Here is a 72,089-nt window from a genome sequence, read left to right on the forward strand (position 1 = left end):
CATGGTGTTGTTGCTTGATCAATTAGTGTTATGCTTATTACTGATGGAGCTATAGTTGCTTACTGTGTAAAGATAATCACTGGATTATGTATGATTATTTGTTTGTGGATGGTTACTGTCACCTCTGATTGATGAACCATGTGTTGGTGAAGATTCAGTTAAACTAAATGGATTTAATTTGATTCCCAACCTTTGTTGGAAACAAATCCAAAGTCTGAACCTGTTTAAGGTGATGAGGACTTGTCTATTTGATATGGCTTGCTTGTTCTCAGTAGCTATTGCTACTGCTATTGGTTGCATTTCACAGTTGGATAACATGTTGGTTTTGATAAAAATGGAGATCCTCGCAGTAGGGAATCATGTAAATGAATGTCACTGTGAGTGCTAGGTGATTCAGTTGGCTGTCAAGGCTTGTTTCATCTGGTTAATTTGGATATGCTAGGATTTCCTGCTTGTTTATGCATATCTATCTCTACTGGATTTACTAGTTCTTGATGTGCCTCTCTATTGCCAGCATCACTTGGTTAGTACCAAGTGATGATTAATGACTGTGGAGCACCTGCTCCATGTTGTGTGTTGAGCATGCTTATGGATGGATTAGATCCTCTCGATCCTTTCCAAGTATCAAGTATACCTTGTTCCAGCTCCTAGACAAAGTATTTTGTTGGTGTAGAGGATTTTTGCTGGTTGATCTTGATCAGCTTGCCCTTCTACTCCAAGATCCTAGCTGGTACTTGATTTATGTCACCATGGTTTATGGTTTGGTGGTTCTTGCTGGATGAACTAGATGAACTTGATGAACTATATGTGTTGTTTCTGATGCTGTTGAGTTCCTGGATGGTTTACACCTATCTACTGGGCATTGTACAATTTATAACAAGCCCTGGTGGCTTGCTTGGTCGATAGCAAGGTCTGGCTTGTGCTTGTGTGTCTTCTCCTCCTTTCACCCTGGTGGTGCGTCACTTGTGACTGAGCTGTGTGGGAAGATTCATTGTCTTGGCTTGAAACTTGATCCCCCTGCTTGAGGTTTATCACCGCCATTTTACTTATTTTGCTGACCAAGTGGCATTGCCACTTATTCAAATCCAAGACTTGGCTATTTGTTTGTTGTTTATGAAGGGTTCAATATGGATCAAGATTTGGAGAAAAGCAAGTGAAGAATAGAGAAGTTTTAGTCTAGGAAAATAGTCTTAATATGTAATTTTTATTTCTTTCTTATTTCCTATTTGTTTGCGATCAATATATTGTAATATTCAGAGATTGTGTAAAGACAGTGTATATTTCTGTGAATGATCAATAAAGCTCAAAGTTTCCCTATGAGCATTTTGTAATAATGATAATCCAATTTTGGAATATGTTGTATGAATCTTATATGTGTTTGAATTATAAAATATGAGTTCAATTATATTATGGTTTCTTATATTGTTTTATTATTCAATATTCAAATTTGAAATTCAAATTCAATCTCCTCTCAAAACCCTAGATTCAAAAGGGATCATGTCAAAATTTATAGCACTCTTGTTACTCTAACCCTAATTGCAACGAGAGAGAAACCTTGATCCCTCTTAGGTGTTATGAAATTAAGCGCGAAATTTTCCCTCGTTTTGCGATGCAATGCACAACCCTTTCCTAAATCTACCCTGCGTTTGTCCTAAGTTCTAGGATGTTACACATTGGCCCTTGTAGTTGCACGTGATGGAGCCAATTCTGATTCTGAACAAGAGATGGAGGTAATGGGAGCTAAAACTGTTGATCAATACAAGAGCTTAGTTGCACAATGTGTGTTGATTGTGCAATTTAGCAAAGCTGAGCATGATCAACGCCATAATCTGTTCAAACAAGAGGCGTTGTCAAAGAACGAGCTATACGGATCATCATTGATGGAGGAAGTTGTTATAATCTAGCTAGCATTGATATGATGGAGTAACTGGCTCTGCCTACAAGACAACAACCACATCCTTAATACATTCAATGGTTTGAGAGCTCTCGTAAGCTCAAGGTAACACGAACTACACGAATGCATTTTACTATTTTTTCGACAATGAATGCATTTTACTATTGGTACATATTCTGATTTTATTGATTGTGATGTTGTACCTATGCAAGCTTGTTCGTTGTTACTTGGTACATCTTGGTAATTTGATAGAGAATCTGTTCATAATGGTAAAACTAATCACTATTCTCTCATGCATGATGGAAAGAAAATTGGTCTCAAACATATGACTCCTGAAGAAATTTTAAAAGATGATCTTGCTAGAGCTAGTAGAGTAAAAAATGAGGAGAAACATAAGAGTGAAAACTAGATTGTTGCTGCAGATTTTGTAACACATAAGGATACTTCTAAATACGATTCTACTCATGCTACTAAAATTCGTTTGAAGAATCTTTGTTTGCTTGCTACAAAATCTGATATTGCTGAACTTGATGTGAACATTACTCAATGTTATGCAATTATTTGCAAAGAAGTTATGTTTTCATTTGAGGATATGCCTCCTTATTTGCCACCTGCAGTTGCTAACTTTTTGCATGAATTCCTTGACATGTTCCCACAAGATGTTCCACTGGGACTACCACCTATTCGTGGGATTGAACACCAAATTGACTTGATTCCAGGAACTTCGCTACCTAACCGTGCGCCATATCGTACCAATCTTGAGGAGACCGAAGAGATTCACCGACAAATTCAGGTTCTCCAAGAGAAAGGTTATATTCGTGAGTCTCTTAGTCCATGTGTTGTTCCTATTATTTTGGTACCTAAGAAAGATGGTTCTTAACATGTGTACTGATTATAGAGCTATTAATAATATTACCATTCGATACTGTCACCCTATACCACGTCTGGATGATATGCTTGATGAGTTGAGTGGTTTTATTATGGTCTCTAAAGTTGATTTGCGTAGTGGTTACCACCAGATTCGTATGCAATTAGGAGATGGAGGGAAAACAACGTTTAAAACTAAGTTCGATTTATATGAGTGGTTAGTAATGCCTTTTGGTTTAACTAATACTCCTATTACTTTCATGAGATCGATGAACGAAGTTTTACGTGCTTTTATTGGACATTTTGTGGTGGTATACTTTGATGATATTCTGATATATAGAAAATCTTTGGAGGAGTGACACGCGTACATCACGTGACCGTTGGGAACCCCAAGTGGAAGGTGTGATGCGTACAGCAGTAAGTTTCCCTCAGTAAGAAACCAAGGTTTATCGAACCAGTAGGAGTCAAGAAGCACGTTGAAGGTTGATGGCGGAGGAGTGTAGTGCGGCGCAACACCAGGGATTTCGGTGCCAACGTGGAACCTGCACAACACAACCAAAATACTTTGTCCCAACGTAACAGTGAGGTTGTCAATCTCACCGGCTTGCTGTAACAAAGGATTAGATGTATAGTGTGGATGATGATTGTTTGCAGAAAACAGTAGAACAAGTATTGCAGTAGATTGTATTCGATGTAAAGAATGGACCGGGGCCCACAGTTCACTAGTGGTGTCTCTCCGATAAGAATAAGCATGTTGGGTGAACAAATTACAGTTGGGCAATTGATAAATAAAGAGGGCATGACCATGCACATACATGTTATGATGAGTATTGTGAGATTTAATTGGGCATTACGACAAAGTACATAGACCGCTATCCAGCATGCATCTATGCCTAAAAAGTCCACCTTCAGGTTATCATCCGAACCCCCTCCAGTATTAAGTTGTAAACAACAGACAATTGCACTAAGTATGGTGCGTAATGTAATCAACACATACATCCTTAGACATAGCATCGATGTTTTATCCCTAGTGGCAACAACACATCCACAACCTTAGAACTTTCTATCACTGTCCCAGATTTAATGGAGGCATGAACCCACTATCGAGCATAAATACTCCCTCTTGGAGTTACAAGCAAAAACTTGGCCAGAGCCTCTACTAGTAACGGAGAGCATGCAAGATCATAAACAACACATAGATAATAGATTGATAATCAACATAGCATAGTATTCTCTATTCATCGGATCCCAACAAACACAACATGTAGCATTACAGATGGGATTGGCGGCGGCGGCGTCTCTGGAAGGTTTTCCGTATCGTGGCTCTCGGTACTGGAGTTATTATCGACGAAGGCTTAAGTAGGCGGAGGAGATAGGTCAGGGGGCGCCACGAGGGCCCCACACAACAGGCCGGCGCGGCCAGGGCTTGGGCCGCGCCGCCCTAGCGTGTGGGCACCTCGTCGCCCACTTCGTTTCCTCTCCGGTGTTCTGGAAGCTTCGTGGAAAAATAAGATCCTGGGCGTTGATTTCGTCCAATTCCGAGAATATTTCCTTACTAGGATTTCTGAAACCAAAAACAGCAGAAACAAAGAATGGCTCTTCGGCATCTCGTTAATAGGTTAGTGCCGGAAAATGCATAAATATGACATAAAGTACGCATAAAACATGTAGGTATCATCAATAAAGTGGCATGGAACATAAGAAATTATCGATACGTTGGAGACGTATCAGCATCCCCAAGCTTAGTTCCTGCTCGTCCCGAGTAGGTAAACGACAACAAAGATAATTTCTGAAGTGACATGCCATCATAATCTTGATCATACTATTGTAAGCACATGTAATGAATGCAGCGATCAAAGCAATGGTAAATGTAATGAGTAAACAATTGAATCATATAGCAAAGACTTTTCATGAATAGTACTTTCAAGACAAGCATCAATAAGTCTTGCATAAGAGTTAACTCATAAAGCAATAAATTCAAAGTAAAGGTATTGAAGCAACACAAAGGAAGATTAAGTTTCAGCGGTTGCTTTCAACTTGTAACATGTATATCTCATGGATATTGTCAACATAAAGTAATATAACAAGTGCAATATGCAAGTATGTAGGAATCAATGCACAATTCACACAAGTGTTTGCTTCTTGAGATGGGAGGAAATAGGTGAACTGACTCAACATAAAAAGTAGAAGAAAGGCCCTTCGCAGAGGGAAGCATTGATTGCTATGTTTGTGCTAGAGATTTGGTTTTGAAAACAAGAAACAATTTTGTCAACGGTAGTAATAAAGCATATGTATCATGTAAATTATATCCTATAAGTTGCAAGCCTCATGCACAGTATACTAATAGTGCCCGCACCTTGTCCTAATTAGCTCGGATTACCTGGATTATCACCGCAATACATATGTTTTAACCAAGTGTCACAAAGGGGTACCTCTATGCCGCCTGTACAAAGGTCTAAGGAGAAAGCTCGCATTGGATTTCTCGCTTTTGATTATTCTCAACTTAGAAATCCATACCGGGACAACATAGACAACAGATAATGGACTCCTCTTTAATGCTTAAGCATTCAACAACAATTAATTTTCTCATATGAGATTGAGGATATTTGTCCAAAACTGAAACTTCCACCATGGATAATGGCTTTAGTTAGCGGCCCAATGTTCTTCTCTAACAGTATGCATGCTCAAACCATTCAACTCATGGTAAATCGCCCTTACTTTAGACAAGATGGACATGCATAGCAACTCACATGATATTCAACAAAGAGTAGTTGATGGCATCCCCAGGAACATGGTTATCGCACAACAAGCAACTTATAAGAAATAAAATGCATAAGTACATATTCAATACCACAATAGTTTTTAGGCTATTTGTCCCATGAGCTATATATTGCAAAGATAGAGGATAGAAATTTAAAGGTAGCACTCAAGCAATTTACTTTGGAATGGCGGAGAAATACCATGTAGTAGGTAGGTATGGTGGACACAAATGGCATAGTGGTTGGCTCAAGGATTTGGATGCATGAGAAGTATTCCCTCTCGATACAAGGTTTAGGCTAGCAAGGTTGTTTGAAACAAACACAAGTATGAAGCGGTACAACAAAACTCACATAAAAGACATATTGTAAACATTATAAGACTCTATACCGTCTTCCTTGTTGTTCGACCCTTACTAGAAATTATCTAGACCTTAGAGAGACCAATTATGCAAACCAAATTTTAGCAAGCTCTATGTATTTCTCCATTAATAGGTGCAAAGTATATGATGCAAGAGCTTAAACATGAGCACAACAATTGCCAAGTATCAAATTATTCAAGACATTCTACCAATTACTACATGTAGCATTTCCCGTTTCCAACCATATAACAATTTAACGAAGAAGATTCAACCTTCGCCATGAATATTATGAGTAAAGCCTAAGGACATATTTGTCCATATGCAACAGCGGAGCGTGTCTCTCTCCCACACAATGAATGCTAGGATCCATTTTATTCAAACAAAACAAAAACAAAAACAAACAGACGCTCCAAGCAAAGTACATAAGATGTGATGGAATAAAAATATAGTTTCACTAGAGGAACCTGATAATGTTGTCGATGAAGAAGGGGATGCCTTGGGCATCCCCAAGCTTAGACGCTTGAGTCTTCTTGAAATATGCAGGGGTGAACCACCGGGGCATCCCCAAGCTTAGAGCTTTCACTCTCATTGATCATATTGTATCATCTCCCTCTCTTGATCCTTGAAAACTTCCTCCACACCAAACTCAAAACAACTCATTAGAGGGTTAGTGCATAATCAAAATTCACATGTTCAGAGGTGAAATAATCATTCTTAACACTTCTGGACATTGCACAAAGCTACTGAAAGTTAAGGGAATAGAAAAATCCATCAAGCATAGCAAAACAGGCAATGCGAAATAAAAGGCAGAATCAGTCAAAACAGAACAGTTCGTAAAGATGAATTTCTAAGAGGCACCAGACTTGCTCAAATGAAAATTCTCAAATTGAATGAAAGTTGCGTACATATCTGAGGATCACTCACGTAAATTGGCATAATTTTCTGAGTTACCTACAGAGAATTAGGCCCAGATTCGTGACAGCAAATGAATCTGTTTCTGCGCAGTAATCCAAATCTAGTATGAATCCTCTATCTGTTGTGCCAAGTAAAGTCTTTGATAGTAAGGTTCATACTAGATTTGGATTACTGCGCAGAAACAGATTTCTTGCTGTCACGAATCTGGGCCTAATTCTATGTAGGTAACTCAGAAAATTATGCCAATTTACGTGAGTGATCCTCAGATATGTACACAACTTTCATTCAGTTTGAGAATTTTCATTTGAGCAAGTCTGGTGCCTCAATAAAATTCATCTTGACGAACTATTATGTTTTGACAGATTCTGCCTTTTATTTCGCATTGCCTGTTTTGCTATGCTTGATGGATTTTTCTATTCCATTAACTTTCAGTAGCTTTGTGCAATGTCCAGAAGTGTTAAGAATGATTATGTCACCTCTGAACATGTGAATTTTAATTGTGCACTAACCCTCTAATGAGTTGTTTTGAGTTTGGTGTGGAGGAAGTTTTCAAGGATCAAGAGAGGAGGATGATACAATATGATTAAGGAGAGTGAAAGCTCTAAGCTTGGGGATGCCCGGTGGTTCACCCCTGCATATTTCAAGAAGACTCAAGCGTCTAAGCTTGGGGATGCCCAAGGCATCCCCTTCTTCATCGACAACATTATCAGGTTCCTCTAGTGAAACTATATTTTTATTCCATCACATCTTATGTACTTTGCTTGGAGCGTCTGTTTGTTTTTGTTTTTGTTTTGTTTGAATAAAGTCGGATCCTAGCATTCATTGTGTGGGAGAGAGACACGCTCCGCTGTTGCATATGGACAAATATGTCCTTAGCTTTACTCATAGTGTTCATGGCGAAGGTTGAATCTTCTTCGTTAAATTGTTATATGGTTGGAAACGGGAAATGCTACATGTAGTAATTGGTAGAATGTCTTGAATAACTTGATAATTGGCAATTGTTGTGCTCATGTTTAAGCTCTTGCATCATATACTTTTCACCTATTAATGAAGAAATACATAGAGCTTGCTAAAATTTGGTTTGCATAATTGGTCTCTCTAAGGTCTAGATAATTTCTAGTAAGGGTCGAACAACAAGGAATGTCGGGGGGAAGACCCCGGATAGGGCAATGGACGCGGAGCAGCCGGCTGGCCACTGGCCGGCTCGCGGCAAAGGCCGGCTGAGGAGCAGCCGGCTTGCGCTGTGGCCGGCTGGTCCGGAAGCCGGCTGGCTCTAGGTCCTAGTCGGCCTGGCTACGGCCACCAATGCTGTAGCTGGGCCGGCTTCTACAAGCCATATCCGACTGGGGTTTGTACCTCAGACCGACTCGAGGCTGGCGAGTCTTGCACTGGAAGGAACCGGGTTGGTGATCCGGGTTCCGAAAGTCCACGCTGACTCCATCTTCCGTAAAACGCGGGGCACTGTGGAGCAATAGTGCCACGCGCCGGACAGGTCGCCAGGGCTTACGACGATCCGCATGCGCTAGGTGTGGCCGACGGCGGCATGTGGACACCTCCTCTCCATACCGCTGACCGTGGCAGCCGGATGGGACAGGCCACGATGCCTCAACGGCTCCTGACGTCACCGCCTCGGGAAGGAGCGGAAGCCGAAGCCGGCCGAGCCGGCCAGTAAACTATAGGGTCTTATATGTAAAGTGCCGGCGCCTATATAAGCCGCACTACCCCCTCTCGTGTAGGGGATCGATCATTCTTACTTCATTCCACCCATAGAGCTGCCCTGAGAGAGAGACCATCTCCCTTAGACTCCCAGGAGCAGCCGGACATAGCTCTAGGAGCACCATTGTATTGTGTGATCATCATATACACTCATAGCAGGAGTAGAGGTTTTACCTCCATCGGAGGGCCTCGAACCTGGGTACGTCGCCGTGTCGCTCGTGCCCATACCCGCATCCGGATACCGCCGTGAGATCCCTCAGGAACCACTTCGATTAGCCACCCTATGGCATATGCCGTGACGATCCCACGACATTTGGCGCCCACCGTGGGGCGTTCAGCATCCTCGGCCGGTGTTTTCATCCGGACGGGCCTCACCATCACCACCGGCGAGCGAGTCGCTTCAGGCTTGATCTGGAGATTCGGCTCCCTCGACTGCGTCAGCGACAACGCTGGCTGCTTCGCTGACCGGCCCTTCCCAGCCGGCGGCAGCGTCATCTCCTTCGGCGGCCACGACGTCTACGTCGCTACCGTCGCACCGCCGCGCTACCCGCGGCAGGTCCTGCGCTGCGCAAGCCCTCCTCCGCGAGCCGGCAGCAGCGCACCCGCCAGCCCCGTCGTCGTGCAAGTCATGATGGCTGGCGAGGAGCTCCCCACCAAGAACCCGCGCACCCGTGGCCCCAACCTGGAGCGTAACGTCGACCCCAACGCCTCCGGCTCGGGCCCAAAGGCGCCACCGCCACCGTCCCGGCTGGACGAAGTCCGGGCGAAGCTGAGCACCCCGCTCACGCCTGGCAGCGACCCCACCACCATCGAGGCAGATCTGGAGGCGCACCGCCAGCTCCTCCTCAAGCAAACCGAAGAACTGGCTGCTGCTAAGCGCCAGATGGAGATCACCCAGCGCGAATACAACCGCGCCCACGGCCTCACTCCAGGCGGCGACGGTCCCAGCCGAGCCGGTCAGATCCGCCGCAGAGGCCGCGACCTTGGCGCTGAGATCGCCCGCGACGGCGCTCCTTCGCCGACTCTGTCCGCGGAGCTACCCGTCTACAACACCCCCGACAAGAACATGCGCGCGGCACAAGCCGCCGCAGAAGAGCTGAACCGCCTTGAAGGCGAAGAGTTACGCCGCCAAACCATGCGGGTGATCGAGCTGCTCAACGCAGCCAACAAGCAGGCGGCCGACCCTGCACGTCAATGCCCCTGCAGCTTCTCACGCTCGTGGCGCTGCAGGCAACGATAGGGAAGGCGCCAGGGACACGGCCGAGTCCGCCTCCCCAGCACCAAGCCGGCACCGTGACTCCCGGGCCACGCACGCAAGTTCGGGCCGGCCGAGCCACCAGCCGAGCGGCAGCAGCCGCAGCCGGCCTCCCCCGAGCCGGAACCAGGAGCAAGACTCCGAGCCCCGCCGTCAGCACCGGCCGGCTCCAGAAGCAGCCGGCACGCGCCAGCCGGCACGCTCCCGGCTGGGCCCCCGCATCAAGCCCACCGACGCCAGAGACCGCCTCGATCGGCTGGTCGAATCCCGCATCGCGGAAGAGGAGGCGCCGGCTTGCCCCAAGTGCTTCGGGCCCCGCATCGCCAACGAGCCCGTACTCGACGGCTTCCAGCTCCCCCGCGACACGCCCAAGTACGACGGCACCGCCAAGCCGGAGGACTGGCTGCAGGACTACTCCACCGCAGTCGGCATCTCCCGAGGCAACAAGCGATGGGCGGTACGCTACTCCCCCCTGATGCTGGTCGGCTCCGCCCGCACCTGGCTCAACAACCTGCCAGCCGGCAGCATCAACGGCTGGCTGGATTTCGAAGAGGCCTTCGTCAGCAACTTCACCGGCACCTACCGCCGGCCGGGTCGCCCTCAGCAGCTTGAGATGTGCAAGCAGGGCCCGGACGAGACGGATCGCGCGTACCTGACGCGCTGGTGCGAGATGCGCAACTCCTGCGAGGGCGTGCACGAGATCCAGGCCATCAGCTTCTTCATGGGAGGCTGCCGGCCAAACACCATGCTGTGGCACAAGCTGCGCCGTAGTGACCCCAAGTCGATGGCCGCCTTGATGGCCATCGCGGACAAGTACGCGCTGGCCGAAGAAGCCGGCAAGACGCCGGCTGACCCAACACCGGCTCCCTCCAGGCGGGACCACCACAAGCCGGCTGAGCACAAGCCGGCAGACGGCGCCTCTCATGGCAGCCGGCGGGACAACTACCGCGGCAAGCGTCACAGTGACCAGCCGGACCGCCGGTACGGCTCCGCCCACGTAGCCGCCGCGTGGCAGACAACGCGGCAGGCGGCAGCCGCCGCCAGAAGCAAGACCGGCAGTGGAAGCCGAAGTACACCTTCGAGCAGATGCTCGACTCGCCGTGCAAGTACCACAGTGGCAAGAACCCCTCCAACCACACCACCCGCGACTGCCACTTCATGAAGCGGCTGACAAGCGGTGAACCTCTCCCGCCTCCACCCCCGCCCCCACCAGCCGGCGGGCCGGGTGGCCAAGCCGGCGCAGAGAACGCCAACCTCGAGCACCACGAGGCTAACCAAGTGCACCATGCCGGCCGATATCTGGCCGAAGATGCTACCTACATCATCTTCACCTCCGAGCCCGAGGACAAGACGAGCCAGCAGAGCCGTTCCCTCGAGGTCAACGCGGTCATACCACCAGTCCCCCAGTACCTAAACTGGTCAGAGCAGGCCATCACTTTTGATCGCCGCGACACACCACCTGTCCTGCCGAAGCCGGGCAGCTACGCCATGGTCCTCGACCCCACCATCGGCACAACCCGGCGCAGCGTGCGTTTTTCGCGCGTCCTCATCGACGGCGGCAGCAGCATCAACATCCTCTACCGCGACACCGCCCGCAAGCTGGGCATCCAGGAGGCCGAGTTGCGCCCCACCCCCACCGTCTTCCACGGCATCGTGCCAGGCCACTGCTGCCAGCCGATCGGCCGGATCACGCTGGAGGTGATGTTCGGGAAGCCGGATCACTTCCGCACCGAGAGAATCGAGTTCGAGGTGGTGGACCTCGTGAGTCCCTACCACGCGCTCCTGGGCAGGCCGGCCCTGACCAAGTTCATGGCGGTGCCCCATTATGGGTACCTGAAGATGAAGCTGCCTGGCCCCAAGGGGGTCATCACCGTAGCCGGCGACTATCGCCGCTCCATGGACTGCGCCACGCAGAGCTCCAAGATGGCCCAGACGCTGGTCATCGCCACCGAGAAGCAGCCCATCCACGACGCCGTCGCCCTCGCCAAAGCCGCGCAGACAGACATGCCGGCTGCAGGCAACCCGGCTGGGACGACTCACTTCCAGCCGGCCGACAACACCAAGAAGATCCTGCTGGACCCGGCGCAGCCGGACAAGTACGTCACCATCGGTGCCGGCTTGAGCAAGAAATAGGAAAGCGAGCTCACCAGCTTCCTCCGTGAGAATCGGGACATCTTCGCATGGACTCCAAGAGACATGCCGGGTGTGCCGAGGGAGTTGGCTGAGCACCACCTCCACGTCCGGCCTGAAGCCAAGCCGGTGAAGCAGCCTCTCAGGCGCTTCGCCGAAGAACGAAGGAAGGCCATCGGTGAAGAAATCGCCCGGCTCCTAGCTGCCGGCTTCATCATGGAAGTGCTGCACCCGGACTGGTTAGCGAACCCGGTCCTGGTTTTGAAGAAGAACGGCTCCTGGCGCATGTGTATCGACTACACCAGCCTGAACAAGGCGTGCCCGAAGGATCCCTTCCCCCTGCCGCGCATAGATCAAGTCATAGACTCGATCGCCGGCTGTGAACCGTTGTCTTTCCTAGACGCCTATTCGTGCTACCACCGATTCCTTTGAATCCAGCTGATCAAATAAAGACTTCGTTCATTACCCCGTACGGGGCTTATTGCTACACGACTATGCCGTTAGGCTTGAAAAATGCAGGCGCCACCTACCAAAGGTGCATGCAAAAATGCTTGCATGATCAAATCGCGTAAACGTTCACGCATATGTGGATGATGTCGTTGTAAAGACCAAGGAGACGACTACCCTCCTTGATGACCTGAGAGAAACCTTCACCAATCTGAGAAGATTTCGGATGAAGCTCAACCCGGCCAAGTGCACATTCGGCGTGCCGTCTGGCCAGCTCCTTGGCTACCTCGTCTCTCAGCGAGGATCGAAGCCAACCCGGACAAGATCGGTGCCCTGGAGAAGATGGAACTGCCGCAGTGCCTCAAGGACGTCCGTAAGTTCGCTGGCTGCCCGGCTTCCTTGAGCCGCTTCACGCCGGCTGGGGGAGAAGGCACTGCCCCTGTATCAATTGATGAAGAAGACGGACAAGTTCGTCTGGTCACCGCAGGCGGAGGAAGCTTTCCGTGACTTGAAGCGCGTGCTCTCAACCGCGCCAATCCTTGCAACGCCGGCTTCAATGGAGCCGATGCTGTTGTACATCGCAGCCACCAATCGAGTGGTTAGCGTTGTCCTGGTGGTGGAGCGCAAAGAAGACGGCAGGGAGCAGCTGGTCCAACGTCCAGTTTACTACCTTAGCGAAGTGCTCTCCCAGTCGAAGCAAAACTACCCCCACTACCAGAAGGTCACCTACGGCGTCTACATGGCGGCCAAGAAGCTCAAGCACTACTTCCAAGAGCACCTCATCAAGGTGGTTGCCACAGCGCCCTTGGCGGAAATCATCGGCAGCAAGGATGCCAACGGCCGGGTTGCCAAGTGGCCCTGGAGCTAGCCGCCCACACCATCCTCTACGAGCCACGCACAGCCATCAAGTCGCAGATCCTCGCGGACTTCTTCGTCGGCCGGGCCGAGATGCGCACCTGCCGCCTGTGCCGGATTCCACACACTGGAAGATGCACTTTGACGGCTCGAAGATGCGCAACGGCTTGGGAGCCGGCATCGTCCTCACCTCTCCCAAGGGAGACCGGCTGGACTACGTCCTGCAGATCCACTTCGCCGCATCCAACAACGTGGCGGAATATGAAGCGCTCATTCATGGGCTGAAGCTGGCCAAGGAGATTGGTGTGCGTCGCATACTTTGCTTCGGCGACTCCGACTTGGTTATACAGCAAGCATCTGGCGACTGGGACGCGAAGGACGCCAACATGGCCTCATACCGCTTCCATGTCCAGCAGCTATCCGGCTTCTTCGACGGCTGCGAATTCCACCATGTGCCACGAGCAAACAACGAGGCGGCTGACGCCTTGTCCAAGATTGGCTCAACCCGGCAAGCCATTCCGCCGGGCATCGCCTTGGCGGTTCTCAAGAAGCCGTCCATCATACCGTCACCGGATTCGGATTCAATATTCGTGCCGGCTGACCCGGGGGCTGCTCAGCCGAACCCGGGGGCTTCATCGCCCAAGTCGGGGGCTAACAAGCCGAACCCGCCGGCTACCATGCCGAACCCGGGGACTTCTCAGTCCAACCCGGGGGCTTCATCGCCAAACTCGGGGGCTAGCAAGCCGAACCCGCCGGCTAGCAAGCCGAACCCGGCGACCATGCAGTCGGATCCGGAAGCTCCCACGCAGGAGGCCCTGTTGGTTAGCGTATTCGAGATAAGATGCGTACCTTCATGGGCACAAGAATTCCTCTCCTACCTCACCGACGGTGTGCTGCCTGAGGATAGAGTCCAGGCCAGGCAGATTGAGAGAAGGGCCAAGGCCTATACAATCATCAACCACCAGCTGTACAAACGCAGCGTAAGTGGGGTGTTCCAGCGGTGCATCGAGCCGGCTGAAGGGATTGAACTCCTACGGGAAATCCATCAAGGAGAGTGCGGACATCATGCCTCATCCAGAGCCATAGTGGCCAAAGCCTTCCGGCACGGTTTTTACTGGCCGACTGCGCTCAGAGACGCAGAAGAGTTGGTGAAGAGGTGCAACGGCTGTCAGCGCTTCGCAAAGAAAAGACACCAGCCGGCTTCCGCCTTGAAAACCATCCCCATCACATGGCCATTTGCCGTATGGGGCTTGGATATGGTAGGCCCATTTAGAACGGCGCGAGGCGGCATGACACACCTCTTGGTGATGATTGACAAATTCACCAAGTGGATCGAAGCCAAGCCAATCAAGAAGCTGGATGGCTCCACAGCCGTCACATTCCTCAAGGAAATCATCGTGAGGTTTGGCTACCCCCACAGCATCATCACTGACAACGGCAGCAACTTCTCCCAAGGCATCTTCTCTCGCTATTGCGGGGAAATGGGGATCCGGATGGCCCTATCTTCTGTGGCGCACCCAGAGTCCAACGGACAAGTGGAAAAGGCTAACGGCTTAGTCCTAGCCGGCATCCGGCCCCGACTGATGGAGCCTCTCGAGCGAGCAGCCGGCTGCTGGATTGAAGAGCTGCCCAATGTGCTGTGGAGCCTGCGCACAACGACAAACCGCTCAGTCGGCTTTACACCATTTTTCCTCGTATACGGGGCCGAAGCCGTCCTGCCGACTGATATCGAGCACGACGCGCCAAGGATCAAGCTCTACACTGAAGCCGAGGCCAAAGAAGCTCGCGAAGATGGAGTCGACCTGGTCGAAGAGGCCCGGCTGCTGGCTGCGTCTAGATCTACCATTTACCAGCAAAGCCGCCGACGCTATCACAGCCGGAAGGTCCAGCCCTTAGCATTCCGAGAAGGAGACCTAGTGCTCCGGCTGATCCAGCGGACAGCCGGACAGCATAAACTGTCATCCCCATGGGAGGGTCCCTTCATCGTGAGCAAGGCAGTAGGCAATGATTCCTACTATCTCATAGATGCCCAAGAAGCTAAGAAAAACAAGCCGGACAAGGCTGACGAGGAGACTAAACGTCCCTGGAATGTCAACTTACTCCGCCCATTTTACACATGAGAGCAGGAATGTATGTATCCCTTGTATCCCTTTTGTAAGCTATGAAAAAGCACGCGCCAAGAGCGCCGTTTCCGACAAGTTTTTCGCGTACTCTACTTTGTTTCGCCAGTTGGCTTACACCCTCTCACGTGGCCGGCTAAGTAGCGTGATCCGGTTTCCGACAGCCGGCTTCCGATCCAGCTACAGACCGCAACCCGGCTGTCCGGCTGGCGGGAGTAAGGTTTAGGGAGCCGGCACGCGAAAGATGACTAAGGGAAAGAGTGAAAGCGAATTGACTTGCAACTTTTCATGAAAGTGCCGGATTGCCGAATTCAGCTCGTTCGACTGAAATACTGTCAGCCTCACCCAGCGGCCCGCTCTTGATCCGGCGACGGATCGCAAGTCGGACGTACGACCGGCAAGAGCACAGCCAAAGAGTGGGGCGGATGGGAAAAAGCGAACGAGTCGAAAGAAAGCAACTCGGCACACAAATGATTAACAAACACATTAAAGTGTGACATAATTAAAGGACGATAATATTCATACATGCGCACCCAGCATCCCGGGGATTTAATAAATTGTCTTGGCAAAAGAACAACTGGAAAGACAGGTAAAACTAAGACGCGGCTGGAGAAGGACCAGCCGGAGGAGCGTCCGCGGAGCCGGCTGCCGGGTCGTCTTCGGGCTCGTCTTCCGCCTCCTCATCTTCCATGTAGTCCTCATCGGATGGAGGAGGGTTCGGGTCCGCGACGAAGAGGGCTTTGTCGACGAAGTCGGCGATGGTGCTGGCTCGAGCAAGACGGGCGGCCTTGTATTCGGCTGGGAGCTTGTCCTCCACGCCGGCTCGCCGGAACTCAAGCTGCCCCAGGTCCACCTCGTTGTACCAAGAGAGGACGAAGGACAGCGCCATGTCGGCGCTAGCGCGCGTGGCCGACTCCTTCCAGTCGAGGAAGCGATCCGGCGCCCGCTCCATCAGGGAGGTGAGGCTGGAGATATCTTGCGGCACCGCCTCCTCAGGCCACAGCATCGGCGCCAGCTCTTCAACCGCCTTCCGGAGCTCCCAGCCGAGCTTGGTGATGGGCTCGACGCGGGCAGCCATGGACGCCATGTGATCCTCCATGGAGAAATACTCCGAGCTGCCCTCGCCGGTCTCCTGCCTCCTGGACTCGCGCGCAACGCCAACGGCTGCCAAAGCCGCGTCCTGCGTCTCCGGGAAGGCCGCTGCAAGACGAAGCAAGTCAGAAATCATCGAAGCCGAAATAAGCTGAAAAATGCAAATTTTCGAAGTCCTAAGCCAAAAGGAAAAGCCTGGCGGCAGCCGGCAAGAACCGACCGCCACCAGCCCGAAGATGGAGATAGCAAAGACATCAGAAGTTTCTGCTGCCGGCTGCCAATGAAAGCCGAAAGCCGGCAAAGGGAAAGGAACATTAAGGTGCACTCACCCGCCAAGCCGCGATCAAGTGCGCCAATCTCATCCGTCCAGCGCTTGGCGGTAGCCGTCAGCTCCGTGGACTTGGCGGTGACCTCCTCTTGCAGCGCAAGCCGCTGCTTCTCCACCTCCGATAGCCGCCGGCTCAGATCGTCCACCTTCTCCTTCTCCGCCGGCCTAAGGGAGTTGAGCTCAGAGAGGTGGTTCTGCTCCAGCAGGCGCAGCCGTGCCAGCTCCTGCTCAGCCAGCTTGAGCTTGGCGGCTGAAGAACGGCCCGCCTCCTCGCTCTCGGCGCACTGGGCGCGAGCAGCCCGGAGATCCGACTCCAGCCGCGGGACCTTGGCGGCTTCAACTGCGAGGCAGCCGGAAAGAAACGTCAGCCAACGAAGATTCAAAAGAAAATAAGACATCGAGTCGAAAGAAGCAAGAGCTCACCCTTGGCGGCTCCCAGCTCGCGGGCCAAGTTGGCCCGGTCCAGCTTGGCCTTGTGGTAATGGGTAACGGCGCGATTATACAAAGTGGTGCGCCGATCCATCACAGCCTAAGGAAAAAAGAAAGCCAGTCAGCTAGGCGAAACCCGGGCCGGCTCCAAGCAGCCGGCCCATGCCTCGGAGGGCTACCAGGATGATAACCAAATCAAAAAAAAAAACAGATAAAGCTTACCTTGCCGGCTTCCTCCACCTTGGCAACGCTGGCCGCGGTCTCGGCAGCCCTGGCCTTGAGGTGGGCCTGCAGGCTGGAGAAGAACATCTCCACCGATGCTTGGCCAGGGTTCCCCTCCCGGCTGGTCACCTCATAGGAGTCGGCGCGGAGCCACGCCTGCTCCATGGTGGCAGCCGAGCCAAGGCTGGAGTCGGAGGCGGACGGCACCTGAAGAAGAAGAGCGCCCTTGGCCACGTGCAGGCCCTGCTGCGACGCCGATGGGGCTTCCGTCCTCACCAGTGCGCGCGAGTCGGCGCCCTCCGTGCGCGCCGGCTCATCCCTTGCCGGCTCCCGCCTGGCTGGCTCATCCCTCGTCGGCTCCGGCGGTGGCGACGCTCCGGGCGCAGCAGATGGCCCAGCCGGAGCAGCTGTCTCCGGCGCCTGAGGTGCCCCCTCCGGGCTCTCATCCAGCACCACCACGCTTGGCGGGGCGCCGGCTCCGGTCGCAGGCGGCGCGGCTCTGCCGGCTCCGGCTCCGGTCGCAGACGGTGCAGCCCTTCCGGCTCCGGCTCCGGGTGAAGGCGGCATGCCCCGGCCGGCCCCAGCAGCGGGGTCCAGAAGGCGAGTCCGGCGCGGGAACATGTCGTCCAGCGTCAGCTGCCGAGTCGGCTCGACCCGCGTGCCGCGATCAGGCGCTGAGGCCAGCGGCACGGCGAAGGAAGGTGCCCCTGCGGAAGGCGCAGTACCCGCAGGCGGCGGTGGCGTAGGAGCGCGCGATGAAGGCTGCGGCGTCGGCTCCCTCCTTTGGCGCAGCGGCGGCGACGCGACGCGCGGAGCCTGCCGGGAGCCGCCACCCTGGGTAAACTTGATGGGAGCCCTAGCCGGACAAACAAAGAGAAGATAAGCATAAAAAGTAAGGAAAGAAAAGGAATCAAACAAGAAAGAGAAAGAGAACTCACCCGGCCTGCTCCGGAACCTTCTTCGGCTGCTGCCGGCGGAGCTTCTTCGCCTTCGCCTCCAAGGCGGCAGTGGAGCGAGGCTCGCTGGCCCGCTTCTTCCCCTGGCGCGCCGAAGTCGCCGTGGTGCTTGGCGGCCTCGCGCGCAGAGGCACGGCCGGGATCGGCCCCGTGCCGGACGTCGCCGGCTCCTCGTCCTCCTGCTGCTCTGGTGAGGGGGGCGGATTGTGCTCCCCTTGGCCGCCTAGATCAGGCGCCTGCAGCAGGTCGTCGTCGCCGGCCTGGTCACCGGCTTGGTCAGCCGGATCGACGTGATCCGGCGTCCACCTCCTCGTCGCCAGGTCGCCGTCCTCGGTGTTCTGGCGCTCAAAGAGCTAGAAAGAAAGAAAAAGCATGAGCAAACAACAAGCCAAAAATTGGCAGAAGCAAAAGGAAGTCGGCCTCGCAGCCGCAAGCCGGAAGCCGGCGAAAAACACAAGCTTACCCGTTCGGGCGGGTGGTCCCTGTCGCGGGGCGCCAGCCCGTAGTTCCAGTCGTCCGACATGTTTGCCTTGGTGATGTTGTTCACCCGGCTGGCCACCTGGGCCTTGGTGAGCACCGCCTTGGACGTCCGGTTCGGGTCGAACCGGCCGGACATGTGCCCGATTTTGTGGGTACGCCTCTGGAGCGGCAGCACCCGGCGCTCAGCGATGGTGCAGAGGAGATCCTCCGCAGTCAGCCCGTTCTCGACGGCCGCCCCCAAGAAGTCCCAGAGCTGGTTCACCTCGGCGTCCGGATCCGACGTGCGGGCGTTGTAGCTCCAGTTGATCCGGCCGACGGGAGGAGCCGGGTTGAACTCCGGCAGGTTGATCCGGTCGACGAGCTGCCCCTCGTTGCGCACATAGAAGAACGACATCTGCCAGTTCTTCACCGAGTCAACGGTGGGGATCTTGGGGAAGGGCGTACCAGGCCGGGTGTAGATCGAGGCGGCGCCGCAGGCTCGCAGGCGGCCCTCGGTGGTTTGCGCCTTCAAGTAGAACAGCCGGCTCCAGAAGTCGATGTCTGGCCACAAGCCGGCGTAGGCCTCCATGAACGCCACGTAACAGCTGAGGAGGACGCACGCGTTGGCCGGCAGGTGGTGCGGCTGCAGGCCGAAGTTGTCGAGGAACTGCCGGAAGAAGGTTGAAGCCGGCAGGCCCAGCCCGCGATCAAGGTGCGCGCCGAAGACGACGCGCTCGCCGGGCTGCGGCTCGGGCTCCGTCTCCTCGCCGGGCGCCCGACAGACCACCGCCGACGGGATCCGGCGGAGGCGCACCAGCCGCTCGATGTCGTCCTCCCGCATGTATGAGCCCCTCCACGACCCGCTGGCGGAGGCCATTGTCGAGGTTGAGGAAGAAGATGACCAAGAGAGGCGAAACGGTGAGGAAGAGCCTTGCGACCGCGGCGGCGATAACGGCGGCTGAGGACGCTCCGTGGAGACACGCGGCCCCGTGGCGCCGGATTGGTGGAGTGGCGGCGGCGGCCCGGCGGGAGAACGTCGGGGCAGCTGCTCGCCGGAGTTCGCCAGGAGTGTTGGCGTGTGATGGAGCGCTCGAGCGAAGAAACAAGAGAGTTTGGGCGAGAGGACGAAGAGCGCGAGGAAGAAGAAGGGCGCCTCGGTACCGCTACCGGGGGCATTTATAGCCGCCTGGCGCGCCAGTTGCGCGGCCACGTGGCGATCGTGGGCCACGATCGGGATTTACTGCGCTGTAACTCCCCCCACGACGGCAGCGGTTACCGAAAACGGCCACACCATGTCCCCCACTACCGCACCGGATCCGGCGGGAGCATTGATGTGACCAGACGAACCGACCGCAGCGCCAGGCGTCAGACCGGTCAAGTCGGGTACAGGACCCGAGGCGGCGGAGACTCCGGCGCGCCGCAAGCCGGAGCCGGACAATAAGTTTAACCCGGACTAAAAGTCGTCAACAAGGCGGAGACGCCGCCAAAACTCGCGAGAAAGCGAAAGCTGTATAAGTGTAAAAAGCGGCCGGCTAGAAGCAGTCGGCAGGAACGAGCCGGATGAGGGCGCAGCCGGCTGAATGGAAATTCTCAGTCGGCCCCTCCAAGTGCCGTCAAGTATATTCGAGAAGCCAGGAAAACCTGCCTAGGTCCTTCTAGACGCAGGACCTTGCCAGCTTCGGGGGCTAATGTCGGGGGGAAGACCCCGGATAGGGCAATGGACGCGGAGCAGCCGGCTGGCCACTGGCCGGCTCGCGGCAAAGGCTGGCTGAGGAGCAGCCGGCTTGCGCTGTGGCCGGCTGGTCCGGAAGCCGGCTGGCTCTAGGTCCTAGTCGGCCTGGCTACGGCCACCAATGCTGTAGCTGGGCCGGCTTCTACAAGCCATATCCGACCGGGGTTTGTACCTCAGACTGACTCGAGGCTGGCGAGTCTTGCACTGGAAGGAACCGGGTTGGTGATCCGGGTTCCGAAAGTCCACGCTGACTCCATCTTCCGTAAAACGCGGGGCACTGTGGAGCAATAGTGCCACGCGCCGGACAGGTCGCCAGGGCTTACGACGATCCGTGCGCTACATGGGCACGGCGACGACAGGGACACCTCCTCTCCATACCGCTGACCGTGGCAGCCGGATGGGACAGGCCACGATGCCTCAACGGCTCCTGACGTCACCGCCTCGGGAAGGAGCGGAAGCCGAAGCTGGCCGAGCCGGCCAGTAAACTATAGGGTCTTATATGTAAAGTGCCGGCGCCTATATAAGCCGCACTACCCCCTCTCGTGTAGGGGATCGATCATTCTTACTTCATTCCACCCATAGAGCTGCCCTGAGAGAGAGACCATCGTCTCCCTTAGACTCCCAGGAGCAGCCGGACATAGCTCTAGGAGCACCATTGTATTGTGTGATCATCATATACACTCATAGCAGGAGTAGAGGTTTTACCTCCATCGGAGGGCCTCGAACCTGGGTACGTCGCCGTGTCGCTCGTGCCCATACCCGCATCCGGATACCGCCGTGAGATCCCTCAGGAACCACTTCGATTAGCCACCCTATGGCATATGCCGTGACGATCCCACGACAAGGAAGACGGTGTAGAGTCTTATAATGTTTACAATATGTCTTTTATGTAAGTTTTGCTGTACCGCTTCATACTTGTGTTTGTTTCAAATAGCCTTGCTAGCCTAAGCCTTGTATCGAGAGGGAATACTTCTCATGCATCCAAAATCCTTGAGCCAACCACTATGCCATTTGTGTCCACCATACCTACCTACTACATGGTATTTCTCCGCCATTCCAAAGTAAACTGCTTGAGTGCTATCTTTAAACAATTCAAAATTTATCACCTCTGATTTGTGTCAATGTTTTATAGCTCATGAGGATGTATGTGGTGTTTATCTTTCAATCTTGTTGGGCAACTTTCACCAATGGACTAGTTGCTTCATCCGCTTATCCAATAATTTTGCAAAAAGAGCTGGCAATGGGATTCCCAGTCCCAAGTTAATTAACCATCATAATGTTACAAAAATAGACACTCCTCCATGGTATGTGATTGTTGGACGGCACCCGAGGATTCGGTTAGCCATGGCTTGAGAAATCAAAGGTGGGGAGGAGTGTCATCATAATAAAACTAAAATAAAAAGGCACTCTGACAAGGTATTAACTTGTCAATGCCTACGGATTGTAGACTAGGGTTTAGTTGGAAGTAGAGGGCAAGTAGATCTCGAAGGTTTCAGCCGAAAAGTACTCGACGATTATGAAACTAGGGTTTGTAAAACAATGATTCGATGCCTTCTTTGTCCCTCGACTCCCCCTTAGATAGGAGGCGGAGCCGAGGGAATCGTGTCGTACAAGTTACAGAGTCCGGGAAGGTTTTTAACTCATCCCGCAAGATTACAAATAACACTTCCTATTACAACTCTAGCTTTCCTTAATAATATCTTGGGCTTCCGAATCTTCTTATTCTTCGGGTAGTGGGCCTTCAGTAAACCCCGGGTACTATCTTCGGCAGGCCCATTTGGGATGCCTATGTTAGTAGCCCCCGAGATTTTGCTTGAATCGTAGAGTCAAGGAAAATCTCCACTGTTTATTTTTACTCGACAATTTTAACTTTTCTATATTTCTTCTCGTAAACTTTTATATTGTACAGGGATAATGGTAGTTGGGGCTAGTTCATCTGACGGATCAGGTACTAGTTAACTGCTCTAGTGGCAATCCGCAAAAACCTACTTCAAGATCACGTCCCTGGACATGATCTCGGGATACTGGTGTAAACTTCGACAGGTGCCGCTTAAGGTCTTACCATTCTGTCGAGTCCCAGTAAAATTTATCGGGTACCTAACGCGTCCGTTAGGATTTTTCTTCGTATCTGTTGATACGGATAAAAATAGTGACGCGATCTTCGGCGATGCCACGCCCGGCAGAACGGATCTGGGGTCTTACCTTCGCAAATTTGCGGCATTCAGAAATTGATCGCAACTTTGGCGTTCTGAGAATATATTGTCGAGTGCTTATTCGGCTGTTGGAATGGCACATTTTATCGAGTCAAAGATGACTTATATTGCTCTCCCGATGGGAGTATATGCAGAGTTATTTATAACTCGAAATATACTCTTTTGCTCTGCTATCTTTCTTTTTTCTCTTTCATTCTTTTCTCTTCTTCTTTTTTTTTTTATGATTTCAGCGGGCACGCGAACAGCGTTCCCGATGGGAGTAGCCCCCGAGGCTACAACCAAGGATTTGTACTTGGTTGTAGGCTCTACGCCTTATGCCGCTATATTTTCTTTTTTATCTCCCGACATTTTACAATTTCTCGGGTGCGCGAACAGCGCTCCCGATGGGAGTAGCCCCCGAGGCTATGAACAAATATTTGTATTTGATCATAGGCTCACGCCATTTCTATTTTGCTTTTCTGGACCTATTTATTTTTTCCGAAGTAGCCCCCGAGCATTTGATCAAAAACTTGTATTTGATCAAAGGCTCAGTATTATTTTTCCATGTCGCCTTTTATGAAATTTTAGAGTCGAATTTTTTCATCTGCCAAGGTGACGTTATTGCTGACGATAGCCACGATTGCGAGTCAAAAATCGCGAGAAGCCTTCTCCCACTGCCTTGCGGGCCCAATTGATCCACTATCTTGACACGTCGTGCGTGGGGGACACACGTCCTCCACTTTTTCTGGCGCACGTACCGTAACTCCTCCAATGTTGAATTACTTCTTTACCCTCGTTTCCACGTGGCTATCATCTTCTACACATTTTCCTTATCCAACGGTCCGCCGCTTCACCGCACCTCTATATAAGGTCCTCTTCTTCCTCCTCGAGCACTTCCGCTCGCGCCGTTCTCCTGCTCTCATCTGCTAATTTCCTCCTGCGACCCACAGCCACCTAAGCTCCTCGTCTCCAAGCTGCAAACCCTGCGCCATTGTTGATGCCACCGCGTCGATTGACAAGGCACAGCACGCCGGAGTCCTCCATGGCCGCCGTGGATCTGGGGACGGCGGAGTGGGAAAGATCAAAGATTTCCACCCAGGACATCAACATGCTGAAGAAACTGGGGATCAGCAAGAAGCCCAAAGCGCTGTGCTTCCCCAGTGAGGAGAGCTACCCAACCCCTCCAATGGGGTACCGGGTGAGTTTTGTCGACCACCTCATCCGCGGTCTTTCCGCCCCCATTCATCCTTTTCTCCGCGGATTGCTTTTTATTTACGGTCTGCAACTTCACCACCTCACGCCAAACTCGATTCTTCATATCTCCATTTTCATCACCCTTTGCGAGGCCTTCCTTGGCGTCCAGCCTAACTGGGCGCTATGGAAGCGCATTTTCTTCTGTCGCCGTAATGGCTCTCCCAATGTCGCCTATAATATAGGCGGCGTTGTAATTTCTGTTCGGCCCACTGTCGACTACTTCGACGTAAAACTCCCTGACTCAGTTCAAGGATGGCGCAAGAAGTGGTTGTACATTCAGGAGGAGAACTATGGATGTGCCGAGGACAACATCCCTCCTTTTGATGGCGCTGAGAAAAATTTTCGCCGCCGCTCCTAGGACGCAGAGGCTACCGAAGAAGAAAAGGCGTCGACAGAAACCTTGATGGCTCGCATCCACGAGTTGCAAAATACTCGCGGCAAAGAGTTATCGGGTATCCAAATCACTGCATACTTTCTTAGGACTAGAGTACAGCCGCTTCAGGCTCGCAAATATCCTCTCTGGAAATATGTTGGCGACAAGGACGCGGATCGGCTGTCGGTGGATTTAGAGGTCAAGGACTTGGAAAAGCTTGTCCGAAAAATCTCGTCTCTCAGCAGAAAAGATCCTGTCCCTTCTTCTTGCCATGTAAAGCCATTCAGCGCCGCCAATCCACTTCCCAAGGTAATCTTTGTCGATTGTTTTGTTATTGCGTTGCTATCTTTTTTGTAACTCCTTTTCTGATATCTTCCCCTACTTTATTTTTATTTTGCACAGAACCATCCAGACCTTGTCTCGCTTCCTCCTCTTCCTGAAGGTGGAGAAGTCGAGGAAAGGGCCATTGTCACTGATGACAACCAAGAGGCCCCCTCTTTTGTGAATGAACCCGTGGATTCTTTAAAATCTGCGGGATCTTCTGAAAAAGATGCTGCCTCCGAAGGCACTGCGTCGGCACTGTCTCCTCCTCCTGCTGTTTCTCCAAAGAACAAAAGGAAGAGGAATGATGTCGAAGATTCCGGCACCTCCAAAGCCGAAGAAGTTGATCCTTCATGTTAGAAGGCAACTTATGATCCATATCTCGAATCCCTCGTCAGCTCGTAAGTCACTTTGATTTCCCCTTATTTCTGTACTCGAAGTTTTTTGTCTCATCTTGCTTTTTATGCTGTCGATCTTTAACCACAGTGATGATGAGGAGGAAGTACCAACTCTTGACGTGGCTCCTCGAACGAGCACGTCACATACTTTAACTGTTTCGGAGACGCCAGTTGAGGGAGAAGAATCCTCGCCTCATCAACAAAACGTCGTCACCACCACTCCTCCTTCAAGCCCTCTTGCTCCTTCACCAAAAAGGACAAGGGTTGAAACGATCGTGGAGCCTACCCCTCTATTGGGTAGCTCTTCTAATCCGCTCTTAGATGATGTAAGTTTTTAATTCTCTTGCCAGTATCTATATTTCCTCTGTTTGCTTCTTTATGCCTTTATATTTTCCTTATACCGATGTTTTCTATCTCTGTTCTTCTTTGACAGCCCATGATCAAAGAGCTTGTTCGCATCGGATCCCAATTCATTGGGTACCGTGAGTATGCCAGCAGGACTGAAGGTAATAACTTTTTTGCTGCCATTGTTTCTAACTTCTTGCTCCTATTTTTGCCGCAATTTTGACGATTCTTTTCTATTTTGATAGAGAAACTTGCAGAGGCCAACAAGCTTGCCGACACTCTTGCTCAGAAACTGGAGCAAAGTGAAATGACTCGCAAGAAAGCCGAACTTGAAGCTAGCCAAGCCAAAGCAGAGGCTGATGAGGCCAAAGCAAAAACTGCTAGTGTCGAAGAACTGCAGAAGAGACTGTTATCATCAGAATTTGACCAAGTCAGAGGTGGGCCGCGATCAAGATTGGGCTTGAAGAATATACATGGAAGAAATACGTGAACCGGCCTTGTACACGAAGTTTGGGCTAGTTTGCCCTTGTATCTGTAAATTTAGTAGGATACGTGTCGGTTAGTTAGAGTTTGGCTCGTGCACGGTTGGGATTATTCCCACGTTAGAAAGTCTACGGACTATAAATATGTATCTAGGGTTATCAAGAAAGACAACAATCACGTTCATCACAAACCAATCTAGGCGCATCGCCAACCCCTTGTTTCGAGGGTTTCTTCCGGGTAAGCATCATGCTGCCTAGATCGCATCTTGCGATCTTCAGTATACGTTTATTCATTGTTCATGCGTTGCTCGTGCTGAAGCCTTTTTGATGGCGAGCAACGTAGTTATCATTGACGTGTTAGGGTTAGCATTGCTTTACCGTGCTACATGTTTTCGTCCACGCAACCCTTAGACGTCTAGCCGTCCTTATACCTTTCTTAGGTGTAAGGGCGGCACCTTGCTTGATCGTTGCTTAGTAGATCCGATCCGTTATGATCGCTCCTTGATTCTTCAAGGATTAGTTTAAAATCTGCATAGTTAGGCCTTACAAACGGGTTGAATGATCCACTAGCACGTAGGGTGTAGTTTACTAACCCTAGACAAGATGTTCCGGGGATCAACTTAATGTTGGTTTTTAGGCCTTGTCTAGGGTCGGTTTATTATCACCGTGCGTGGCTGCCAGGCTCAACCACGAGTAGGATGTTCCGATTATGCGGTGAAAACCCTAGATCGTCGTAGGTCGTTTTAGCTTTGTTTTGATCAAGCAGGACCACCATGCAATCGTAAACCCCATATGAGTCATGGGTGGATCGGCTCCTTGAGCCGATTCACGGGATAACCTGAGAGCCGATCGAGGCTCGTATTTAATGTTTACGTGTATGCCATGCAGGAAACTAAGCGAAGCAAATCCATCACCTTCCTGATCAGGTATAGATCAGGTGGCACGCCCTTGCACTAGCATCGGGACGTGTGTACCAGGAGCTTTGCGGGCCGTCGCTCGGAGGGACCAGGGCCAGCCGCAGCCCTAGGTTGTTCCCGGCTCTTCGTGTTGCCAGCCGTTGCTCGCCGGTGGGTTTCGGACGCCAACACATTCTGGCACGCCCGGTGGGAACGTCTTCGACTTCAACTGCATCGCCATCTACATCTGAGATGGCGGACGGCACTCCAGTCACGTACGAGGATCTGCCCGAGGAGCTCAAGAAGAAGTATGACGACGTCAAAGCTATCATCGAAGCCGACCTCATCGGCTCTTTCCACAGGACTCGCTCGCATGGCATCAGGTGGAGAGGGTTCACACCTGAAGGCGCGCTCGATGGAGTGGACCTGTCCATCCCTTCAGAAGAACGCACCAGGTCCTTGCGTCAGGAGATCAATTTCATGGTAGCTCATTCGCTGCACCGCCATTCTGAGAGCCTGGTGAACACTTTGGAGCGTGTCGCTCTTCGGGTACTCCATGAAATCTTGAGGCATCAGTACTCTCCGTCAGGACCTGCTCTAGGGACTCACCAAGGAGAGCTACCACTCCAGAGCCAACCACCGCTGCCGTTCGCGCTGGCAGCACCAGAGGTGCCGAGTACACCGGCATTCGTCGTCTACAAGATCGGCGGCGATCCTAGCGATTACCAGTTCTTGTATGAGGCGCCTAAGGAGATCCCTCACGGATACACGTGCACATACGTGCCAGACAGCAGTAACTGGGCACTCATGAACCAGGCTGCAACAGCAGGGACTTCTGGAACAGCGGGAGGAGCTTCCGGATCAGATCTTGAGAAGTAGACGTGGCTAGCTAAGTACGCCACTCCGACGAACGTCCAGAGCTCAACTCCTGCAGCTAGCTCAGATCTTGAGAAGCAAGCGTGGCTAGCTAAGTATGCCACGCCAGCGAATCTTCAGAGCTCCACTCCTGCAGCTAGCACTGCGGATCAGATCAGCACGATCTTGAGAGACCAGTTCGGCATGGTGCCGAAAAGGAGGGCAATCGGCTATTCCAAGCCGTACCCCAACGACTACGATTTGATCCCACTGCCACCCAAATATCGGCTCCCTGAATTCTCCAAGTTTAGTGGGTCAGACGGCTCCAGCTCTATCGAGCATGTAAGCCGATATTTGGCGCAGCTGGGCACGATCTCAGCTGCAGATGCACTACGCGTGAGGTTCTTCGCACAGTCCCTCACAGGATCGGCTTTTGGGTGGTACACATCACTGCCACCAGATTCGATCCGGACTTGGAAGCAGTTGGAGGAACAATTCCACATGCAGTATCACTCAGAGGCTTCCGAGGCTGGCATAGCCGATCTAGCACAAGTACGTCAGAAGCGCGGAGAAACAGTGTCAGAGTACATCCAGCGCTTCAGGACCGTGAGGAACCGATGTTATTCGGCTCGTTTGACTGAAAAAAGAAGCAGTCGAGTTGGCGGCGATGGGTCTCGCATCACCGATCAAGGATATGGCTTCCCAAGCAGACTACCCATCACTGGCGCATATGGTTCAGAAACTGTCATTATATGAACAGCGCCACCCAGAGCTGTACCAGGACAAATTTAAGCGTGCAGTAGTCCTGGTTGAGACAGAGGAAGATGAAGGGTCTGCGGGAGATCAAGAGGTAGCAGTGGCTGAATGGACTCGGGGGGGCAACCCCCGTGTCCTGCAAATGGGTTAAGCCACAAGGTCCTCCAAGAGGGTTTGATTTTGACGTAACTAAAGCTGAGCAAATTTTCGACCTCTTGCTTAAGGAGAAGCAGCTGAAGTTACCCGAAGGCCTCAAAATCCCCACGGTACAGGAGCTGAACGGAAAGCCATACTGCAAATGGCATAACACGTTCTCCCATACCACCAATGACTGCAGGGTGTGGCGTCAGCAGATCCAAATGGCGATAGAACAAGGACGTCTAATTTTCAACCAGTACGCCATGAAAGTCGACACACACCCCTTCCCCGCCGTTAACACGGTGGAATACGCTTACCCCGAGGGGTGCCAACCAGGTTTCTCGTTAAGCATTAACATGGTTGAGCCTGGGCACCACTCTGGTAAGAACAAAGGCGAGGGCAGCCGCTCTCATAGCAGGGACAAAGAGGAAGCCGCTCCACGCGATCGGCTCCGGCACGATGGCAAACGCTACATCACAGAGGGGGAAGTGAAGAATGTGCGATATCAACGACCTCTCTCTGATCATCTCCTCAATAAATATGTAAGTCAGTACGACCAGCGCCGGCGGTACAACAGCGACGATGAAAGGGATCGTCTAGCTAGCAGAGACGCCATGAGACATCATCGGCATGATCGCGATGAGGAGAGATACGAGCACCGTGCCAAGGAAAGGTCAAGAGAACAAGACGACGTGGACAGGCACTGGGACTGTCCTTTCTTCAAACACTGCTGGGATTCAGGAATGAGCCGATTGCCCACAATCGGCAACTGCCCAGAATGTAGACAGAAGAAGAAGGGTGCAACAGACGTGTCAGTGTTCAAACGTCTAGGGCCTCTCCCATCTAGGAACAAGCAAACTGAGTCCTCTCGGGAAGAAGACCTCGAGGAGTTAGAAGATGACTACGAAGAAGAGGAGGACAAGTACCACCGGCCAAGGTGGTGCCCTGACGGACTCAGCCGTTCCCAAAAGCGTAGGGTTCAGCGACTACGAGGCTTGGAGGAAGCCGAAAGGTTATACCTGCACACGCTAAGGAAGGCGCGGCCTGATCTGGCCGCGAAAATTCAACGAACCCTGGATGAAGAGGGTCGACCACAAAAGATGGAGTGGCGCCCCAAGCAAAGGAAAGCCGATGATGAGACATCGGCTAGTACAAACATGGTGTTCATCCTTCCAGCGGAGTTTTGTGCTCCAGGATTAGACGAAGCACCTGTGGCACAACTTGACTGCGGCCCACGGCCGGTTATCTTTGAGAAGCCATGTGAAAGAAGCTACAGACACCTGAAGGCCCTGTACTTGTGAGGTTACATCAATGGGCAGCCTGTCAACAAGATGCTGGTGGACACCGGAGCGGCAGTCAACATCATGCCATACTCCATGCTACGTCGGTTGGGACGCTCTAGCTCGGATCTGATCAAGACCAACGTTACACTGAGCGATTTCAACGGCCAAGCATCTGATGCACAAGGTGTTCTGAACGTGGATCTGGCCGTAGGAAGGAAAACCATCCCTACGACATTCTTCATTGTCGATAGCAAGAGCACTTATGCTGTCCTGCTAGGGAGAGATTGGATCCACGCCAACTGTTGCATTCCATCTACGATGCACCAATGCCTAATACAGTGGGATGGAGATGAAGTGGAAGTCGTCCATGCAGACGATACAGCCGAGATTTCAACGGCTGGCATGAACGTTTGGGAGATAGAAGGCCAAGAGCCGCTCTCAGGCATCACTTTGGACGACTGCGAGTACATCGACGTGTCAAAAAACGGGGTGAGGCTGGTCTTATCCACTGGCCTGACCGTGTAACAAGAGCAAAGTCTATGAACGTACATGGGGAGGCCGATCCTGGTGATCGGCCCCAAAAAAATAAAAAGTAATGATCTTGTCTCAGGTATGTCACGTAGTCATAGTGAAGCACGAACAAGATGTAAACCTCTTTTGAGCAATGCGATCAAGATGGGGGCCGATTCCAGCAATCGGCCCATATTATCCTTGCCACACGTTTTCCCTGTGTTTAGTGTCGATCTAACAGGCGACGGAAAGCTAGGGTATGGGTTTACATCGGCTGATGAGCTAGAAGAAGTCGACATTGGTCCTGGGGATAAGCCACGACCAACTTTCATCAGCAAAAAGTTAGATCCACATCTCAGGAGCCAGATGATAGCTCTGTTAAAGGAGTACCCAGATTGCTTTGCATGGGATTACACAGAGATGCCTGGGTTAGACAGGAGCATCATTGAGCATCGGCTCCCGCTCAAGAAGGGATTTCGGCCGTTCCAACAATGAGCACGCCAGATGAAGGCCGAAATCCTCGAAGAAGTCAAAAAGGAGATCGAGAAAAAGCTAGCCGCTGGGTTCATCAGGCCATGCAGGTATGCTGAATGGATCTCCAATATCGTGCCTGTGGAGAAAAAGGACGGCCGATGGCGTGTGGCCATAGATTTCCGAGATCTCAACAGAGCCACTCCAAAGGATGAATATCCAATGCCTGTGGCAGAAACATTGATCAATGCAGCTGCTGGCCACAAGGTGTTGAGCTTCATGGATGGCAATGCCGGCTACAACCAAATCTTCATGGCTCCAGAAGATATACACAAGACCGCATTCAGAGTTCCAGGATCAGTGGGCTTGTTTGAATATGTGGTCATGACTTTTGGGCTGAAGAATGCCGGTGCAACTTACCAACGAGCCATGAATTATATTTTTCATGATTTGATCGGCAAGTTGGTGGAAATCTACATCGATGACATGGTGGTCAAGTCTGTCTCCACGGAGGGACACTTGGATGATCTGCGGCACATCCTAGACCGAACTCGGAAGTTCGGACTGAGAATGAATCCAAAGAAGTGTGCCTTTGGTGTGACGGCCGGTCAGTTCCTAGGGTTTCTGGTCCATGAACGAGGAATTGAGATCGGCCTGAAAAGTCAAGAGGCGGTACGTACCATGCAGCCGCCTACCACGAAGAAGGAGCTCCAACGTTTGATCGGCAAGATCAATTTCGTCCGGCGATTCATCTCTAATCTCTCAGGGCGAATTGAGCCGTTCATGGCGTTGGTCAAGATTAAATCTGATGACGAGTTTCACTGGGGGGCAGAGCAGCAGCAGGCGTTTGACGAGATCAAGCGGTATCTAACAACACCGCCTGTGCTAGTTCCGCCTCAGCAGGACAGGCCGTTCTATATCTACCTGTCAGTTGCTGACACGTCCATTGCCTCAGTGGTGGTGCAACTCTACGAGGGCGTTGAAAAGGTTGTATTCTACCTCAGCAGAAGGATGTTGGATGCAGAGACAAGGTATCCTGAGGTCGAGAAGTTATGCCTCTGCCTGTTCTTCACCTGCACCAAGCTCCATCACATCCTTTTGACGGCAGAAATAATCGTCATATGCAAGTCAGACGTCGTTAAGCACATGCTGTCGGCTCCTGTTTTGAAAGGCCGACTTGGTAAGTGGATGTTCGCGTTATCGGAGTTTGATCTCCGGTATCAGCCTGCAAAAGCAGTCAAGAGACAAGCGTTGGCCGATCTCATAGCTGAACGGATCAATACTAATATAGCAGCACTATCTATACGTGCATGGGCTATGTTCTTCGATGGATCGGCTTGTGACGATGGTTGTGGCATCGGCATTCTGCTCGTGTCGCCTTGGGGGGCAACATACTCCTTCTCCATCAGATTATCTACCCCTTGCACAAACAATGTCGCTGAGTATGAGGCAGTACGCAAGGGACTGGAGTTGCTGCTGGAAGCCGGGGCAGAAGCGGTGGAGCTTTTTGGAGACTCGAAGTTGGTAAGTTACCAGCTCACGGACGAATACAAGTGCGAGAGCAAATCGCTTTTCCTGTATTGGATGGAATGTCGTGAGCTGATGACACATTTTCGGTACATCAATTTCAATTGGGTCCCAAGATCTCAGAATACCGACGCCAATGATCTCGCGCAAATGGCGTCAGGATACAAGGACATACCAGATGGGTCAGAAGTTCAGGTGCAGTTCCTGGGACAGGATGACTGGAGAGCCGATATCTTCAATTACTTGAAGGATTCGGCTCGGGGGGCACCTAAACGGATAAGATACAAGGCTATGAAATATGTCCTTATAGGAGATGACATGTTCTACAGGACGTTGGAAGGGTTACTGCTCAAGTGCCTAGGACCAACTGAGTCTAATCGGCACTTACATGAGGTGCATGAAGGCGCCTGTGGAACTCACCAATCGGCTCATAAGATGAAGTGGCTGATTAGGCGATCAGGGTTTTATTGGCCCACTATGCTTGAGGATTGCTTCAAGTACTACAAGGGATGCCAAGCGTGTCAGATGTTCGGAAAGATTCAGATGGTACCCGCGTCAGCGATGAACCCCATCATCAAGCCTTGGCCATTCCGAGGTTGGGGCATGGATATGATCGGCAAAATCCATCATGCGTCAAGCAAAGGCCACGAGTGGATTCTAGCCATTACAGATTACTTCACCAAGTGGGTGGAGGCCGTTCCTATGAAGAAGGTAAAATCAGAAGATGTTATCAAATTTGTCAAAGAACACGTCATTCATAGGTTCGGGATTCCCCAAACAATCACGACCGATGGAGGTTCGGTCTTTATTTCTAAAGAATTCAGAAAGTTCTGCGATGACATGGGGATTAAGCTGATCCGATCATCTCCATACTATGCTCAAGCCAACGGGCAAGCTGAAGCGTCTAATCAGAGCCTGATCAAGCTGATCAAGAGGAAGATTGACGAGAACCCTAGGGTTTGGCATGAAACATTGTCAGAAGCTTTGTGGGCCTACCGCATGTCATTGAAGGAGATATGCCCTAGAGGCAATAATAAAGTGGTTATTATTTATATCTTTATGTTTATGATAAATGTTTATATATCATGCTATAATTGTATTAACCGAAACATTAGTACATGTGTGATATGTAGACAACAAGAAGTCCCTAGTATGCCTCTTAAACTAGCTTGTTGATTAATGGATGATTAGTTTCATAATCATGAACATTGGATGTTATTAATAACAAGGTTATATCATTATGTGAATGATGTAATGGACACACCCAATTAAGCGTAGCATAAGATCTCGTCATTAAGTTATTTGCTATAAGCTTTTGATACATAGTTACCTAGTCCTTATGACCATGAGATCATGTAAATCACTTATACCGGAAAGGTACTTCGATTACACCAAACACCACTGCGTAAATGGGTGGCTATAAAGGTGGGATTAAGTATCCGGAAAGTATGAGTTGAGGCATATGGATCAACAGTGGGATTTGTCCATCCCGATGACGGATAGATATACTCTGGGCCCTCTCGGTGGAATGTCGTCTAAATGTCTTGCAAGCATATGAATGAGTTCATAAGAGACCACATACCACGGTACGAGTAAAGAGTACTTGTCAGGAGACGAGGTTGAACAAGGTATAGAGTGATACCGAAGATCAAACCTCGGACAAGTAAAATATCGCGAGACAAAGGGAATTGGTAATATATGTGAATGGTTCATTCGATCACTAAAGTCATCGTTGAATATGTGGGAGCCATTATGGATCTCCAGATCCCGCTATTGGTTATTGGTCGGAGTGAGTACTCAACCATGTCCGCATAGTTCACGAACCGTAGGGTGACACACTTAAAGTTGGATGTTGAAATGGTAGTACTTGAATATGGAATGGAGTTCGAATATTTGTTCGGAGTCCCGGATGAGATCCCGGACATCACGAGGAGTTCCGGAATGGTCCGGAGAATAAGATTCATATATAGGATGTCATTTTATGTGAAATAAAATGTCGCGGAAGGTTCTATGGAAGGTTCTAGAAGGTTCTAGAAAAGTCCGGAAGAAACCACCAAGGAAGGTGGAGTCCACATGGGACTCCACCTCCATGGCCGGCCAGCCCTAGATGGGGTGGAGTCCCAAGTGGACTCCACCATAGGGGGCCGGCCACCCCCCACATGGGAGGTGGACATCCCACCTTTGGGTGGGAGTCCTAGTTGGGCTAGGTTTCCCCCTCTTATGGAAGGTTTTGGTTTCGGGTCTTATTCGAAGACTTGGACACCAACACTTGGGATCCACCTATATAATGAGGGGCCAAGGGAGGGGGCCGACCACCCCAAGACCACAAGCTGGCCGCCCCCCATAGAGTGGCCGGCCACCCCTCCCAAACCCTAGCCGCCCCCCTCTCCTCCATATTGCCCGCGTAGCTTAGCGAAGCTCCACCGGACTTCTTCACCGCCACCGACACCACGCCGTCGTGCTGTCGGATTCAAGAGGAGCTACTACTTCCGCTGCCCGCTGGAACGGGGAGGTGGACGTCGTCTTCATCAACAACCGAACGTGTGACCGAGTACGGAGGTGCTGCCCGTTCGTGGCGCCAGAACCGATCGTGACCAAGATCTTCTACGCGCTTTTGCAAGCGGCAAGTGATCGTCTACCGCAGCAACAAGAGCCTCCTCTTGTAGGCTTTGGAATCTCTTCAAGGGTGAGACTCGATACCCCCTCGTTGCTACCGTCTTCTAGATTGCATCTTGGCTTGGATTGCGTGTTCGCGGTAGGAAAATTTTTGTTTTCTATGCAACGTTATCCTACAGTGGTATCAGAGCCGTGTCTATGCATAGATGGTTGCACGAGTAGAACACAATGGTTTGTGGGCGTTGATGCTCTTGTTATCTTTAGTTTGAGTACTTTGCATCTTTGTGGCATAGTGGGATGAAGCGGCTCGGACTAACTTTACATGACCGCGTTCATGAGACTTGTTCCTCGTTCAACATGCAACATGTATTGCATAAGAGGCTTTGCGGGTGTCTGTCTCTCCTACTATAGTGAAGATTCAATTTACTCTTCTATTGACAACATTAGTATCAACGTTGTGGTCCATGTTCGTAGGTAGATTAGATCTCTCTCGAAAACCCTAAACCACGTAAAATATGCAAACCAAATTAGAGACGTCTAACTTGTTTTTGCAGGGTTTGGTGATGTGATATGGCCATAATGTGATGATGAATATGTATGAGATGATCATTATTGTATTGTGGCAACCGGCAGGAGCCTTATGGTTGTCTTTAATTTTCATGTTGAGTAGTATTTCAAAGTAGTTGTAATAGTTGCTACATGGAGGACAATCATGAAGACGGCGCCATGAACCTTGACGCTACGCCGACGATGATGGAGATCATGCCCAAAGATGATGGAGATCATGTCCGTGCTTTGGAGATGAAGATCAAAGGCGCAAAGACAAAAGGGCCATATCATATCACATATGAACTGCATGTGATGTTAATCCTTTTATGCATCTTATTTTGCTTAGATCGCGACGGTAGCATTATAAGATGATCCCTCACATTAATATCAAGATAATAAAGTGTTCTCCCCTCGTATGCACCGTTGTAACAGTCATTGCGTTCAAGCATCTCGTGATGATCGGATGTGATAGATTCAACGATTCACATACAACGGGTGTAAGCCATGTTGCACACGCGGAATACTTGGGTTTGCTTGACGAGCCTAGCATGTACAGACATGGCCTCGGGACAACGGAAACCGAAAGGTTGAACACGAGTCATATGGATGATATGATCAACATGTTGATGTTCACCATTGAAGCTACATCATCTCACGTGATGATCGGTTTTTGGTGTAGTGAATTTGGATCGTGTACCACTTAACAACTATGAGGGATGTTGTATTAAGTGGGAGTTCATTAGTAATTAGATTAAAACATGAACTAATTATCATAAACATAGTCTGAGTAGTATTTTGAATTAATTTTGTAGTATTGGCATCCATATTCTACCATGCGCTAGTCTTGTTAGTGAGATAGAAATACTGTTAAAATCTGATAAGAAACTTTACGGTTTGGTACCGTATTGTTAAAGAATCAAGAATTGATTAAGTCCTATTGCAAACTTTTAGTAAACCTCACATTGTTGATTCAAAGAGCTATGGTTTCAATTAGTACCTAAAGTTATCTTGTCTCCGTGAAACTTGAAGTTCAAATCTGTTTGAAAAGTAAGGAGCTGAAAATTTAGTTTTCAGAAATAATCAAGGTATGAGATATATGTGATATCTAAGACCTTATTGCAAGATGATAGAATAAAGTTTGGTGAGACTACATAAACTCATAAGTTTTATGGGAATGTACGAAGGTTGAAGACGCAAGGCGTCACAATCCTCCAACTATTGGGGCACTAACGATATTCGCATATCCATGAAGTGACCATCCTTAAATATGCACCGTTACTAAGACTCGTCGTTTCGAAGCATCACGTGATGATCGGGTGTGATAGATTCTACGTGTGCATAAAACGGGTGCAAGCTAGATTTGCACATGCAAATACCAAGGTTAAAACTTTACGAGCCTAGCATGTACAGACATGGTCTCGGAAAGTCGTCATGATATGATGGATAAAATTATGAGTGAAACTGTTCATCATATTACAAAGTTACTAATAGTGAAATCTGGAACACTTGTCATATGATGATCAACTTCAAAGTAAGAACCTCAAGGTTATTGGTATTTGACCAACAAACCTAGAAGTTAATGATGTTGATGTGTTTTTCTGAATAATGAGGAAAGCTAAAAGAGAAACTACAAAAGATTATTGGCAGAAAGAAAGAAAAGACTAGAATGTCTAGCTCAGGTGTATATAAATGATATACATGTTATGGTTGTATTCCTAGTTAGGTCTCACAATGAAATTCTTGGGTATTAGTACCATATTGGTTGGTATGAAGTGTCATACAAAACAAAGCAATACAAGAATACAATGGCCTAAGTGACTGACAAGGAATATGATAGGAATGCACGTCTGGAACAAAATAAAGTGTTATTATGTTCATCGTTGGCATTCTATCTAGCCCTTAGAATTTATAATAAAGAACTTAATAATTGTTATTTTGCTCTGGTCAAATGAAAACAATGAGTTGTTCAAATTATGACATTACTCCATGTACGATGGATAAGTTATTATAAATCTTAATGGTGAAACACACATACATAACACTGACGCTAAAATGCCATAAGGCAAATGAGTTGAATTCCACTTATTTGTGGAACCGCCATTTAGGTCATGTTAGAAAGGAACACATGAAGGAACTCCATGCAAATGGATTTTTGGAGTCATTTGATTTTTGAATCATTTGGCGCTTGCAAATCTTTTCTAAAGAGAATGATTAAAATACCATTCATAGGCCAAGAGTTGAACGGGCAACAAACTTAGTGGAAAAATACATAATGATGTATATGGTTCACTGAGCATAGTTGTGTGCGGGAGATTCTTCTACTTCATGAAAACTTTCAACAATGAATTGAGTATATATATGAGGATATATTCGATAAGGAATAAGTTTGAAACATTTGAATGGGTTCAAATAAATTTCAACATGAAGTGGAAATCATCGTAATGGAAAAAGTCAAATATCTATGATTGGATCATGGTGGAAATATTTGAATTACGAGTTTTAGCGAACATCTAAGAGAGTTATAAAATTGTTCTACAACTCACATTTCTTGGAGTATCATAATGATGATATAGTATCCGAGATATGTATCCAAACCTTGTTGGATCAATGATGAGATAAAATATTGATGCCATTATATTTTTGTGGATTATGCTTTAGTGACTACCGCTTTTACACTGAATAGAGCATCATCATGATCCGATGAAATGACACCATACAAGTTATGGCATGGGTATAAACCCTAATAGTCTTTTCTTAAATTTTGGTCTAAGAATTTACAACCAAAATCGGATGAATGTCTTTGTTGGTTATCCCAGAGATTTAATTGGGAATTCTTCCCACGAAACAAAAACAAAAGTGTTTGTCAATGTTTCTTATTTCCAAGAAATTATTTCTAGTGAAGTATTTGAGTGGGAGGACAATATAATTAGATAAGGTTTATGAACCTGAGCATAATGATCAGAGTAGCGCAGCATCGGAATTGGTTTCGGAAGCGGCCACGACGATTATGGCTCCCATGACTACAAAGTGTTTTAGCCATGGAGATCGAAGTACATATTGAACCTTGTAGGTATGGTTTACTTTGTGATCAAATAAATGATTTGTGGACAAAGGATTGATTTTGAACAATGATAAACCAACTACAAACAAAGATGTTATGATGAGCCCTAACTCCGTTAAAATGGCCATGCGCCATGAAATCCATAATAGATGAATACTTTTTGAAAGTAAATGGATCTATAGACTTGGATGAAATATCCTTGAAGAAGCTCGACTTGTCGAAAAATTGTTTACGACAAAGTTCAAAGAGTTGACTATGATAAAGATTAGATCTTCCATAGAAATGCTTATAGTCTATGTGGATTATTCTAGTAATCACTACATATTTCTTTTATGAGATATGCTAGTAGGATGGCAAAATACATTACTTATCAGAAGTATGTATTAAATGTGTATACAAGATACAACCAAGAGTTTTGCTGATCTGTGGAATATTAGATAGGTATACAAACTTCAATTTGATGAAGTGAGTATCGTGGAGTTTGAATCTTCACCAGATGAAATAGTCAAAGAGTTTTTGATTTCATCAGAGACGATGAAGAGGCTTGCATTTGCAAGAAATTAAGTGGGAGCGCTGAGACATATTTATAATACTTTATGTAGGTGACATATAGTTGGTTATAAATAATGTAATAATATACTTGATTAAAAGGTTTCATTGAGAAATTAATTTCAATGAAAGGATATGGACTGAAACAAATTTAGTGTCAAGATCTATGAAGATAGATTGAAACACATAAATAAGTTTAAGTCAAAGTACATAGAATAGATATTGAAATAGTTCAATATGGAAATATTAAGAAAATATTCTTGTCATGTTAAAGTTTTAACAAGACTTAAGTGTATCTGACACTCAATGAGTAAAAACACATGAGTGATTATAGATCACGAATAATATGTACACAATCAGATATCATGTGCTATAAAGTGTTATGAGCATATACCAGAATGATTCATATGATGATCATTGGACGACAGTAGGAATATCCTTGAGTACTTTAGAAGAACTAAGGATATATATATATTTTTGTATGAAGAAATGACAAACAAATCGCTGTAAGGTGTTACACCAATATTGTTTTTGTCACATATAAAACATAATTTCAATCTCAAATTAGACTAAGTGTTGTTTAAAAGGTAGCACAATGAGCTAGAAGTTGTCTATGCTAGATTTAGAAGAGTTCTAAATATTGTGATGGATTCTACAAAAGAAGGCAGAATATGTCATTGTTTTGACAATGACAAAGGATGTTAAGTCAGGAGGTTCTTTGAGAATTTGGTGTAGTTCCGACAGAGTCAGAACTTTGAAGCTATATTGTGTGTGACAATATTAGTGACATATTTTCAGACCGCGGAATTAAGGTTCCACCAGAAGACCAAACATATTTAATGCCGACTCATTTGAAAATGAGTGATGCGTTGAGACGCAAATGAATTACAAAATACATACGTTTCTGAGCGTGTCAGATCCGTTGACTAAAAACCTCTCCCGTGAGCAATACATGATAAAGCACCATAAGGCCAAGGTGTTATATCTTTACAAATGTAAACTAGATTATTGACTCTAGTGCAAGTGGGAGACTGAAGGAGATATGCCCTAGAGGCAATAATAAAGTGGTTATTATTTATATCTTTATGTTTATGATAAATGTTTATATATCATGCTATAATTGTATTAACCGAAACATTAGTACATGTGTGATATGTAGACAACAAGAAGTCCCTAGTATGCCTCTTAAACTAGCTTGTTGATTAATGGATGATTAGTTTCATAATCATGAACATTGGATGTTATTAATAACAAGGTTATATCATTATGTGAATGATGTAATGGACACACCCAATTAAGCGTAGCATAAGATCTCGTCATTAAGTTATTTGCTATAAGCTTTTGATACATAGTTACCTAGTCCTTATGACCATGAGATCATGTAAATCACTTATACCAGAAAGGTACTTTGATTACACCAAACACCACTGCGTAAATGGGTGGCTATAAAGGTGGGATTAAGTATCCGGAAAGTATGAGTTGAGGCATATGGATCAACAGTGGGATTTGTCCATCCCGATGACGGATAGATATACTCTGGGCCCTCTCGGTGGAATGTCGTCTAAATGTCTTGCAAGCATATGAATGAGTTCATAAGAGACCACATACCACGGTACGAGTAAAGAGTACTTGTCAGGAGACGAGGTTGAACAAGGTATAGAGTGATACCGAAGATCAAACCTCGGACAAGTAAAATATCGCGAGACAAAGGGAATTGGTAATATATGTGAATGGTTCATTCGATCACTAAAGTCATCGTTGAATATGTGGGAGCCATTATGGATCTCCAGATCCCGCTATTGGTTATTGGTCGGAGTGAGTACTCAACCATGTCCGCATAGTTCACGAACCGTAGGGTGACACACTTAAAGTTGGATGTTGAAATGGTAGTACTTGAATATGGAATGGAGTTCGAATATTTGTTCGGAGTCCCGGATGAGATCCCAGACATCACGAGGAGTTAGGAATGGTCCGGAGAATAAGATTCATATATAGGATGTCATTTTATGTGAAATAAAATGTCGCGGAAGGTTCTATGGAAGGTTCTAGAAGGTTCTAGAAAAGTCCGGAAGAAACCACCAAGGAAGGTGGAGTCCACATGGGACTCCACCTCCATGGCCGGCCAGCCCTAGATGGGGTGGAGTCCCAAGTGGACTCCACCATAGGGGGCCGGCCACCCCCCACATGGGAGGTGGAAATCCCACCTTTGGGTGGGAGTCCTAGTTGGGCTAGGTTTCCCCCTCTTATAGAAGGTTTTGGTTTCGGGTCTTATTCGAAGACTTGGACACCAACACTTGGGATCCACCTATATAATGAGGGGCCAAGGGAGGGGGCCGACCACCCCAAGACCACAAGCTGGCCGCCCCCCATAGAGTGGCCGGCCACCCCTCCCAAACCCTAGCCGCCCCCCTCTCCTCCATATTGCCCGCGTAGCTTAGCGAAGCTCCGCCGGACTTCTTCACCGCCACCGACACCACGCCGTCGTGCTGTCGGATTCAAGAGGAGCTACTACTTCCGCTGCCCGCTGGAACGGGGAGGTGGACGTCGTCTTCATCAACAACCGAACGTGTGACCGAGTACGGAGGTGCTGCCCGTTCGTGGCGCCGGAACCGATCGTGACCAAGATCTTCTACGCGCTTTTGCAAGCGGCAAGTGATCGTCTACCGCAGCAACAAGAGCCTCCTCTTGTAGGCTTTGGAATCTCTTCAAGGGTGAGACTCGATACCCCCTCGTTGCTACCGTCTTCTAGATTGCATCTTGGTTTGGATTGCGTGTTCGCGGTAGGAAATTTTTTGTTTTCTATGCAACGTTATCCTACAGTCATGCCATGGAGCCATAAAGACTTCGCCTTACCAGCTCGTCTATGGGCAGGAAGCCGTATTACCTTGGGAAATTACGGCTGGATCAAGACGTGTCACGTTTCAGAATGATCTAACAGCTGAAGAATATGCAGCTCTGATGAGTGATACCATTGAAGATGCAACGGAACTTAGACTTTGGTCATTGGAGAAGATTAAAGAGAACAAAGCCAGGGTAGCTCGTGCATACAATAAGAAGGTGAGACTAAAGGAGTTCCAAGTTGGTGATCTGGTATGGGAAGCAGTATTGCCATTAGGAACCAAGGATAAAGCATATGGCAAATGGTCTCCTAATTGGCACGGTCCATATAAAGTCGTCCAGGCATTGAAGGGTAATGCATACATGCTAGAGCAGCTGGACGGTGCTAAGTTCCCAGTAGCTGTCAATGGTCAACATCTCAAGAAATATTTCCCAAGCATGTGGGATGACCAGTAAATGAAATATGGGGGCCGATTCATGAAATCGGCCAGTAAAAAAAATTTATATACAAATCATAGCCGATGCATGGACATCAACTTTAGAATAACGAAAAAGCCGATGTGAAAACATCGACTCTAGAGGAACAGAGGAACAACATTCAATGGAGCGGATTAACAGATCGGTTTCATGCCAGAGTTCATGGCATCTGAGGTAATTTTCCCGTGGATTGCTGAATCTGTGCGTTTGAGACCGGGAGATGGCGTGGACACGAATTGGATCTGTTGACCGCGTGAATAGGCAACTTTTATGGCCTTAAAGCATGTTTATGGCATAAGCCGATGCCTTGTCATCGGTTCTTTGTGCATCGACTTCGTTTGACAATCGGCAAAATCGACAAAGAAGCAAAATTAATTGAGGAATATTTCTTCATTAATAAAAGATTTCTTACAAAGAAAGAGCCGATTGCTCAAGGAAGGAAGAACAAAAGAAGGGCCTATTGACCAATCTACTACTACTAGGCCTATACTAGTGGATCCTAGTCTACGGGCCGTTGCTACCCTCATCGTCGTCGGAGCTCTCGTCGGCGCTGCTGCCGGCGGGCTCCTCGTCACTGCTCCAGCGACCCCCAGGGGGGGCCTCGTCATCTTCATCGTCGACGTCGTCATCGTCGTCATCGTCATCATCATCTGACCCGGCGCGGAACCGCTTCGCCGGCGGGTAATCCTCGAGGGAGTCGGTGTCGTCGTCTTCCTCCTCCTCGTCCTCGGAGATGGTGTACCCGTCCCAGGAGAACGAGTCATCCTCGCTCTCCGATTCCAGTTCCCCATCGGCGAGGAACTGGAGCTCTTCGTCTCCGCTGGTCAAGGACTTGTCGTCCTCGGACCAAACGGAGGAGGCGTGGTCCTCCTGGTCCTACTCTTCTGGGGCGCGCTTGTTGTGCGCCGCCATCTGAGCAGCCACCGGGTCCCACTCCGGCGTCGGCTCACGAGATGAGGAAGAATCGAAGAATACCGACGAGCTGGAGGAGGACGAAGAGGAGAAGGACTGGGAGGAGAGAAACGATGAGGCGGAGGAGGAAGAGGAGGAAGACATTGCTCTGGATTGGGGTTTTTTGGGTGCCGATGGCCAGAACAGAGCAAGGGGATGAAGTGGCGAACTGTTCAGAGCGGTTAAATAAAGGGGATATAGTAGAGATTCAATGCCACAGCAGTTTCCGAGGAGGTGGTGCCGAAAGAAAAAGAAAAACAACGGTCAAATCACGCGGAGAAGTTGAGAAGGCAAGGCATCATGATGAAGGATACTGCGACGGTTTTGCTCTGCCACGACATGACCCGACGAAGAAAAAGCAGAGTGATTTTGGAATTATCAATTCCAAAACCAGGGGGCATGTGTTATCACCAGAATTTGACCAAGTCAGAGGTGGGCCGCGATCAAGATTGGGCTTGAAGAATATACATGGAAGAAATACGTGAACTGGCCTTGTACACGAAGTTTGGGCTAGTTTGCCCTTGTATCTGTAAATTTAGTAGGATACGTGTCGGTTAGTTAGAGTTTGGCTCGTGCACGGTTAGGATTATTCCCATGTTAGAAAGTCTACGGATTATAAATATGTATCTAGGGTTATCAAGAAAGACAACAATCACGTTCATCACAAACCAATCTAGGCGCATCGCCAACCCCTTGTTTCGAGGGTTTCTTCCGGGTAAGCATCATGCTGCCTAGATCGCATCTTGCGATCTAGGCAGTATACGTTTATTCATTGTTCATGCGTTGCTCGTGCTGAAGCCTTTTTGATGGCGAGCAACGTAGTTATCATAGACGTGTTAGGGTTAGCATTGCTTTACCGTGCTACATGTTTTCGTCCATGCAACCCTTAGACGTCTAGCCGTCCTTATACCTTTCTTAGGTGTAAGGGCGGCACCTTGCTTGATCGTTGCTTAGTAGATCCGATCCGTTATGATCGCTCCTTGATTCTTCAAGGATTAGTTTAAAATCTGCATAGTTAGGCCTTACAAACGGGTTGAATGATCCAATAGCACGTAGGGTGTAGTTTGCTAACCCTAGACAAGATGTTCTGGGGATCAACTTAATGTTGGTTTTTAGGCCTTGTCTAGGGTCGGTTTATTATCACCGTGCGTGGCTGCCAGGCTCAACCACGAGTAGGATGTTCCGATTATGCGGTGAAAACCCTAGATTGTCGTAGGTCGTTTTAGCTTTGTTTTGATCAAGCAGGACCACCATGCAATCGTAAACCCCATACGAGTCATGGGTGGATCGGCTCCTTGAGCCGATTCACGGGATAACCTGAGAGCCGATCGAGGCTCATATTTAATGTTTACGTGTATGCCATGCAGGAAACTAAGCGAAGCAAATCCATCACCTTCCTGATCAGGTATAGATCAGGTGGCACGCCCTTGCACTAGCATCGGGACGTGTGTACCAGGAGCTTTGCGGGCCGTCGCTCGGAGGGACCAGGGCCAGCCGCAGCCCTAGGTTGTTCCCGGCTCTTCATGTTGCCAGCCGTTGCTCGCCGGTGGGTTTCGCACACCAACAGAGACTTGAGGATGCCGAAACTGCTTTAAACGAGCACAAGGCCGCACAGGCTACACGTGAAAAGGGAATCCTCAAGCGCTTGAACACGCAAAATCGGCGCTTCCTCGGTAATTTTATCGATCCCTTCCATTTTTCTTAAGACTTGCTTTTTCTTACTTGCTGTTAATCAACATTTATTTCCTATGACAGGTCAAACAAACCAAGAATTTGATCTTGAAAATCCTGTCGATGATCCTCTCCTTGACGCACTTTCTTATCTGGAGTTTAATGGCCAAGAAATTCGTGAAGGCGTGGTCAATGCTGACGCAGGATTGTCGAAGCTGTTCCCCTACTTCTTCCCGAAGAAAGAGGAGCCTAAGACTTTCCTTGCCCTTGCCAAGGACTTCAACCCACCGGAGGATCTTGGACTGAAGATGCACCAGGAGAACATGAAGGTTGCTGTCGAGAACACTGTTGCCTTGGTCGCTGACAACCAACAAACTGTTGACTGGATGAAAGTTGGCGACACCGAGCAAATAGAGCAAACAAAATGGCGGTCGTTGATCAAGGCAGCCAAGCCTAACACGAAGAAAAAAATTCCAACACAAGAGTTGTGCGAAATGGTGAGGTAAAGCTACTTTGCAAAGGAAATTCAAACGGGCGACTGTGTGCGATAAATTTGGTAAATTTCTCTCAAAAAAGCTTCAAACCTGAACACAAATTGAAGATTTACAACTAACGAAACTCGAAACCGATTGTCGGAATGGAATCATATCATCGATGCATATCTTTTTCATGTACAACTTATTTTGACTCTAAGCATGGTAGTGTTGATTAGAAAGGAGTATGCGAAGTAGATTAAACGAGGTAGTAGCTAGTTTACCTTTCTTTTCCCCACAGCTCTCACTTCTCCGGTAGCTCCGTCCCTCTCAGATCCAGGGCCGCTGGCCCCTCCCTCTCCTCTCCGGCGGCGGCCGGCGACGAGTAGGTGAGGGTCCCTCCCCTGTACAGAAGTAGATAGGTGTTTCCTAGATTAGGTGTTGTTGGCGCTATGCCGTTGCTTTGGAGTGGAGCGCCGATGCTTGCGGGCTGCATCGGGCTGTTCCCGGTGGTCTTCTTCCTCTCCCTGGCGCTTCAACGGTTGAAGCCGGAGACGGTGAGGAGAAGCACCACCGCCATCTCCTTCAATAAGCCCCTAGCGGTTCTTCCAGATGTTGCTCTGGAGGAGTGTTGCTGTGCACGTGATGTGGAGGCTCTTGTTTCTCATCTTCTTGTCAGCCATCATGGAGATGGAGAAAGGGAGAAGGGAGCTGGAGCTCTGCGTCGTGGTGTATGGCTTGGATCTGCAGCTGCTTTCTTCAGGAGTTCCATAGTGGAGGACGATGCGACGGCGTGGCCATCTTGCCTCCACTCCTTATGGCCGGTAGGCGGCCCTCCTCAGCCATGCGATGGCTGTCCTACCTCCTGGCCGCAGGCCGATTTGGAGGCACTTCTACTCCGGCTGAAGGTTCCTCAGGGATGTCGCCCCAAGTGGTCAGTCCCCGGCGACGATATCCTTGCTCCGGCCGTCGAGTTCTCTTGGCATTGTGGTGGAGAAGAGCCCGAAGCACTTGATTGCTTTTCTCTCTCTTTATTTCGGGTTCTTGATGTAAAAGAACAAGTCCTGTTGGTAGTTTCTATTTTATTTCTGGACTGTTGTGTAATGTGTACCCACCACTCAATATAACTTATAAGCAGCTTGGGTCCGTGAGGACCCGATCCTTGTTCAAAAAAAAAAAAAAAAAAAAAAAAGAAGTAGATTAAACGAGAGTGAGTGGAGCAACCTCAAGTACCCCACGTGCAAAGTTGCATCGCTAGGTCAAAGAACCGGCATGGCTCCATGAAAACTGCCGATCCGACAGTTCCTCCAGGGCCAAGCCTGGAGGTGCTTTGAGAAGCGTGTTGGCCGCAATGCAGACGGAGTCTAGGAAATCAGTCGGGACGTTTTTGTCTCCCATGAGCCTAGCTAGAGGGCATGCAGTCTGGCAAACACGACGCAAGGCGGCCGTTAAATCTCTCTCGATATCTCTTTGTCGCTGTGTCTCTCTCCCTCAAGAAGCAGCCATCCATCTTATTAAAACTGGCGACCTACACCCACCATTCCTTTTGCGATTTAATAATAATGATAATATAAATTACGGAACACAAAAATTATACCATTGCAAAATATAACATCTATTTTTAATGAGATATATTTATATATTTCCTCGGATCCATTTTTTTTGAACAAATATATATTAGGACAGCAAGCCGACCTTCGATCCATATTAGTTGCATCCAATATAGATATATCTAGACATATTTTAGTTCTGGGTACATACATACCATATAATTCACGTTAAGTTTAGGGGAGTGCCTAATGAACAGGTAGCTGTTTTACAATTCGGTAACAGACAGTTTTTAGGCCAATTAGAAAAAGACACTTGTACAACCCAACTAATGACAGAATGAGTAAAACTGGCTATTTTTCATTTAGTAAACAGACACATTTTGGACTTCCTGTAACGGTCCATTGTTTCTTTCACGCATTCAGTTCTCGCCCTTTTTTTTAGTCATCCGTACTCACGTCAGAAACATGATTTTTGGCATGTGAATGGTTGGCTAAAACCTAAGTTGCACGGGCTAAAAAATGGGCACCACAATGAGTTGATGTTTCAGTGTTTGTTGGTCTGGACTGGGCTCGGTACAAGACACCTAAAGAGATGCCGACTAATAGAAAATAAGATTCTGAAAACTTTTAAAAAAGGTAAAATTTGAATGTAGTCTAGAAATTCAAGTTGACTAACTCAAAGACCTAATCCAGCGCACCACTGCGATGTAAAAGCGAAAGATACTGAAGAGTAATGCTCTTGAACTCTAAGAGACTACAAACCAATAAACTAAAAAACTGAAGTTACAGTATATATCACTATCTTGAATAATATCATAAGCTCAACAATAGAGGTAGACAGTGCCTGCAACATCTGCGGAAGAGAAGAGAAATCCAGCTTCCATGTTAGTCTCATGTGCTAACGCAAGAGCCTTGACGGCAGAAATGCGCAAAGTATGGGATTTACTGAAGGAAGAACCTTCAAATATACAGGTACAGACTAGCAGCCTCTGATGCTAGCAAACACAAAGAAAACAAAGCAGAGGCTTATCCTCCTCTTCCTTTGGCTGGCTTTGCATTTGATAAATGATTGTGTTCATGAGAGGGAGACATCACCATCAAGGTCCAGTTATCTTCTTCGGGAACTACCTTGACAGTCTGAATGTCAACCATAATCCAAACCCTGATGAAAAAAGGGGAAGAAAATGTAATTGTGAATCCTAGAGCCACCACTGCAATTTCTAACAAAGTTATATCGAACACCGACAACTCTCGATGAACTACTCCTGCTCTAAAATAGAATATTTATGCCTCTGGTTCTTTGGTGTTGTTGTTAGGAACACCCAGGGTTCAGTGATCCTGTTAGCTACAAACTCCTTGCTAAGATGTGGTCAACCTGAAGAAGCTGAGGTTGTCGCATGTCTTCAAGGTCTGAACTTGTAAAAGGAAAATGGTATCTACATAGTGGTTGTTGAATGTGATTGCTCTACTATAGTTGAAAGAACAAAGACTGCCGTAAGTGACAGATCCCAGTTCTGCTCCACCTATACGAAACAAGGACTGAGATAACTGATAACTATAGAGAAAGAATGAAAACTAAGACGCTTAGTGGAAAATGAAGAGCAATATCAGAACTGAAGAAATGCAAAAACACTGAATAAAGATAGCAAATGAACTAGAAAAATGACTAATGATGAATGAAAACCGAAGACTGAGATGACTGAGTAATGAGACAAATATGTGAAATGAAGAATGATGGATGACTAAACATAGTTAATTTCTATCTTTATTACATGACTGAAAATGATGAATGAAGATTGAAGACTAAGATGACTGAATAATGAGAAAACATGAGGAATGAAGAATGATGGATGACTAAAGATAATAAATTGCTATCTCTATGTCATGACTGAAAATGGTGATGAAGACTGCGAAGGCCAAACAATGAGTTACTAAAAAAATGAAATTTCTTAGAGGACTAAAATGATGAATGAAGAATGAATAAAGATAGCTATTAATTAATACTCCCTCTGTTTCATTCTATAGTGCTTATAGTTTTTTAGCACGGAAATTAGCGCAAGAGTATTTTTTACAGAAGACCCATAGCTAAATGATTTGAGATCAACGTAAAATTTGGGAAATCCATATCTTAATAAATTACCATAATAAATTTGGGAGCCGAACGATTTGGGAGCTGAATGGGGAGGGGGTAATTGAAAAAAACCTAAGCTACAACCTTATATTCTGAAACAAATGCCAAAAATCTATAGGCACTATAGAAAGGAACGGAGGGAGTAATTAAGTTATATATTCATGACATGACTGAAAAAGATGATAAATTGAAAATAAAATGAGAACAATGATTGAGATACTAAGTCACTAAAAACTAAGAAACTCAATAACGTAAATACCAAAGAGAAAAATAAGAATACAAGGTCCCGAGCAACTGAAAAGGGACTTATTTATTGACTGAGATAGGCAACACAAAGAGACTGGATAAATGAGCAAAATATAGAACTGAGCAAATATGAATGAGCAAGTCAGACTGAGCAAAATTTGGCTAAGCATAGAAGACAAGACTGAAAAGTTGAGATACATGAAACATAAGAGACTGAGATAATGAAAACAAGAACCGAGAAACAAATATAAATAAGCAAACAATACTTTTTGCATTGGACTAGGACAATTAACTAAAAACTGGCATTTGCTAACAGTACAAGAGTTTCACTGAAACAGTGGTTTCAGAACATGGGATTATTATGAATTAGTGCTAGGAGGAACTAGACACTAAATGATATAGTAGAAGCGGGACCTCGGCGTGAGAATTTCAGAAATTCGCTCCTGACAGGATTTGAACTCTGGTCGTTGAGGTTCACCACTGCAACCCCAACCATTAGGCTATGCCTACGTCCTCAGAACATGGGATTATTCATCAGACTACTTGTGTTGGAACTGGATGGAACCCCATCACAGAATGGAGTGGCGGAAAGGGAAAGGAAGAACCGACATCTGCAGGAGGTGGCACGGTCACTTATGTTTCGTTTACCTTTCCCGAGGCTCATGCCGGATGGCCGGCACCACCAAACTCGCCCTCGGTTCTGCAGAAACAAAAACCATCAAAACCAAAGTGGTCGATTCAGCCATTCCTAGATCGGTGCATCCAAATCTAGATCCACACGGATTATAGTTATCTGAATCGACGCACTAAACTACCTTGCCCATCTTTTTGATGCAGTTTAGTTTACTATCAACTGAATTTTTCGACCAGCCGACACTTACAGCACAAAGTGCAAAGTATAGGATGGCCACGCGCACGGGCCGGCTAGCTGCAGCTCGCAGCCGACGGGCACGTGCACAGATGGTAGCACCGCAATCTGCGCCTCTTCCTCACGCAACGCTGCAGCAGGTGCTCGTCAGTCAACATTGCCTTCGACCAGGGTCACCCAATCGATTAGACGAACACTCGTGCAACAACGTTCACTCACCTGAGCCGAGCGTCCTCCTGGGCGGCATCGCCGCTGCCAGAACCCGGCGATAAGAACCTCTCGCCACGCCGTACCGCACCCTATGTGTGATTGAGAAGACAGAGAATTGTTGACGATTGAGATACGAAAGAGGCGCAACAAATCGAAACAGAGTGGATTTGGTTGGTTAAGTTGCTTGCCTACCACGATGGCGAGGTGTTGTGGCTGGGCGCGGGGAGGGTGACGCGAGCGAAGAAGCTCGTTGACGCCATTGCCCGCGGGGTGGGTGAATCGACGATCTCTTCCCCTAGGGCAAGGATGGACGCGAGCCGCGGCTCTCTCTAGCGCCTGCAGGGGGGTCACCGCTCTGTCCGTCGGCGGTCTCCCAGCTCGCGAACCACCGCCCCAGCCGACACCGGACGAGTTGGCTCCGGTCTTCCCCCTCCTCTGCCGAGCACAAAGAGCGGTGACTTCCGACCCAGAATGAAAAAAAAAACTCAAAATAGTTAATGCAGTGACTCAGCCGACGGGGAAAATGGAATGAGAGACAACCGGCGCTGAGATTCGTGCAAGCATCCAACGATACAAAAAAGTGACTGTGCCCCAATTGAAAAACAGCTAGCTGTTTAATAGGAAAAGTGTAAGTTTATCAAATTGACAACACTAAGTTCTAATGCAAGGCGTTGCCATAAAACGGGTAGCGCCCTAAGTAATAAGTCTCCTAATCGTACACGTGAAGTGAGCCGTATCCGCTTCGAGCCCAGACTGCACCAATATACGGTACGGGGGCCTGGAAAACGGAAAGAGAAACAGTTCGTAGGTGACCATGGCAACTAGCCGAGGCGATGAGATCACGGCAGGAAGCAAATTGTTGGCTTGCGGCGGCGGTGTCGCCGTGGAGGGAGAAGAGACCTCGTCTTCGAATAAGGCAAGCGGAATATGGACTCGAAGCCGACGGGCGCGCGAGGGGGCTGAAGCATGTGCTCTAATGTGCGAGGAAACGGCAGGATGGATACGCCGCCGCCGTCGCGTGATCGCTTCCGTCGACCTCCCGGAGGAGACGGTCGTGTGGGAGATCCTTGTCCGTCTGCCGGCAAAGTCGCTCCTCCGCTGCCGCGCGGTCTGCCGGTCCTGGTATACGCTTACCTCCGCCCCAAACTTCCTCGTCGCCCACCACAAGCACCAACCGTCCCTCCCCCTCATCCAGTTCTCAAGAATGAAGGACGGGTATGTGGTCTGGGGCAGGCCACTCCTCCACATCGCCACGCTGCTTAACGCCTGCGACCTACGGCGGCGACGGCGCCACCCCGTCTTCTGTTTGAGATTTCCCCGTGAACGCTATGACCGCGATCCGGTTCTTGACATCAGGTTCGATGCCTCATGCGATGGCCTTCTCGTGCTCTCTTCACGCGATGGCTGCTTCTACATCTGCAACCCAGCTACACGCGAGTGCGCTTTGCTTCCGGGGCTGACCGGCAGTTGCGGCGTCGCAGCGCTGTACCTGCACCGCGCGCTTGTCCGGCGAGTACCGCGTTCTCTACTGGAAGAAGAATTGGCCGTCGGATCACAATGTTCGGTACTACGTCCTGACGGTGGGCTCGCCAGAGCCCAGATGCATCGGATTGCCCATGGCCTCGTCGTCAATGGAGAAGGCTATGCTCGCCGGGATGTATTATTACAGTGATGCCCATTGCTTCTGGCAGGTGCCTGTGCCTATGCCTGTCGTACTCCATAACTGCCTTCACTGGCCGGACCTAAGGACCGCCGGCCAACACTTGGAAAGGCTAGTTGTCTTCGACACCGTGCTAGAGTCATTTAGGTGGATGAGGTCTCCGGCCACAACTGCTGATACCCGTGCTTCTTTGTTTGAGATGGAAGGTATGCTGGGAATCAGCTGCTTGGATGTTAGTGATCGACTGGTTAAAATCTGGTTACTCCAAGATTATGGGAGGGAGACATCGTGGTCACTCAAGTTTCAGATTCAAGTACCAACCGTGGAAACAGACATTAGTAGTTATATAAGGGTTATGTCCCTTGACAGAGAGACGCTGATCTGCTATTCGGATGGTTATTCGGCAAGTTGCTCGGCTCTGTTCCATTGTGACATCAGCAAGGCCGAGCTGCTCAAGGAATTCACATGGAGAACATTAGAACCAACGATTACAGGGCACTGGTTCAAAGAAAGCCTTATTAGGCACGCATTCTTTCAAAGACAAGAGGATGTGATCGAGTCACCTATGTTTTTTCCAAGGGCTCTAAGGTACGCGGGTGATCCTGTTCTATTTGCACACACACATTTGGAAGCACATGGATAAACAATTTTTTTGTATTTTAATTCTTTCATAGATAGAGAGAGGAAAGAGAAACATCTGAGGGCTCTTGCTACTTGTTCATATATATAGATCACACCAGATTTCATGAATTATCGACCCAAGAAAAGACTTACCAGCTACCACTAGCTATACTACGCCGTGGGATATAACCCAAACAAATATCCACAAGACCACAACACATAAATCCACCTCCTATGGTTTCAAAATTAAGAAACAGTAAATTGTATTACCTTAAGCCTTTCAAAGTGATTTCAGCGCACCAGCTGCCGGATCCTGTTTATGGACGCCCCAGATCTATTGAGTCGTACCACAGCGTCCATCGTACCATAATTCGCCGCGTTGCTCCCTGCTAGAGGCCTAGCCCACGTAAAAAGGGTTGCTACTCCTCGAATTGACCTAGGTGCCTCGTGATTAATCGAGCACAATAAGTGTGTAACTAGGTCCATTCTCGCTTTGCCACCTTGGTCCTGATTTTTCCCCATCGTGTCCTCATCCAACACATCGCGGTTTCCATCGATCACCTGACAGGCAACACACGGCGTCGGTGTCGTGTGCCAGCGTGTAGTTGTCCTCCTCCACATCCCTGAGAACCTCCTCCCTCCATGTGGGCATCCGTTCCTGAGGGCTCCGGACCTATTCCTGAAGTAGGATATAGTGTGACATGCGTCGTGCGATACCGACATGGTTATCCTCCACGTGCACATGGGCCTTCGGGCCGTCTTGGTCCCGTGCGATTTCTAAAGCTGCAGAATGCGCGACCTGTAACCGCATGCGGCCCCGTTGTTATGGTAAAGTAATTATTGATTGTCTCCCTCCTATTATGTTGGTGAGTAATGTTCGATTGTGTTCGTTCCGCTAATCATTAGTGATATTATAACTGAGCCATCTATGTTGTCTCTCATGCCATCATCATTTCCGTTTGTTGGATCACTATACATGTTGTTTCTAACCGTTTGATCTTTCTCGATCATGCGCTGGCCAGATACCCCTAGGGGAAGCTACTCTACTATTAAAATTGGTCCACCGTGGTTATTTGGACTATGTAATTTCTCTAAAATCCATGTAAGCCAATCTTTTTTTTGCAAGCCTCAATACAACGCTCACAAATATGTACATATACTCGCTTCTATCAACGCACCTAGCCCTATGATAACTTCTGAAAGACTAAGTCTAAACTAATTCGGCGCGTATTAAGATGGAAGGGGGCACCACATGGGTCTCGCTATCAACGGAAACGTCGCTTCCCATTAAAAAATATTTCGTCTTTTATGGAACACCAAAACATAAAAAATGGCTTCTTTTACGGTACCTTTTACCGTTGCTAGGGAGGGGAGAGGTATGATTTATCAACGGTCACGATTAGCTAATTTAGATTAGGACGCCTCCCATCGACTCCTTCCATTTGACCTTGAATGGAAGGACTTAGTTGGGGACTCCTTCCATTTGAGGAAGTGAAAATGATGAAGATCCCCTAAGTCTTCATGAGCTAGTCAAGCCTCCATGCCTCCACTTGTACCTATTGATCAAGTTTTGGCTTGTTGGTCCCCAACTAAGTTGGGTCCTAAGAAGTTAGTCACAATAGGCTTGGCAACCCAAATGGTTCTTTGTGCGAAACCACTTTGAGTGCCAACATATTTGGCAAACACATCGCCAACCTCATCCTTATGTAGAGAGTAAGCACCATGGATCAAGATAGGGTTGGATGAGTTACCACTTGTACAAAAGGAGGAGATGTGGCCCTTCTCACGGCATATGTAGCATCTTCTTCTCCTCCCCTTCTTCTCACTTGATTTCTCCGCAACGGGAGCTTTGGCTTGATCCTTCTCGGGTAGCGGCCCTTCTTCACGTTGAGGTAGACCTTGAGCTTGGCCTTGAGGTAGACCATGAACTCCATCTTGAGGCCGCTTCCCTTGTTTCTTCTCGCCAAGTGGCTTCTTCTTCAAGGGGCACAATCTAACATGATACCATTCAATCTTGCACTTGAAGCACACAATCTTGGCGGGTTCCTTCACATGCCCTTGGCCCTTCTTCCGCTTGTGCGAGGTGGACTTGTTCTTGTTGGAGTTGAGTCCAAGTCCACTCTTGTCATTGAGGAATTGCTTCCCCTCATGACCCTTTACCAAGTTCTTCTTAAAAGAAGTGACTTGGGCCTCGAGCTCGTCGATTTCCCCTACATGGTTAGTAACAACACAAGTACTAGAGGAAGTGGAAGCTTTATTGTTAGAGCAACAAGGCAAGGTATGTAATTCACCACAAGATATAGCAATAGCATGGGTGGGTGATTTACTAGCACGAGCACAAGAAATTGTAGAACAAGGCATAGAAGGTAGTTCACCACAAGATAAGTCAATAGCATGAGTGGGTGAACTAAAAGCACTAGCACATGGCAAAATAGCATTTTGAGAGGTAGTGCTAGTACTCACATGAGGCACATAAGATTTTACCTTTGTCATGATAGCCTCATGAGCTAACTTTAGCAAATCGTGAGAGACTAGAAGATCATCATGGGAGCTAGAAAGCTTTCCATGACTTTCTTCCAATTTCTCATAATTGCTTATTAGCAAAGCAAGTTGAGCCCTTAGCTCAACATTCTCCTTCAAGATGGAAGCTTCACAAGAGGTAGAGTTAGAAGCACAAGCATTATCAATTATAGCACAAGGAGAAGGCAACTTAGCAAGCTCTATTTGGTTGAGAGCCTCAAATTTCTCAAGTGACTCGGTGAGAAGCTCACAATCCTCAAGGAGTTTACCATGAACAATTACTAGCTCATCATATTTAATTTGTAAATCATGTGCCACCTCTAAAGCTCTATCACGAGATTCCTTTACCCTACGTATCTTTAGAGCAAAGTTCTCTTCAAGAGTTTCATTGGTGGTTTGTTGTTCTTTAAGAGCTTTACCAAGTTTTCTAATCTCGTGTTCATACTCGCGCTCATGCTCTTCCTTTTTCTCAATAAGTTTTGTGTTCTTAATGGCAAAATTGAAGATTTTCATGAAGTTAGAGCGAGCAAGTTTTTTCTTAGGAAGAGCATGATAAACCGACTTTCCCAACTTGTTTAAGGAAGCAACATTAAGTCCTTCCATATCATCATCCTCATCATCACTAGATAGATAGGGTTCCAAGGAAGGAGATACCTTAGAAGCCTTAGCCATAAGGCAAGTGTAGGAACCGTGCAATGATGAAGAAGATGAATTCCTTGAAGCTCCATCCAATATCTTATCTTGGCCCATAGTATCTTTGGTTTCCTCTACATTGTTAGCACAAATACTAGAGGAGAGCAAAATATCTTCATTATGGCAACAAGACAAGAGAAGCATATCATCATGGGATGAAGATATGCAAGGACTATCAACACTAGCATGTAAATCATTTATAGTGCTACAAGTGTTAAAGTCCAAAGATGAGACATTGCAATGGGATAGAGATGAAGAATCATCAAGGGAGCGCTCACCATCAACAATGCAATGTTCATCACCACTCACCATACCATTACCTTGTGTCTTACCTCACGTTGGTGAAGTGGAAGGAGCGTGATCATCCTCAATGCTCTTGGATCCACCATATGTATCTTGAAGCTTTGTCCAAACCTCATGAGCACTCCGGAAAGGCGCAATGGAGGAAATCACTACATGACTCACAACACGGAAAAGGACTTTAGTAGCTTGAGCATCTAGATAAGAGTTTTTCTTCTCCTCAAAAGTTGGATTTTGTGGATCCTTGGGAGGAGAAAAACCCATATCAAGAATTCGCTCCACATGTGGGTGCATGTCCCTAAAATAATCAAGCATGTAGAATTTCCAAGCATCATAATTAGTGCCATCAAATGTAAAGGGAGAAATGTGCACTAATTCTCTAGCCGACGTCATACTCTCTAGGTGGTGAAGCCCAACAAGATAAGAGAGCCCTAGCTCTGATACCAATTGAATGTTCTAGGACGTCGCCTAGAGGGGGGGTGAATAGGCGGTGTATAAAAACTTCTTCTTGAGAGCTAAACTAGGCGGAATAAAACTACAAGTGTTTACTAGTTTAGCTCAAGGCCTATCAACCAGGGGTTTGCCTAAGTGCTCCAACAACCTATGCTAGCATGATGAGCAACAAGGTAATAACAAGATAGGCATAGCATCAAGCATGATAGATATCACAATGTAAAGCGCATAGGTAAAGGAGCTCGGGTTGAGAAGTAATCGGTGCACGAGGAGACGACGATGTATCCCGAAGTTCACACCCAAGGGTGCTACGTCTCCGTTGGAGCGGTGTGGAGGCACGAGGCACTCCAAGAAGCCAACTAGGGCCACCGTATTCTCCTCGAGCCTTTCCACCAAAGGAAAGCCTCAATCCACTAAGGGACCCTTGAGGGTGGTCACCGAACCCGTACAAGCTTGGGGAAACTCCCAAGTATCAAGCTTGAGGCAACTCCACAACGAGGAGGCTCTCAAGTACACGGCCACAAGAGGCTTACAACACACCACCAAGGAAACCCACTCCACCAAGGATGCTATGCGCCACACGAGGCTAACACACTCCACCAAGGAAACCAACTCCACCAAGGATGCAACGCGCCACAAGAGGCTAACACACTCCAACAAGGAAACCAACTCCACCTAGGATGCAACGCGCCACAAGAGGCTAACACACTCCACCAAGGAAACCAACTCCACCTAGGATGCAACGCGCCACAAGAGGCTAACACACTCCACCAAGGAAACCAACTCCACCAAGGATGCGATGCGCCACAAGAGGCAAGATGGCCACTAAGGCAAGAACACCACTAAGGAGGAACACACACACCCTACAAGATCGAAACCCCGGAGAGAGCGCAAACCGATGCACCTAATGCAATGGCTAAGAACACCACTAGGATGCCCAAGTTCTTCTCTCCCAAATTCCAACAAAGCTAGAAGAAGCTATTGGGGGAATAAGGGAGGAACAACAAAGTGAGGAGAAACACCAAGAAACTCCAAGATCTAGATCTAGCAAGATCCTCTCACTTAGAGGAGGATTCAATTGGTGAAGCTCTAGATCTAGATCTCCTCTCTCCTTTCCCCCAAAAATATGCAACAAATAGTGGAGGGATCAAGAGGAGGAAACAAGAACCCAAGGTCAACAATGGAGGAGAGAGAATAGAGGGGCAGGGTTAGTTGGGTCGGAGGTGGAAGAGAGATATATATAGGGGACCCAGAAATATAGCTGTTGGGGCTGAAAAACAGTCAGATCCGCGCCCAAAGCGGTACTACCGCTCGCGCGCGAACTGCGCAGAAAACGGTCAGAGATCGGCCCAAATCGGCCCAAAGCGGTACCACAAGCGGTACTACCGCTCGAGCGGTACTACCGGGTCGGTACCGGGTCAATACCAGACCAGATGCATTGTCTCGCAGAGACCAAACCGGTACCTGACCGGTACCTGACAGGTACTACCGCCCATCCCTTTTTTCCTTTAAACTGCGATACGAAAACGGCAATATCTCGAGCTTGGAAACTCCGATTGAGGTGAAACCAATTTTGCCGGAAAGAGGACGACGAGAGCTACCACTACACAAGGTGAAAACATGCAAAAGAGTGAGTGATGATTTTATCATGGTCATAGAGGTGTAACCTCTCAATATGGTATATCGGGAAAATCATCACCCTTGCACATGCAACATGCAATGCATCCGGAATCCGTTTCCGATGAGCTAGAGCTTGTCATGAGAATGAACACAAGCTCTAACTTATCTCATGGATAAGAACCAAGAACACGATGAAATGCATGCAAGGTTTGAGCTCTCTCCGATGATGCGACTCACTATCCTATCGAGCACAAACCTAGTCCTTGCGCGTTCTTCTCGAGTCGGCAAGCTCCGTCTTTATACTCTTCATGATTGTACATGCCACCGTCTTCATCATTGTCCATGCCACCGTCTTCTTCCATCTTGTACGCACACCACCGTCTTCATCCATCTTCAACGCCGTCTTCTCTCTTCATCTTCTACGCCGTCTTCTCTCTTCATCTTCAACACCGTCTTTGTCTCTCTTCAACACCGTCTTCATCATTGTACTCCGTCTTCTCCATCTTCCAACCTTGAGTCCAACATGACTATGGACTTGACCTAAGATTGATTCTCAATGCAACCGTTAGTCCATAGGGATTGTCATCAATTACCAAAACCACACATGGGGTAAAGGACATGTTCTTACAATCTCCCCCATTTTGGTAATTGATGACAATCTCTTTGAGAGGGTTTAGATATGGAATTTAGCGAACAACCCAAGTTGAATATTTAGAGCAAACTCCCCCATAATATATGCATGTGTGAATGAACTTGAATTTCATTGCATATACCGGCAATTAAAGCCTAGCGGAGTATCCTCTAAATATTCAACCATGCAAAGCAACGAATGCAAGGCATGAAAGGCAAATGCTTAAGAACCAACAAAAGCAATTCCCTTAAACCCTCCAAACTTCTCCCCCATTGGCATCGATGGCCAAAATGGGCGAAAGGTTTGAAAGGCCAATATAGTGAGCGTTCCTCCATAAGTTGTGCATTTCTCATAATTGTGAGTGAAATCAAATGCACATATTCAATGACGAATATTCGGAGGAAATCAAACTAGATTGAGGATCAAAGATTGCAAGAGGATGTGAAGGTGAGAAAGCTTCGACAAATGAAGCAAGCAATCAATGAACCAAGAAGAGACACAAGCTTAATAAGAGGCAAGTAAAAACGAAGCTTGTGCCAAAATCAAGTATGAGTGCGTGAAGATGCAAATAGGATAAAACAAGCACTCATGAGATTCTTTGTGGACTCCAACAAAGATGGATATCAAAATAAAATGTATCATCTCTCATGTATATAAGTTTCTCTAGGTGGACAACATCACAAAGATATTTATCCATCAAGAAACATGCACACACAAGATAGATACAAGAGAATAAGAGCGAGATATCCAAGGTGAAGTAATACAATATACCAATGAGATATTTGCTTTATAGCACGGCCAATGGCTCATATTTATCTCATTGTTCATTGAACAACTTCAACCAAAACACCTCAAAGACATCACAAGAATCACCAAGAGAAGGAGATAGTTGAGATGCTTTGAGAGAGGCAAACAAGTATCACCAAATGAAATACCAAGGATAACCCTATGGTTGGATACAAGATAGCATGCATGAGGGGATTGATACTTGTTACCCGGATGCAATGGTGTGATGTAGTAGATATGAGTTAGTCATAACATCATAGCTCGCCTCCAATAGTCACTTGTCCTTCACTTCTTCTTCATGAGTGAGACGAGCATCCAAAGCATCACCAATGTACCTAAGACAAAGCTCAAGGACACAATGGTCCCCAAACTAATTGGGTCCGAGTAGTTAGTGCAACTACAACACATAGGACAAACTCCACATAAATATGTGCATATGGATATGAATTTGAATTTCATGCACATCTTAGCCGATTTAGGATTATGGTGGAGTTTTCCCTATGCATTGGATCAAAGAAAGCAAACATGCCATAAGATATACATCAATGTAAATATGCATGCAAGACTTTCAAGAACCAAATGGAGACATGACTTGGACAAAATGCACAATAGAACACGATGGCACACAAAGGTGTGACATGTCAAAAGCTTGTCCAACCCATATCCAAGAATCAAATCAACATAAGATTGACTCCAAAGTTCAACAAAAGAACTAAACACAATGATCAAGATGATATCCAAAACAAGCATGCTCAAGAACTTATCTCATTTTAGGAAATAAAACCAAATATAAAGAAATGAGATAACCAACTCCCAAAGAAAGCAAGGTTCCAAACAAACCAAACCCTCAACGCTTTTCATGATGGCACAAAAGTACCGAAAAGAAAAGTTTTGTCTTCCAAAGTCAAATTCTTGAAACAAGAGAGTGTTCTAACAAGCATAGGAGAGCTCCCCCAAAATTAGTGCACTATTTAGAATTTTGCATTTGAATACAAAATACACAAATGCGGGATTATTGCTCAACCATGTTTATCAAAACACTAACAAGGTTCAAGTGAAATAAGGAGATCCAAAAGAAGCAAGGAAGACAAATGGGAGTCTAACCCACAAGGAAAAATTCTTGGCAAGAAATGAAGCAATGGAGCACATGAGCCAAGTGTGAGGATGATCCGGAACAATACCACACAATTTATTACCAATTGTCCAAGAACAAGAGGTATTTAGGAAATATCCATATTGTAGTTTGTGAGTATGTCCAAGATTATCTTCACAACAAGAAAGCATATGGTAAAGTGGGATTTGTTTGAGCAAACATGTCACATAGGAGTAAGATAATATATAATATCAATTCTATGTGACACAACCTCAAGTATTCACATTTTCTAGGTTTGTAAGATGCACAAGGCACAATACTCCCCCATAATGTGATAAAGACATTTTTCGTGCAAGAGGCAAATAAGAACCAAGTGAGATAATTAATGGACATTATAGGATTTTAATTCATCATGTCGCACATTTTAGGATTGTGAAATGCACAAAGCATATCACTCCCCCAAAAAGGGATAGTCCATTAATTTCTCACATGAGCCAACAACTAAGATATGAACAAGATGCAATAGGCTCAACAAAGAACAATTGTACATGATGTGCCACCCAACATATATAAGAAGCAAGATAAGCAAGTAGGAAGCACAACATACACAATCACATGCAAGGTACAAAACCAACACATGTAAAAGGGGAGCGAGTAACTTTTCAATGTAAAGGAGTTGAGAACTCGTTACCGCAAGGAGGTGCATGGATTAAGAATGAACGGAATAGTACTTGACTTGAGGAAGTGAAAATGATGAAGATCCCCTAAGTCTTCATGAGCTAGTCAAGCCTCCATGCCCTCCACTTGTACCTATTGATCAAGTTTTGGCTTGTTGGTCCCCAACTAAGTTGGGTCCTAAGAAGTTAGTCACAATAGGCTTGGCAACCCAAATGGTTCTTTGTGCGAAACCACTTTGAGTGCCAACATATTTGGCAAACACATCGCCAACCTCATCCTTATGTAGAGAGTAAGCACCATGGATCAAGATAGGGTTGGATGAGTTACCACTTGTACAAAAGGAGGAGATGTGGCCCTTCTCACGGCATATGTAGCATCTTCTTCTCCTCCCCTTCTTCTCACTTGATTTCTCCGCAACGGGAGCTTTGGCTTGATCCTTCTCGGGTAGCGGCCCTTCTTCACGTTGAGGTAGACCTTGAGCTTGGCCTTGAGGTAGACCATGAACTCCATCTTGAGGCCGCTTCCCTTGTTTCTTCTCGCCAAGTGGCTTCTTCTTCAAGGGGCACAATCTAACATGATGCCCTTCAATCTTGCACTTGAAGCACACAATCTTGGCGGGTTCCTTCACATGCCCTTGGCCCTTCTTCCGCTTGTGCGAGGTGGACTTGTTCTTGTTGGAGTTGAGTCCAAGTCCACTCTTGTCATTGAGGAATTGCTTCCCCTCATGACCCTTTACCAAGTTCTTCTTAAAAGAAGTGACTTGGGCCTCGAGCTCGTCGATTTCCCCTACATGGTTAGTAACAACACAAGTACTAGAGGAAGTGGAAGCTTTATTGTTAGAGCAACAAGGCAAGGTATGTAATTCACCACAAGATATAGCAATAGCATGGGTGGGTGATTTACTAGCACGAGCACAAGAAATTGTAGAACAAGGCATAGAAGGTAGTTCACCACAAGATAAGTCGATAGCATGAGTGGGTGAACTAAAAGCACTAGCACATTGCAAAATAGCATTTTGAGAGGTAGTGCTAGTACTCACATGAGGCACATAAGATTTTACCTTTGTCATGATAGCCTCATGAGCTAACTTTAGCAAATCATGAGAGACTAGAAGATCATCATGGGAGCTAGAAAACTTTCCATGACTTTCTTCCAATTTCTCATAATTGCTTATTAGCAAAGCAAGTTGAGCCCTTAGCTCAACATTCTCCTTCAAGATGGAAGCTTCACAAGAGGTAGAGTTAGAAGCACAAGCATTATCAATTATAGCACAAGGAGAAGGCAACTTAGCAAGCTCTATTTGGTTGAGAGCCTCAAATTGCTCAAGTGACTCGGTGAGAAGCTCACAATCCTCAAGGAGTTTACCATGAACAATTACTAACTCATCATATTTAATTTGTAAATCATGTGCCACCTCTAAAGCTCTATCACGAGATTCCTTTACCCTACGTATCTTTAGAGCAAAGTTCTCTTCAAGAGTTTCATTGGTGGTTTGTTGTTCTTTAAGAGCTTTACCAAGTTTTCTAATCTCGTGTCCATACTCGCGCTCATGCTCTTCCTTTTTCTCAATAAGTTTTGTGCTCTTAATGGCAAAATTGAAGATTTTCATGAAGTTAGAGCGAGCAAGTTTTTTCTTAGGAAGAGCATGATAAACCGACTTTCCCAACTTGTTTAAGGAAGCAACATTAAGTCCTTCCATATCATCATCCTCATCATCACTAGATAGATAGGGTTCCAAGGAAGGAGATACCTTAGAAGCCTTAGCCATAAGGCAAGTGTAGGAACCGTGCAATGATGAAGAAGATGAATTCCTTGAAGCTCCATCCAATATCTTATCTTGGCCCATAGTATCTTTGGTTTCCTCTACATTGTTAGCACAAATACTAGAGGAGAGCAAAGTATCTTCATTATGGCAACAAGACAAGAGAAGCATATCATCATGGGATGAAGATATGCAAGGACTATCAACACTAGCATGTAAATCATTTATAGTGCTACAAGTGTTAAAGTCCAAAGATGAGACATTGCAATGGGATAGAGATGAAGAATCATCAAGGGAGCGCTCACCATCAACAATGCAATGTTCATCACCACTCACCATACCATTACCTTGTGTCTTACCACACGTTGGTGAAGTGGAAGGAGCGTGATCATCCTCAATGCTCTTGGATCCACCATATGTATCTTGAAGCTTTGTCCAAACCTCATGAGCACTCCGAAAAGGCGCAATGGAGGAAATCACTACATGACTCACAACACGGAAAAGGACTTTAGTAGCTTGAGCATCTAGATAAGAGTTTTTCTTCTCCTCAAAAGTTGGATTTTGTGGATCCTTGGGAGGAGAAAAACCCATATCAAGAATTCAATCCACATGTGGGTGCATGTCCCTAAAATAATCAAGCATGTAGAATTTCCAAGCATCATAATTAGTGCCATCAAATGTAAAGGGAGAAATGTGCACTAATTCTCTAGCCGACGTCATACTCTCTAGGCGGTGAAGCCCAACAAGATAAGAGAGCCCTAGCTCTGATACCAATTGAATGTTCTAGGACGTCGCCTAGAGGGGGGTGAATAGGCGGTGTATAAAAACTTCTTCTTGAGAGCTAAACTAGGCGGAATAAAACTACAAGTGTTTACTAGTTTAGCTCAAGGCCTATCAACTAGGGGTTTGCCTAAGTGCTCCAACAACCTATGCTAGCATGATGAGCAACAAGGTAATAACAAGATAGGCATAGCATCAAGCATGATAGATATCACAATGTAAAGCGCATAGGTAAAGGAGCTCGGGTTGAGAAGTAATCGGTGCACGAGGAGATGACGATGTATCCCGAAGTTCACACCCAAGGGTGCTACGTCTCCGTTGGAGCGGTGTGGAGGCACGAGGCACTCCAAGAAGCCAACTAGGGCCACCGTATTCTCCTCGAGCCTTTTCACCAAAGGAAAGCCTCGATCCACTAAGGGACCCTTGAGGGTGGTCACCGAACCCGTACAAGCTTGGGGAAACTCCCAAGTATCAAGCTTGAGGCAACTCCACAACGAGGAGGATCTCAAGTACACGGCCACAAGAGGCTTACAACACACCACCAAGGAAACCCACTCCACCAAGGATGCTATGCGCCACACGAGGCTAACACACTCCACCAAGGAAACCAACTCCACCAAGGATGCAACGCGCCACAAGAGGCTAACACACTCCACCAAGGAAACCAACTCCACCTAGGATGCAACGCGCCACAAGAGGCTAACACACTCCACCAAGGAAATCAACTCCACCAAGGATGCGATGCGCCACAATAGGCAAGATGGCCACTAAGGCAAGAACACCACTAAGGAGGAACACACACACCCTACAAGATCGAAACCCCGGAGAGAGCGCAAACCGATGCACCTAATGCAATGGCTAAGAACACCACTAGGATGCCCAAGTTCTTCTCTCCCAAATTCCAACAAAGCTAGAAGAAGCTATTGGGGGAATAAGGGAGGAACAACAAAGTGAGGAGAAACACCAAGATACTCCAAGATCTAGATCTAGCAAGATCCTCTCACTTAGAGGAGGATTCAATTGGTGAAGCTCTAGATCTAGATCTCCTCTCTCCTTTCCCCCAAAAATATGCAACAAATAGTGGAGGGATCAAGAGGAGGAAGCAAGAACCCAAGGTCAACAATGGAGGAGAGAGAATAGAGGGGCAGGGTTAGTTGGGTCGGAGGTGGAAGAGAGATATATATAGGGGACCCAGAAATATAGCTGTTGGGGCTGAAAAACGGTCAGATCCGCGCCCAAAGCAGTACTACCGCTTGTCGAAGCGGTACTACCGCTCGCGCGCGAACTACGCAGAAAACGGTCAGAAATCGGCCCAAATCGGCCCAAAGCGGTACCACAAGCGGTACTAACGCTCGAGCGGTACTACCGGGTCGGTACCGGGTCAATACCGGACCAGATGCATTGTCTCGCAGAAACCAAACCGGTACCTGACTGGTACCTGACCGGTACTACCGCCCGTCCCTTTTTTCCTTTAAACTGCGATACGAAAACGGCAATATCTCGAGCTTGGAAACTTCGATTGAGGTGAAACCAATTTTACCGGAAAGAGGACGACGAGAACTACCACTACACAAGGTGAAAACATGCAAAAGAGTGAGTGATGATTTTCTCATGGTCATAGAGGTGTAACCTCTAAATATGGTATATCGGGAAAATCATCACCCTTGCACATGCAACATGCAATGCATCCGGAATCCGTTTCCGATGAGCTAGAGCTTGTCATGAGAATGAACACAAGCTCTAACTTATCTCATGGATAAGAACCAAGAAGAACCAAGAAAACGATGAAATGCATGCAAGGTTTGAGCTCTCTCCGATGATGCGACTCACTATCCTATCGAGCACAAACCTAGTCCTTGCGCGTTCTTCTCGAGTCGGCAAGCTCCGTCTTCATACTCTTCATGATTGTACATGCCACCGTCTTCATCATTGTCCATGCCACCATCTTCTTCCATCTTGTACGCACACCACCGTCTTCATCCATCTTCAACGCCGTCTTCTCTCTTCATCTTCTACGCCGTCTTCTCTCTTCATCTTCAACACCGTCTTTGTCTCTCTTCAACACCGTCTTCATCATTGTACTCCGTCTTCTCCATCTTCCAACCTTGAGTCCAACATGACTATGGACTTGACCTAAGATTGATTCTCAATGCAACCGTTAGTCCATAGGGATTGTCATCAATTACCAAAACCACACATGGGGTAAAGGACATGTGCTTACAGTGGGCTTGGCCGCATTGGCGAGCGACGAGGATGGCATTGTCGATCTTGGATCCACGCGGAGGCCAAGGGCTAAGGCCGCCGCCGCCAAGACAATATTGTGGGGACTGCGGAGGGGGATGAGGGGACGCCGATGAGAAGCAGGTCAGTGCCATTGACACGCGAGCGGAGAAGACCGGTAAGGGAGACGAGATGCCAGAGAGGACAGGAAGCGTGCTTGTCGGCGCGGTGATGCGCACGGACGTTCGGGATGTAGTCGGGAATGCACGGGGGCGGTTGCGTATCGAGGATGAGCTTCTGGTGTTGGAACAGAAGACGGGGGCAAGCCGGCGAGGAGACTGTGGCGCCGAAGTTGGGAAATGGAGAGAGCTGCGGCGGTGGGAGCTCCCCAGCATCACGGTAGAATGACGCCAGGATCGACTACTAGAAGGTCTGGGGCTGGACCAATCTATTGGGCTGGTCTCGTCTAATAGGCCGGGCCCGTCTTTGTTTTTTTCTGAGGTGCGAAAATTTGCAGAGGTATGTAACATACCTCTCCAGTTTTAGACCGTGGTATGAAGAAATTATTGGCCATAATTTATTTGGGGTACCACAATCTTGCAAAGCTCCAATTGCAATTCAATAAGTTGACCGATGAGATTCCACTAGAAATTGGAGGATTAATAAGCCTGTACTGGATGGATTTAAGAAACAATCAATTATCTTGCCAGATCCGTAAGAAAATCCGTGAACTTAGACTATCCACAATGGGAGTATTATAAGAGCAAGTACAATAGAGTCCAGTCAACTGACTATAAGATATTAAATAATATATTTTAGATGAGTTGGAGGAGAGAGAAGAGGAGAGAGAAGGGAGGTGGGCTACTATACAATAGCCAGCTCTTGCACGTGCTCCTAGGAACTTTGTGAGAGTGAAAGGTGGGCCATATGTTAGTAAAGTGCTTCATTTTTATAGCCAACTATTATACATGTTAGCTATAAGATGACTACAAATGATATATCATCTTGTTATAGTCATCAGTTGGCTATACTATTGGAATTGCTCTAAGTAGTATCATGTATCTCATGCATGCAAAAAGCTGATGTGGCGGTGCAATTAATATCATAGGTGTCGTAGATACAATATCATAGCACGTACTACTAGAAAATTTAATGTCAAATACATCTTGTACATAGATTTGCATTGAGATTCTACAAAATCAATTAATATAAGAAAAATATGATACTACTCTCTCCGTCCTAGAGTGTAAGTCACAATCCTCTAATATCTTGACCCAAGACTTAACGTGATTGGAGCAGAAATTGTGACTAATTAGGCGGACTGTGATGCTTCGTATGTGCAACAGCCAATAAAAACAACTCCATAATTATTGCATGCATGCATGGTGGAGTACTACTAGTTGGTGTGGAAGGGAAGAGGAAGGTGCGGGCTCCATGTGGAGGAGAGAAAGGTGTGGGCTGCATGCGCTAATTAACTTCAATTAATGCAAAATTGTGCCTTATTTGACTCATATGCCGGACAACCTGGAAACAGGAATGTGACTTAGAGCATCCCCACTCGTTGGCGCTCCCCACGCCCAAATCCGGCGAAATTTTCGTCCGGATTGGACGAAAATTTGGCCTGGGCAGCGCCCAAGTTCCAGCCGTCCCCCGGCAGGAAACCCCCAACCTCGACCATTTGACATATTTCAAACAAATTCGACATAAAATTTAACAAGTTCGGCGAGCAAGAGTCCGAAAATTGCTGAAACAAATTCGGCGATAATCAGTACAATGTTTAACAAGTGTTGAAACAAATGAAGCACACAATTTCACAATTTTTGAAACAAATTATGACAGACTAGTTGGCGTCGGCGTTGGCGTTGCCTCGGAGCGTCCATATGTGCTCCACCAGATCATCTTGCAGCTGCTGATGCATTGTAGAGTCTCGAATCTCCTGGCGCATAGCAATGAAGGCGGCCCATGATGGAGGCACCTGGTGATTAGGCTGTGCAAGAGGACCCTCATAGCCATTGTGCACTTCTGCAGTGACGAAAATCCAACCAAGCCAGTGCAATCCGCTTTGCATCTGAAGTAGGGGTCGAAGTCTCGGATGGCATACACAATTTGCAGAAATAGCTTTCTGCTCATCCTGAAACGACGCCTGAAAACAGTCTCACCGTGCAATGGATTGTCGGCGAAGTAGTCGGCGTACAACATGCAGTAGCCCTCCATTCGCTGTCTCGGCTTGCACTTCAGACGACCTGGTGCCGACCCACCACGTCGACCAGTTGCCACTCCGGCGTACATGCTTGATAAGCAACCGAGGATCAGCATGTGCTCCTCGTCTTGGGCGGCGGCTGCCATCTCTTCTCGCATAAGCTCGACGAACATCTGCTCCTCCTCTTCCTCCGAGTCCATGGCCGGCGAGGCAAATGGACGAACACCTGACGGGCTTGGTCGAGGCAACCCGAGCCGCAAACGACGAGGAGTAGGCCGTCGTCGGAAAACAGGCCGACGGAGGAGCAGCCAGATAGGCCGTCGTCGAAAGACGGCGGAATATAGGCAGGTGGGGGGAGGGGCGGCAGAATCTGGGCAACAAGTCGGCGGGGTGGTGACGGCGGCGAGAGAGATGCGAGGGGTGGGAGAGATTTTGAGTGGGGTTCGTGTGTCCAGTCGCCGATAGAGCGGGCCCTTCCCCGCTTTTCGCTCGTCCGGAGTCCCCGAGCGCGCCTCGGGGGACCGGGGTTGGCGTGGGCTCGCCGGATGGATTTAGGGCCAAATCCGGACGAAAACGAGGAACCGGGGGCGCGACTGGGTCGAATTACGCCGTCCGGATGGAAAAAACGTCTATCGGGGGCCTCGTCGGGGAGACGAGTGGGGATGCTCTTACACTCTAGGACGGAGGAAGTAGTACATGATATCATGCATTGTGGACATAGTAACATGTAGTATCATACTCATGATACCTTTATATGATACTATGCATTGTGACTAGTCTTAACAATCTTGAGATTCTTGATTTCTCAAAAAACCTGTTCGGTGGTAATATACCGGAAGATCTTGGAAATTGTGTGAAACTACAATCATTAGACATGAATAACAATAACCTCAGTGGAAGTCTTCATGGTAATTTGGGCAATTAACTTCCCTAGAAAGAATACTTGATCTTAGTATGAATAATCTCAGTGGAACAATACCATCGCAACTTAGCAAACTAGAGATGTTGATCTTTATAAACTTCTCGCACAACCAATTCAGTGGTGAGATACCTGTGTCGATTGCAAGCATGCGAAGCCTATCAACATTTGATGTATCATACAACTTCCTAGAAGGCTCCGCCCCAAAAGGGATCCACAATGTTTCAGCGGAATGGTTTGTCCACAAGAAACGTCTTTGTGGAGACATTGGTGGCTTGCCTCCTTGTAATTTTCCCCCGGCAAATCATGGACGAAAGGATCAAAAGATTATTCTATTAGTTGGCCTTCCTATGTTTGCCACTACTATTTCAATAGCAGCCATTCTAATTACCTTTTTGATTTGCCGCAAGACAGTACCTCAAAAAACTGATGATGTGAGCAAAAGGGATGCATTCTCTGTATGGAGTTTTGATGGTAGAATGGCATTTGAGGATATTATCAACGCAACTGAAAATTTTGATGAGAAGCATTGCACTGGAGTAGGATCATATGGTCGTGTATATAAAGCAGAAATTCGAGGTGAACAAGTGGTTGCAGTAAAGAAACTCAATGCAGGAAATGAAGAGCCACATGATGAAGAAAGATTCCAGCATGAGATTGAAATGCTAACAAAAACTAGTTGAATGCTCGTGCGTTACTACCGTCTCTTTTTTTTTATCCGCAGTACATATAATGCATGTAAATATTTATATGTACAAAAAAGACATAAAAATATTAAGATTTCACTATACTTAAACTTCGTCAACCAATATCTATTCATTAACACACTTTAGATATTCTCGTACAATACTATTCCCTCCGTCTCATGAAAGTTATGTGAGATTTGTCAAAATTCGGTTGTATCTGGACACTAAATAGTATATAGATATGTTTAAATTTTGATAAATCACACACAACTTTCATGGAATGGAGGGAGTATATATATGTTGTCTTTGACTTCATTTGCTCGCTACTTAAGCAAATGTACCTATAAAAAATCCTTGGCTTGTAACCACCCTACAAGAGCACTATTAATCATTATCATCAAGATTCCACGTCGGAATACAAAAATATGCAATACAGAATAATCACCTTGCAAACTAAATAATCCACCCTTTAATTATGGTCATTTAGAAGGATGATTCTTCCTTTGATTATGTAAGTCTCGGTAAGTCTTGGTTCCCCTTCAAGTCAAGCATCATTGGTGTTAGGACATTTTTCTCCATAAGTGACTCATATCTAAAAAGCTATATGTATCTAAAACAAATAATGAATCATAATAGCTAGAGGCGGCCTTGTTGCCTCGTCTCCAACAGCCTAGCATGGCCTCGCCCCGCCACATCCTCTCCCATACCCTGTCACTCAAATTTAACGCCAACGCTGCCGGTCTCCCCCATATCGATGGCATCTCGCTTTGACCGAAGAGGCATACGGCACACCCTCATGGGTGGGGCTACATGGTAGAGCGCTTGGTGTGTGTGTGGGGTGGAGGTGGGGTGGCGGTCTCCTCTCTCACATCTTTACCACAAGGTGTACCATTGCAAGTTTGAGTATCTATCTCATTTACTTGTACAAATACGTTGAATAAAAAAATAAGATATGACACAATTAAAAATAGAAAACCATGGAGCGACATATTGGGCTAATCGTGAAACTTTCTAGAGATTCCCTTGTGTGCCTGGCAAGTGAAAAAATGTTGGTTACATGCAATATGATAATGAAGTTATAATTCACAAGCATTAAAAGATATGATAACGAAAATTAAATGATTTAATAGTAACCGGACCTGCTGCACCTGACTAAGGACACATGGGACATTTTGCTTACATAATTGGCGACTGAACGCTGAACCTTACAAAGCACATATGAGAGGCCTTGTTGATAACTCAGTACTTTCATCTGAAATAAATTTCACCTGTTTAGCGTAGAAAATCAAATTTAGAAATGCTAACAGAAACATCATGTAAGCTATCCTTTTATGTCCAATTAAACGTTATGTAGAAGAAAACAAAGAAAGATCATCAAAAACACTCCGGAGTAAAAAAAAAATTCACTCCCCATCGCTTTGGATCACAAACCTAATACAAACCAAAGTGAGAATACATGTTTATTGTAGTACTATATGATAGAACTTGCATGGTATGTTCCATGAAATAATTTGCAAATTGGACATCACACAATATTATCTGCGGAGGCTAGGGTGCAAGAGGATCGAAGGATTGAACCTATATATATTTGAACACAGACTCCACTCGAATATGTAGTTCTGCTTCGGTCATTCCTCCTGAATATGTAAAGAGGATAAAAGTGCACGAGTTTCTGAGGAAACGCAGTAGCTGCACCTTGGCTTCTTGTGGTAGGAGAATGTGTCAGCAGACTGAAAACGTTACATAAACATCATGCCAAATAGCTTTCATACATAGGTGATACAAAAAAGTAGAAAGACATTGTGGTACCTCCTATCTCAACCTTTTCCCATGAATGAATGAAAATGTGTAAGTGAAGTAGCAGCGCTTCGATCTTCCACTTGGATTTGGTGTTTTCTTTGCCCAGATGCCGACATAGATTAGGAAATGGAAAGAGAACTC

General features: G+C 47.6%; 2 protein-coding genes across 3 annotated transcripts; both read right to left on the bottom strand.

Annotated features, from left to right (window-relative positions):
- Positions 1-15,729: 15,729 nt before the first annotated feature.
- On the bottom strand, positions 15,730-31,756 carry LOC139833204 (uncharacterized). The gene is made up of 3 exons (XM_071823407.1): positions 31,734-31,756; positions 16,739-16,902; positions 15,730-16,517 (listed from the first exon to the last, which is right to left on the bottom strand). Exons 1-3 carry the CDS (start codon positions 31,754-31,756, stop codon positions 15,913-15,915), a joined length of 792 nt encoding a protein of 263 aa, XP_071679508.1. The 3' UTR covers positions 15,730-15,912.
- A 16,080-nt stretch (positions 31,757-47,836) lies between these two features.
- LOC127309865 (uncharacterized) lies at positions 47,837-51,005 on the bottom strand. 2 transcript variants are annotated; one of them, XR_007857326.2, is made up of 5 exons: positions 50,719-51,005; positions 50,536-50,615; positions 50,264-50,447; positions 50,097-50,148; positions 47,837-48,233 (listed from the first exon to the last, which is right to left on the bottom strand). XR_007857326.2 is itself a non-coding variant. In XM_051340583.2 (5 exons), exons 1-4 carry the CDS (start codon positions 50,784-50,786, stop codon positions 50,109-50,111), a joined length of 306 nt encoding a protein of 101 aa, XP_051196543.1. In that variant the 5' UTR covers positions 50,787-51,005; the 3' UTR covers positions 47,837-48,233; positions 50,097-50,108. The 2 variants fall into 2 exon arrangements, 1 of the variants encoding a protein (XP_051196543.1); XM_051340583.2 differs by having other exon boundaries at positions 50,330-50,447.
- Between the last annotated feature and the right edge of the window lie 21,084 nt (positions 51,006-72,089).

This window comes from Lolium perenne, chromosome 1, assembly GCF_019359855.2.
Source record: "Lolium perenne isolate Kyuss_39 chromosome 1, Kyuss_2.0, whole genome shotgun sequence".
Classification (NCBI taxonomy): domain Eukaryota; kingdom Viridiplantae; phylum Streptophyta; class Magnoliopsida; order Poales; family Poaceae; genus Lolium; species Lolium perenne.

Bases quoted from the DNA above. Each gene is read 5' to 3' on its own strand.
- LOC139833204 (XM_071823407.1), bottom strand. From the start codon at position 31,756: ATGGACGTGTCAGCAACTGACAG. The intron at 16,903-31,733 runs GTAGATATAGAA...CAACTCCCTTAG, and splicing joins GACGTGTCAGCAACTGACAG to GCCGGCGGAGAAGGAGAAGG. The intron at 16,518-16,738 runs GTGAGTGCACCT...TTCGTCTTGCAG, and splicing joins ACTTGATCGCGGCTTGGCGG to CGGCCTTCCCGGAGACGCAG.
- LOC127309865 (XM_051340583.2), bottom strand. From the start codon at position 50,786: ATGGCGTCAACGAGCTTCTTCGCTCGCGTCACCCTCCCCGCGCCCAGC. The intron at 50,448-50,535 runs GTGAGTGAACGT...CACCTGCTGCAG, and splicing joins CAGGAGGACGCTCGGCTCAG to CGTTGCGTGAGGAAGAGGCG. The intron at 50,149-50,329 runs GTAAGTGTCGGC...TTGTTTCTGCAG, and splicing joins TATACTTTGCACTTTGTGCT to AACCGAGGGCGAGTTTGGTG.